We start from the raw sequence: 62,959 nt of genomic DNA, 5'->3' as shown, positions 1-62,959 counted from the left end.
GTGCCTTATTCTTCTGATTTTGGTGGAATTTGACCAAATATTTTTTAAGTTATGCTAGTTTTTCTATTTTCTGATATTTTTAAGTGTGTATCACTTTATTGCAGGTCTCCCAATAAATAATCGATTGACATTCGTTCAGATTCTCTCAACATTCGTTCAGATGCACATTGTTTCCGTCGCTTTCTGGCTCCTCAAAACACTGGATCACTTCGATCTAATCATTCGACACCTGACTTTCTTGCATGTTTTGTCTCGGAAGACAATCTTTTGAACCCTTTTCTCAATCACGCTAGCTGCACAGGATTTATTTCCGTGTGTCGCTAGGTTATCCTAACCCTTGCAGAAATTCATGAGTTAACATAATTTGTACTTATTAGCATAGGCTATCAATATACAAGATATGTACATTTTCACAGCTCTCCTTAATATTAGCCCAGTCTAATAATTATTGAATCAGCAACAACACCTAAACATGAATACTTTTAATGTTCCAAGTCTTGTTTATATGCTCCTTTTGATTTTCTTGTCTGTTCCATCTTCTGCTGATGGCTTTTCATCACTCATGGTTCATATCAGTTTCTTTTCATAAATTTACAGACTCCTCTTTTGGCAGCACATATTTAAATACTTACCATTCTCAAAGTGGATGTTGTTCGAAGAGTCTGAAATATTTGATATGCTATGCCTATATCTCCATTGTCACTGTTTATTATTACTAAATTCTGTTAATGATTGAAAATGTTCAAGAAATATGGAGAAAAAAATGATAGATTTCTTGATAATCTATAAATTTAATATTTATTAACTTTTTGCCATCAAGAAAATAAAGTGGATATTATTTTGTACATATTTTCATTTAAATGCAGCGAATTATGAAATAACACTTGGGAGAATGGCACAAAGCAATCTTCTTTTTGTATTGCACAGAGTAATTGAGAGATCAGTGTTATTTTCTTGTAAAGAAAAAAAAATGTTCTTTTTGCAAGAGTTATTCCCCTTGACAAAATGTAGCTCCCAACTCTTGGTAATGAATTAAGAACAAAATGTGTCATTATTTGTTGACTCAGACATTTTATTAGTAATATTGTTTTTTGGTTAGTTGTATCTAAAAAGAATAGATACGACAAGAAAATGTAATTAAATGTCATTGTTCTTAACACATGCAAGTTTAATCTTATTTTGCTGTTTTGTGAACAATGTATTTAATTGTAGACATATCTCCTTTATTACTTTTATAGATTGTTGTAGATTGTTGTTGTTTATTCCTTTTATAGATTGTTGTAGATTGTTGTTGTTTATTACTTTTATAGATTGTTGTAGACAAACTTTTAATATGAAATTTCTCCCCTTTTTTAATGGTCTTATTTTCAGTTGCATACATTATTGCAAAAATAATATACAGCCATTCTTAGCAACATCACACATTCTCAAAGTGTTGTGTTGTTGAATGTATATATAATTCATGATATATACACAGTGACAATTCTTTTGTCGCTATTTTCAAAATCAACACAGAGACGAATTTCAAAGTATAAGTTTTATTTACAGTTAAGCTTTTTGTTCATTGACAGAGTCAGAGAGAGAGAGAGAGAGAGAGAGAGAGAGAGAGAGAGAGAGAGAGAGAGAGAGAGAAGTTAGTTGTAAGGGGTTGTTTAGTGTGTGGCTCGATGACGGAAAGGTGTCAAGACGTCAAATCATTATCACGGCTGTGTTTGCTCTCTCTTTCTTTCTGTTTATTTTTCTCTTATATAGTTTCAAATTGACATTCTTGGAAGTGTAAACATTCTTTTCTATTTTGCATTGCGCAATTCATAACTTCTGATTTCGAAATGTAAACAGTTCTTTATTTTCATGATGATTACAATTCTGGTCATTTTTATGGGACACAAACATGTAGATCAACTTCATCTTGAATGTGCGTGTCTGCACACCTCTGCTTTCAAATGTGTGTCGCTACGTCTATATCGAACAAGAGAATTAATTTCAATCTTCAATTAGAATTAAGATTTTTTGCACTTGTTGACATCCATTTGGCTGGATAGTTAAGCAAACAAGAAAGCCATTTTTAACATGGTGAAAGTGGGGGTGATCACAGTTCAACCACCCATCATTTGACAATGTTGTAATTAAATCTCTTTCAAGTTCCGATTATACAAAAAAAACAAACTCTAAAAACAAAATCTTCTTTCTATTCTAGTGTTAACACTTCATAATCCGAAAATTAAAAAAAAACAATTCTATAACTAAATATCTAGAAAAAGAATCAGAATTGGTAATTGTATTGGAATTGAGAAAAATGTTAGAATCATCTCATTGTTGAACCAAACCTTCCCCAACTTTTTATGCAACTGTTAGATCTTGCTGCTTTAGGTGTTGAAAGTAAAAACCTACAATTTTCCAAGTATAATAAAGAGCTACAGCGAATACGCAGGACTTCATGCAGATCAGACAGCCATGAGGCACAATTTTAGTGGGCAGAATGCAAAAGTCAGATTCAATGATTATCATCAATTCAATTTTCAAGATCAAAGTGTAGTATCAGTTCTTGCTCAACTAAAGCTTTACTCTTAACACCTCATCAACATTATTATTTTTGACAGTCATGCAATTTATAAATACGACACAAAAAAATAAATAATAAAAATCAAAGAAACTCAAAAATATTAATTTTTCATTTTTTTTTAATTTCTGAAGCTTTTATGAAAATAAAAAGCAAAAATAAAACTTCATTGGACACGGTGTCATAAAAACAAAAGTTCTTTGTATCATCCAAATTTTTTTTTTTTTTAATCGTCTTTCAGTTGTTTTCCTTTTATAGAATTATTTTCTATTTTTTGCGTGGATCCTCAAAAACTGAAAAAAAAACAAAAAAAACAGCCGGAGGCGGTATTGAAACAATGATTTCAAACATAAAAAGAAAAAAATTTTAATAAAACTGATTAAACTTATTTTGAAGCAGGTTTAATGGAGGGGGTAACAATCTTTTATTAATTTATATTTTTTTTTAATTTATAGGTTTTAAAAATTATAAGTGTAAAAAAAAATAAATAAATAATGAAAATAGTTTAGAAACCAATTAATTTTACAAAATATGAAAATAAAAATTTTTTCATGCAAAAAAAAAAAATTTTTTTTAATTAATATTGGCAGAATAACATTAACAGTTGCATCGTTTCTGAAACAGCCAATTCATCATGGACGACCTTTGTGTTGCTGAGCAACAGAAAATCAATGGTGGCTTTCATTTCATTTTTTAATTCATCTGATTTGTTGGTTTTGTCGGATATCATGAATGTTTTGATGTCTTATCAATTTAGAATTGGCAAAATGACAGTTGAGATAACCAATGTTTAGAGCCGGAAAAATAATATTCTTGTGTGGCACTTGTGTGGCAATTTTGGTGAAAGCTAGGGAAAAAAAAATTGACTTCACCTTTTTTTTTTTTAAATCAAGAATTTAAATAAAATTAAGCAGTACAAGAAAAAAAACATTTTTTCAATTGATAAAAAAAAAAAATACAAAGATTAAATTATTTGTTTAATTGTGTAAGAACACAAAGCTTCTGTACTGCTTACTTTCTTGGCGGTTTCATTAAGACATTAAGTTTATACATGTGTTAAACACTCAAAAAATATCAGCGTTTAAATAATGAGTTATAATAAGTAATAATAAAATTCCTCCCTCAAATGGAACTGCTCGTAGACTTGATGCTTAACTGTTGTCTTAAAGCATTAAGTGGAACAGATAGCTGGAACCATCCCTTTGTTATCAGTTATATGTTCCCAGCATGGCTGGTACCCACATATATATATGGGTGAAAAGTTTTTTGGGTTTTTTTACAGCACCTGGTATTCTCAAATGGTTACCCACCTAAGTACTAACCAGGCTCAACATTTCATAATATAGTAATAATAATAATAATAATAATAATAATTGTTAGGAAACAAAAATTTTCAAACTAATGAAATATTAATGAAACTTGTGATAAGAAAACAACTGGTAGGATATTTGGGTTCTCTTTTCATTTTTTTTTTTTTTTTCCTGGATCATCCCTAAGTTTTGAATATGCATATTATTACAGTTCAGTTGCCATTTTTGTTGTCAATGCTTGAATCCGCTTGGCGTTACAATGTTTACACAAAATATGGTCATCCAGGGGGTAACATCCTCGACCCTCAGCTTCGGACGATAGTAACATGCCGCAATCCTTTCAAATAAAAAAAAAGAAACGGAAGTTAATTTTGTTCGTTGGATATTTAGAAAAGAAAAAAAAAACATGGCAAAATTATATGTGAACGTGTGAAAATAATGTTAAAATGGTATTTTCGAACAAGAGGTTTGAATAGTGGAAAATTCCATTAACCCAACATATCAGGAATATTGTTTGTCATAGAGAAGTCACATGAAATTCATGGCAGTTAAACAAAAAATAAGTTTACTCTTTTTTTCTTCTGAACTACAGGAGAGAACATAAAATTCCACACATCTGTTTATGGATATTATGTACTAGACTTTTTAACTTGTAACAAAACGGGGAAAAAATTAAAGTCTGTTGCGTTAGAATGAATTCTTTATACAAACTTGATGGCTGAATAGGATAGGAGTGCTCATTTTTGTATTAAATACTAATTTCTATTAATATATAACTCTGCATTGAACGAATACCATAATACTTATTACAAAGGTCCATACAAAATTCAATTAAATTAGCTGAGTAGTTTCAGAGAAAAAGTGACTAAAAATTGTCGTAACTAATCCCTATTAATCCAGAGTTTCGCGTAGAACAAACAGCATAATACTTTGTTCACTATAAGTCAATTCCATGTCAAATCAAGAAATTTAGTATTTTGACACTAATATCCACAGATTTTGTTGAAACTTGCATTGTAGATGGACATCATAAAAATGAAGAAATCCTGAAAATTTGAACATGTAACTCCAAGCGGTTGCCAATTTAGAGCATTTTTTGTTTTGCAGAAATTTCATGAGATGTCGCCCGGATGACATTATAACAATTACATTTTTTTTTCATATTTTCAGTTTGAAACATGATATGACCCTAAAAATTAATTTATTTTATTAAATCAAGTTATTATTTTACTTATTACTTCATATGGAATAATAGTATATGATTGTACAGTGACCATCTAGTTATGCATACTCAAGTTTTTTGATACAAGAAATCCGAAAATGGCATCAGATTTACTCAGAAACGAAATCTTCAACATGATTTGATCAGATTTTGAAATTTTTCACATGTACCCCAAAATGATGTGACTGATAGGGTACCGTTTTTTTTGTTTTTTTTAACATTCATGCAGACACTATGAAGCATGTGTGGATCAAAAATGATAAACAGCTTTTGTTCATTAATAATTAATAATGTCGATTCAAGGTTAGGTCCCTTTTCCGAAGATTCGGATCTACCCTATTCGGGGAATCAACTTGTTTGGGTATGTGTAATGAAGTTGTGTGTGTGTGGGGGTGGGGGGGGGGTGACCATCTAAATTTATATAAAATTCATATTGAAATAAAATTTTGAAAGTAAAGTTCTATTATTCACTCAAAAAGTTTATTCAAAGTTAAGTCTTTTTTTCAAGTGTTCAGAAATGGAGAGAAGCAACTGGTACATACAAAATTCCAGTTAGATCAGCCCAGTAGTTTTAGAGAAAAAGTGGAATAGACAGACTAAGAGAAATATATAGATCATGAAGAAAAAAAAGAAAAAGAAAAAACTGAAATCATTGTTAAAGAGGTGCAGTGGTTAGAGTACTTGGAAAAATCAATTGTAAAAAGTGATTTTCTCTTGAACGTTGAAGATTCATTTGTCAGTGTGGACGACTGAAAAATACAATTGCGAATTACTTAGTCATGACTAGATAGAGATCTTAACAGAACAAGAGCTACTCCCCCACCCCGGAAGTAAATAAAGGGTTTTGTTCGAAATTCAATCCAAATTCCCTAATTTGACAGAAACATTCAAGTTTGACAATATATACCTGAAGAAGGTTGGAGGTTACATCAACCGAAACATGAAAATGAGAACAGTAGTCCGAGGAATCAAAATAATACGAAACCTCAATCCTCATCAAAAAAATTAAGTTAAACAAAAAAATGTTTTTTTATCTAAAAATGTTTTCGATTGTTCATTGACACAAATTCCATTTTTTTACTAATAAATTTATTTAGTTCTAAAAAAGTTTTTTTTGTTTAAAAATGTGCTTTTTTGACATTAATTCCGATTTAATGATTCTTTTGTATCATTTTGCCCAACATAATTTGGATTTAATTTTGTTTTTTTAAAAATCAATTGATAAAATAGTGCTTGGTAATTTCAGACAAGGTTACAATGTTTTCAGATTATACCATCTACAAAAATATCACATGAACTAAGTTTTCCCTGGCCAGAAATTTGGGACTGCACAAATACACCAGTACCTATTACTGTTGTGTCAATGAGACTCCACCTGTTTATGTGATGAGCTACAGTCTGGATAATATAACTGAGACAAGAATTGGTCCTCATATGGAAGAATTAGATTTGTACAGAATATTCTTGAAATATTTGAATCAAGGGAAGACAATCCGACGTGGATAGTGCTACCAACCTCACAGCAATAACACTGAACATGGAAACTTCTGTCCATTGCGACAACTCGTACAGTTTCTTCCTTGCCTGGATCAGGCATGATTGGATTCTGACAAACACAACAACGAGGTGCAAATTTCCTAAAAGACAAAAAAAAAAATTTAATTGCATTAATATTAAAAAAAAGGGGGGGGGGGTTATAAAATTGTCATAAAAAAGTAAATTCTTTTAAAAATGTACTTATAATTTAAGCGGCACTTTCTGTTTGTCCGTACAGTAGAACCCTGGGATATGATGGCTCTAGGATACATATTTTTCAAGTTACAATATGAAATATGATGTTTTTCTGGCCCCTTGCAGTGTTATTTATAATGTTATTTAATTATAGACATGTGTATTATATGTTATTTAATTATATACATGTGTATTTTATGTTATTTAATTATATACATGTGTATTATATGTTATTTAATTATATACATGTGTATTATATGTTATTTAATTATATACATGTGTATTTTATGTTATTTAATTATATACATGTGTATTTTATGTTATTTAATTATATACATGTGTATTTTATGTTATTTAATTATATACATGTGTATTATATGTTATTTAATTATATACATGTGTATTATATGTTATTTAATTATATACATGTGTATTTTATGTTATTTAATTATATACATGTGTATTATATGTTATTTAATTATATACATGTGTATTTTATGTTATTTAATTATATACATGTGTATTTTATGTTATTTAATTATATACATGTGTATTATATGTTATTTAATTATATACATGTGTATTTTATGTTATTTAATTATATACATGTGTATTTTATGTTATTTAATTATATACATGTGTATTATATATTATTTAATTATATACATGTGTATTATGTTATTTAATTATATACATGTCTATTATATGTTATTTAATTATATACATGTGTATTTTATGTTATTTAATTATATATATGTGTATTATATGTTATTTAATTATATACATGTGTATTTTATGTTATTTAATTATATACATGTGTATTATATGTTATTTAATTATATACATGTGTATTTTATGTTATTTAATTATATACATGTGTATTTTATGTTATTTAATTATATACATGTGTATTTTATGTTATTTAATTATATACATGTGTATTTTATGTTATTTAATTATATACATGTGTATTTTATGTTATTTAATTATATACATGTGTATTATATGTTATTTAATTATATACATGTGTATTTTATGTTATTTAATTATATACATGTGTATTATATATTATTTAATTATATACATGTGTATTATGTTATTTAATTATATACATCTCTATTATATGTTATTTAATTATATACATGTGTATTTTATGTTATTTAATTATATACATGTGTATTTTATGTTATTTAATTATATACATGTGTATTATATGTTATTTAATTATATACATGTGTATTTTATGTTATTTAATTATATACATGTGTATTATATATTATTTAATTATATACATGTGTATTATGTTATTTAATTATATACATGTCTATTATATGTTATTTAATTATATACATGTGTATTTTATGTTATTTAATTATATACATGTGTATTATATGTTATTTAATTATATATATGTGTATTATATGTTATTTAATTATATACATGTGTATTTTATGTTATTTAATTATATACATGTGTATTTTATGTTATTTAATTATATACATGTGTATTTTATGTTATTTAATTATATACATGTGTATTATATGTTATTTAATTATATACATGTGTATTTCATATTATTTAATTATATACATGTGTATTATGTTATTTAATTATATACATGTGTATTATATGTTATTTAATTATATACATGTGTATTATATGTTATTTAATTATATACATGTGTATTTTATGTTATTTAATTATATACATGTGTATTTTATGTTATTTAATTATATACATGTGTATTATATGTTATTTAATTATATACATGTGTATTTTATGTTATTTAATTATATACATGTGTATTTTATGTTATTTAATTATATACATGTGTATTTTATGTTATTTAATTATATACATGTGTATTATATGTTATTTAATTATATACATGTGTATTATATGTTATTTAATTATATACATGTGTATTTTATGTTATTTAATTATATACATGTGTATTATATATTATTTAATTATATACATGTGTATTATGTTATTTAATTATATACATGTGTATTTTATGTTATTTAATTATATACATGTGTATTTTATGTTATTTAATTATATATATGTGTATTATGTTATTTAATTATATACATGTGTATTATGTTATTTAATTATATACATGTCTATTATATGTTATTTAATTATATACATGTCTATTATATGTTATTTAATTATATACATGTGTATTTTATGTTATTTAATTATATACATGTGTATTATATGTTATTTAATTATATACATGTGTATTATATACTGTATTTTGTTACTAATTTGTAATGCTGTATCCTGAGGTTCTACTGTATGTTGAATTTTTCAAGGGAGATAATTATGTGAAAACTTCTGGTGTTAAATGGTACTGATGTCCCTATTTACTTGCCTCCCCACGAGGGCAGAGTTAGACACAAGGTCGGTTTTTTTATGTGGGGAAAATCCAGTTCCAAAAAAGGGGTACTCTGGATAGGAACAAAAACAAAATTGTATCAGTCATGAAGAATTTCTCCTCCACTGACTGAGGACAGAAAAAGTGAAGTGTAGTATCAGAACAGATACTACACTGTGCGTGCTGATGTTGTGTACAAGCCAAGGAAACAGAAAAAATGTTTTTATGAGTAGGCATTTTTTAATGAATGAAAAAAAAAACACAAAACATTATATATATATATATATATATATATAATATATATATATAGTCAGTCAACCTTATATTTTTTTTGGTGCACCTGAACAATCACCGCTCCTTTTACAAATTTTTTCCTTTTCATCTTTTTTCAACTATTCCTGCAGATTATTATTGATTGGACACAAAGCTACCAGATTATAAAAAAAATGAAAAAGTAATATTTAAAGCTTTATATATTGTAAATCGATCTCCTATTTTTAGAACTGATTTACAGCCTTGTTTTGATTTTGGCTCTTTCAGCCCCTTCTCCGCCATTATTATTATTTTTATTTATTTATTTATTTTTTGTGACTTTTCACTTTAAGAAAAGTTCAGTCTGTCGGTGCCCCCATCATTATTTTATTAATTTATGACTTTTTAAAATAAAAAAACATAACGACCCACGCTATTTTTTTTTAATAGTATTTTCAAGTTTTACGATATCATTTTTTAGCAAATTGTTAGGTGAAAGTACAGTATAGTTAAAAAAACACTCTCCTCCCCCATGTTAAATAATAGATTTCTAAATAACAACATTATAATTATATCAGCGCGGGTCGTTAAATGCAAAAGTACCTTTTCATTTAAGTAATTACACATGAATTTAAGTAAACAATTCTGAAATTAGTCAAAGAAAATAAATAAAGCATAAGTAGAAATCTGGTGAAAATTTATCGTTTGGATGATATTAATACTTGTTTCTTGGCAAGAATGGGGGGGGGTAATCATTTTCGTATAAAAATTTAACATTGTTTTTAATTTTTTTATTTTATTTATTTTGTTTCATTTTCGGTTTGCATGTTTGTATTGCCGTCATAACAAATGGTCCATTTGACGGAACCTCTTGATATTAACTCCCTGTGATGAAGAAGACCTGATATTTTCATTGCAAACTTTGCTTTCATATAAGCTGTATCGCCTGAAGAGGTCTCTATTTACTAGTAACTAGCTGACCGAAACGTGTTCATGACTGTGTAGCAACATGTTACTGCTTAAGTAAAAACAAATAAAGAGTATACTCTGCTCTACATCGGTATTGAGCACTCTTGTATTTACCTCGTTAAACTTCATTGGTTACTTAACCTCTGGAAAAAAATAACCTCAGATTATATATATACAGTAGCGTCCAAAAGTTAAGGAACGATCGATCATTTTTTAATGGCTTCTAACTTTATCTATGAAAAAGAAAAAAAAAATTTTTGGTGAATTTTCCAATGTTTAATAATGGTAGTTAAAGAAAAATTTTTTTTTTAATTTTTGATTTTAATACATATTAGTTTTTTTTACATATAAATAAATTTAATTAAATTACAGGCGTCCAAAAGTTTAGGAACGCAGAAAATTAATACAAACGTTTACAATTTTATTAACAACAACAAAATGTCGACTCCGAATATTTGAAAAAGGCTATCTGTACAAGAAAAACAGCTTATTTGTGACCATTATGATGAAAAAAGTCCATAGGGGAGATTGCTAAAATATTGAAAAGGTCTAAAAGCGTTGTTTTTCGGATTATTGAAAATAGAAATAAAGGTTTACCATTCACTGAAAAGAAAAAATCGGGCCGATCCCGAATAACAACTAAAAGGGAGGATAGAAAAATCACTCGATCATCTCGTTCTGATCGCTTTAAAACTGCGGCTTCGATATCCCGGGATTTTACATCCGAAACTGGACACAAGATTTCCCGACAAACGATCTCACGAAGATTAAACAAAGTTGGATTATTTTCAAGAAGTCCATGCTCAAAGCCTTTAATTTCTATTAAGAATAAAAAGGCCAGATTGTTATTCGCCGAAAAACATTTGTTTTGGGAAGAAAAAAATGGGAAAAGGTTCATTTTACTGATGAATCTAAATTTAATCTTTTCGGATCAGACAAAAGACCACATGTCAGAAGAAAAAATGGAGAAAGACCATCTCCTAAGTGCGTTAAAAGTACAGTAAAATTTGGAGGCGGCAGTATAATGGTATGGGGCATGATATCTTCAAAAGGAACTGGCCTCTCTTGTGAGAATTCATGGAAAAGTTAATGCCCGAATGTACAGAGAATTGATTAGAGAACATGTGGTACCTAATCTTTCTAATTCTGATATCTTTATGCAAGACAACGCACCGTGCCATAAAGCAAAAATAGTTTTAGAAGAGCTAAATAGATCCAATATTTGCATTATGGATTGGCCAGCTCAGAGCCCAGACCTGAATCCAATTGTTTGGAAAATTATTGGTGATAAGATCACAGAAAACACGCCAAAAAATCTTGATGATTTATGGGAATGTATAAAAACATCCTGGAATAATATCTCACCTATAACATGTGAACGATTGGTTCTGTCTTGCAGCAAAAGATGCCATAGTATGATTGAAAACAAGGGTCTTTTCACTAAATACTGAAAGGATTCTTTATTTTTTCATAATGAATTTCCCTCGTTCCTTAATTTTTGGACGCCTTTAATTTAATTAAATTTATTTTATATGTAAAAAAAACTAATATGTATTAAAATCAAAAATTAAAAAATTTTTTTTCTTTAACTACCATTATTAAACATTGGAAAATTCACCAAAAATTTTTTTTTTCTTTTTCATAGATAAAGTTAGAAGCCATTAAAAAAAATGATCGATCGTTCCTTAACTTTTGGACGCTACTGTATATATATATATATATATATATATATATATATATATATAATAAATGACAAAAAGTTATATTCCAAAATTCGTGATGTTGACCATCTTTTAATTTACTCCTTTAATTCAGTTGACTTACACAATTCTTGACAGTATCTGTTTCATAGCACAAAATCAATCACTTAATTATTATATCCATCAGTGAATCTATTTTTCCCTTAACTCATCAGAAGAAATAGCAACAATCAATCCATCAAAAGAAAGTAAAGTGTGATTTGACAGATTAAAATCCGAAAATTGGAAGAGAAGCTGCAAATGCCTTTATATTTTATATATATATATATATATATATATATATATATATATATATATTTCTCATATTCACTCCAAACAAGTCATATTGCCATTTGAATGTAAGCGGCTACTATTTGGGAGCATATGTACAAGAGAATGAATAAGATGTTTGTTCACATTACATTTAAACTTTTTCATGTCAGTACAATCAGGGAAGCAAGTAACAGGGGGGGGGGATTCCAAAGTCCAGCAGTCGAAGGGCAGAAGTTATTAGAGTAGAAAGCTTTCTGGCATCTAAAGACATTTACAGGAAAAGGCAAACTTTTGTTGTTAAACAGGTTTACTGGTGGATATGTACATCGAAAATGCAATGAATTCAGCAGAGCACATTCCATTAAAAAACTTGTAAAACAGGCACAGGGCTGCAACATTGTGGTGAGGGGACAGAGGTTGGAGCTTTGTTGACAGTGCAGGATTTACTAGATTGGAGACTTTTTTGGATCTGTTGGAGAGATTAGTGGTGGATGTACTCTTCCAGATATACAGTTGTCATTAGTGTTTGAACACAATTACCCATGGCAATTGGGGAAGTATATTTCTTTTTGATCAAAACGAGTATAACATTATTGTTCACAATTGATAACCATAAAAAACAAAGATGTTTTATTTATAGCTTAAGAATATTAGTAGATAGGTATATTTGCATTGATGTAGGTTAAGGACAATCATTGTAATCTGTTGTAATATGACCGCTGATAGCGGATCAGGCTATTTGAAGATACTGGTTTTCTAACCAAAAATGCACCAAACATTAAAGTTACTGTTTTTTTCTTTTTCCTTTGTAAAACTCAATCATGTCAAAAACAAAAACAATTTTTCTTTATAAACAAAGCAAACTAAACATCATGAATAAATATTTAAAAATAATAAAATTAATTGAAGCATAAATTTTTTTTCCAAAATTACTGGATTTGGCATTAAATAGCCCGAAAAAGGGTTGATATGCCATAAAACAATCAAATGTAATATTGTAATATGTCCGTGTATACATGAATGAATAGACGGATGAACTATGTGTATTCTAGCTTGCATCATCTTTTTGAATGATGGATAAAACATAAAATAACGACACCTACGTCATCATTTTGACAAAGTTACCATACATAACTAATTAAAACAACTAATGATTAGTTCATGGCTTAAAACGGAAGTGCATAAGAGGTATTCACTGAATCTCAGAAAACACCAGGTGTATTTCAAGAGAGTGAAAGATGAAATTTATGGAAATTTATTTCAATTACTTACTCCCAAAAAGTGTGACCCCAAAAGTCTTCACTCCCCCACCAAAAAGAGTGAACCACAAAGTCTTTGTTCCCCCCACATAAAACAATGACCCCAAAAGTCCTCATTCCCCCACCAAGAAGAGTGACCTCAAAAATCTTCGTTCCCCCATCAAAAAGAAGGACTGCAAAAGTCTTCGTTCTCCCACCAATTTTAAATATTCAATTAACAATAATCATTAAGGAAATTTAGAAAAGAAAAAGAAAATGGAGTGTCTTATATAAGACGCCTTCCCCATTCCACCATTCTCCAAAATTACACTTATGGAATAGTTGATAAAATCCACAAGCCTTTCTTCAATTCAACCATGTTTGGTTGAAGTAAACTTCGAGTTATGTCCGACTTGTCCATCAAGTTTTAATCATGAAAGCCCAACAGTCTTTGTTTTATTAGCATGCAGGAGCACTTTGGTAAACGTTTTAACAGTAGAAGTGTGATCTTGAATGGCCTTCCCACTCATAAGAGGTTACACATACCCCCTGCGTCCACATCTTTATCTCAAAGCTAATGTCCATCAAAATAATCCCCCCAGACTAATTCTGAAATGAAGAGAAATGCCATCACAGCCCAAATCAGCCACATTCAAATGCATTTGCAATGTCGAGATGCACATCTGGAGTATGGATCGTAGAATAGTAATAAAACAAAAACTGTTAGACATTCATGACTGTAACTTGGTGGACAAGACAGGTATTAACTGATGTTTATTAGTCTCAAATTGCAGAAAAGATTGTGAATGTTATAAACGATTCCATGGATGGGTGGATGATGTCCAATTAATCTTTTAAAATGTCGTAATGGTGTAGAAACCAAAGAAATAAGTGCCCATGTAGGGGAGCAGTGCGACATGAATATGGAACCCTTCAGATAGAAAAATAATATGATTATGCAAATTTAGGCACTGCTGAGAGTTCGAGGTGGCAGAATAAAAAACGAATTTTTTGCTTGACAAATGTCTTGGTTTTTGAATGTGAATTTTGGTGTTGGTTAAAGAAAAAAGACAAGGATTGCTGCGGCTACTTGTATGAAGAGTGAACGTCTTCGTTGTGAAAAAAAAAAAGAACATGAAATAATCCGGCTCGATGTGTGTGTGTGCGTGCGTGTTTCAATTTGAAATAAATTATGTGACTGAAATAGGAATTACCAACATGTTGTTTTAGTCAAACAAATGATTTTTTATTTTTTAATTCAGATTTTACTGCAGTCAAGCATAGATATGTAAAGCAACAATTTGTTATACTTACTTATGAAAGTCTTCAATACAATGAATTTGGTTAGTGGCATCGACAGTAAATGGTACTCCATCAAGGCTCATACCACAAACGACGCACGTGAAACAGGCCGGATGATAAGGTTTACCAGTCGCGCGTAATAACTAATCGAAAAACAAAAACAGATTTTAATCATTTGAAACGGAATGATTTGATTGGCTGAGAATTGAAGTGAAATTCTCTGGCACAAGAATTTATCTTTTATATTGTTTTTGCTTAAGCTATCACGATGATTAATTTTTAACTTTTTCTTTCAGATTATTAAAGCATAATTTATATTTTTTTGCAATATGTTAAAATAATGTTTGATCATGCAAAAATTTATTTCAAAACAAACAGCAACTGTTCTTCAAAATAAAAACTATCATTGTTGATAACGTTCTGTCAAAGTACCTATCTTTTAGTTTTTTTAAATTATTAAACTTCAACTTCATAGAAAGACTGAGACTTCATTGATTGAACTGTAGTCAGATGGATCAATGGTTGAAAATTAGAATGGGTGCAACATTATTCAATTCTTCACTTTTGTTGCTGTTCTGCTGGTATGTGACATTGTATGAAGGTTGACTGATTTGATATGCAATGAGTCCAAAGGTATTTATTTATTTATTTGGGGACTGTTAGCTTCATAGTTTTTGTTTTAACTCATTTCGGCCAACTATTCCTCTGGCCTTATTTAGGTAGTTAACTGCAATGTTATTTGTCAACATTTGAACAAAATCAGATTAGTAATTTACAAACTAGAGTTATTTAATTAAATCTATTGTTGCAAAATTTTCAAAACAATGGCAAGAACAGAATTTCGTGTGTTGATAAAATACTGCTTTCCGATGAATGTTATTCAAATGAAACTGCTGCATGGAAAACAACTTAGAATTTAGAGTAAGGGTTTCTTTCAGTTTCAGTTTTTACATAAAGTTCAAACTAAACAGCGATTTTTTTTTAGACCGTTGCTTCTACACTTTACTCTCAATCTGTTGCAGATTTTGATGCATTTTTTCACATGCGAGAAATAACAATTGGTCTGGTCCAAAAGCACATTGGATCTGTCAATGTAATTGTGTTCGTGGCTCAGTGTTTCTGTACACCTATCCTATCTCCCTTATTTGAGTATCATTTCAGATGCAAGATTTCCTATCAAACATTCAGGCAAATTGAGCACAAAAAATTCAATAACTCATGATAGATAATACGTGAAACTTACCCGATCTATAACTGGTTTAGAACAGACAGAACATTTTTCCAGTGTATTCTGAAAAGAAATTTTAAAAAAAAGTAATTTTTAAAGTTTAAAAAAATATATTTTTTAAAAAATTCTGAAAAAACATTTTTTTTAAATTAATTGTAAAAATGTAAAAAAAGTTTTTTTTTAATTTTAAAAGAATATCCAACATTTATTCAAATTAATCAAAATTATTTGCTGTCAAGAGCTTCTGCTGAAGTCAGTAATGGCATTTGAAAAGAAATGGGATGTTTCATTTCGGCTTGGCTGATTCGACAGCATGGTCGATTCGGTGAAGGGGCAATTCAGCATCGAACGCACCAGTCACATTTTTATAAAGATTTAATAACATTTTTTTTTAATTAATAAAAATAATAAAAAAATATATCACTTTAACTGCTTTTAAGAAAAATCATGGTTTTTGCAAAACCCTTTTTGGTTATTTATTGAGATTGTCGGACTGACTTCCTCATCTTGGTTGTTATAGTCACAATGTTTCGGCCGTTTTGCCCTCCGGCCTTCATCAGGTGTTTTGTATTGAACTGGGGAACCGTTTGTTAGGAGTCTCAAACCCAACCCTTTATTATTATTATGGGGGTACCGTGTTCGGACTCCAGCTAGGCTCTGGGACATAGTTGCTGATTCTCTGTTTTGAATGCTACTTTTCACTGCCTTCATTCAGGATTGAACTCAGCACCTTTGGGTAACTGTAAACTTTGATACAACGTCTAGGATATGGCCGAGTGGTCCTAGACGTTGTATCAAAGTTTACAGTTACCTAAAGGTGCTGAGTTCAATCCTGAACGAAGGCAGTAAAAAGTAACATTCAAAACAGAGAATCAGCAACTATGTCCCAGAGCCTCGCTGAAGTCCGAACACGGTACCCCCGTAATAATAATAAAGGGTTGGGTTTGAGACTCCTAACAAACGGTTCCCCAGTTCAATACAAAACACCTGATGAAGGCCGGAGGGCAAAACGGGCGAAACGTTGTGACTATAAAAACCAAGACGAGGAAGTCCATCCGACAATCTCAATAAATGAAAACACCTCATCTCAAAAATACAGACAATTACTACCTTTTTGGTTATTTTCTAATTTTTTCAGGATTAAAAACTTTAAAATATTTTAATTTAAAAAAAAAAAAACAATATGAAAATATAATCTCGTTATTGACGACTAGAAGTTGTCTGTTTTGGTGTCGCGTTTTAAATAAACACGGTTTGAAGTTTTTAATGTTTATATCAATTTTACACATCGAATCTGCCATGTTGAAACGTACCAAACCCCATTTGAAAACATGGCAGTAGAGTTTTTCAGCCTGACCCTCACTTTTAAGAATTAGACACAAGTTCGTTTTTTATGTGGTGAAGATCCAGCTCCACAGAAAAGGGCACTCGGGATTGGAACAAAAAGAAAAATTAACTCAGTTAAGAAGGATTTCTTATTCATCAACAATAAAAAGATTAAGAGTAACTTTGCTTGTAACCAAAAAGCCAAAGATTTTTTTCGGTATATAACAATTCTGTTTTAGTTTTTTAAAACCGACTTTGACATTTCAGCCATCTCTATCCTCATAAGTTCCTGAAGAGTACAAAGAGGAGGTGATACACACAGGAATAAATCTGAAATTTTATGAGTTAGAAAAGAATAGAATGAATTTTAAATTGCAAGATTTGATAGGAAAGAAGAGTAAATAAACCAAAACTTTTTTTTGTTGTTAAATCAAAATTTTAACCTTTATTCTCAAGTGAATTCTGGCCTTGATAAAGGGAGACAAACAAGTAAAAAAAAAAAAATAATATTAACATTGATTTAGTTACAGACGAGCCTGAGTGCCCGGTGTTGCTCGGGGGTTTGGAGGTGTGTGTTGAGCTAAAAAAAAGTGGTAGTAGGCAGGCAGGCTGGAACCTGTACCATGAAGGAGGAAAAGAATGTGGAAAAAAAAGTGACGTCTTTGCTGTTGCGTCCATTGCCAAACCAGAAGTGACAAGTGTTTAAATTAAGGCTAGTCAATCGATAAAAGGGGATGACTTTCGAAAACATCAGCAAAAAAAGCGACCCCACCCTGTAGAAAAGTACCCAGTTGAGGGTGAAGGAATTAGTTTTTAACCAATTTTTCGATATTTGTCATCCAAAGGGACGAGCTTCAAAATGATACTGATCTTGTGAAAATCCGTCGCCTCCGTCAAAAGTTTTAGGCAGACTCTAGAAGTGTAAGCCATGTTTAGTTTCAGAACAGTTTCCGATGGTTCGTTGTTCTAAACAAGTCTTGAGAGGTGACTGGTTTGCAGTAGACAGAACAGTTTCCGATGGTTCGTTGTTACACACAAGTCCTGAGAGGTGACTGGTTTGCAGTAGACAGTTCCACAGAGCAAAATATTCTTACCGTGTCGAGACGGAAAAAACATGTGAAATTGATACAGAAAAGGTTTAATATTTATGGAGCAATTCTGGTTTCTGATTGGTTGGTAGCAGAACGTGAATTAATTTGATTCGTCAGTTCCTAGCAGCATCGTTTATAAATAGAATCGTCCGACTGTGTGGGATCATACCCCGTTATACGTCCAAAATATTGCAATACATACATACATTTAAACAGACAGGTGAGATTTATATTATAGAAGATGAACAAATTAAAGAGTTCCTCAATGAATCAAAAAATAAATAAAATAGAAAACAAAAGCAAAAAAAAAATTTACTCACAACATAACAAGGTTCGCAATAAGGTTTTGTTTCTATGGCATAAAAGGACTTTCCACGTAGAATGTTTCCTGTAAATTATAGAAAAATGCAATTTTAAACTAATCATATATATATATATATATAGGTTCAAGTTTGAGGTGTTCAAAAGTCAGGACTAATGAAGAAAATGACGTTGTTAGATAGTACTCAATAAAAAGAGTGATATATATATATATATATATATTATTATTATTATTATTATTATTTGAGGGTAAACAGTTACATATGGTCGCTATAAATAGCCATCTGTTTCAGTCAACCAGATTTCCTCAGGCGACCTGGAACCTCTTGACGCCACAAAGAAAAATGGAAAAAATTAGAAATTGAAAAAGAAAAAAATGGAGCTCTTCAAAAAAAAAATATATATATATATAAAAAGATCATAAAAAGTTGTGAGCTCTCTAAAAAAGAGGATAAACAAGGATAAAAAAATGGAAAGATCGCATTACAATCTATTGGAAGATTATTCAAAATTAGTTTAACAACTGGATATAAATCTGAAATGATTAAAGTGGGTCATAATTTTACTGGAACTGTAAATTGTATAGGAAAGTGGGTATGTGGGTGGGGGTTCTGTATATACACTGATTTTCAACGTGTCAGGAAAAGAAGTTTGCAAATGTATTTGTTGACATCAAGAGTTACGTGTGTCGTTATAAGTTCAGTTGGGAGTAGGCTGATAGACTAATGCAGATATATTCATACCGAGACATATATCCATATACATACATATGTACAAAATATACATGCATACATACATGTGCACAGCGACACACGCGTGCAGACACACATATATATATATATATACACACACACACACACACATACATACAAGAAAATATTCACACGCACGAATACACAAACAATCACAGGTATATATATAATAATGTAATAGAATTAACACCTTTTATAACTCATTATAATGATAATACTAATAATTGCTTATTAATAATAATATGCGTATATTTTCATATTTACATATTCATATAGATCTGTATACTTTTTAATGTACCCGATTAAATTTTAAATTCTCTTAATAATTTCTTAATTCCATAATGGTTTTTGATCGCAAATTTTAATTTAAATATAATTCATTTTAATTTTAATATTCTAATACTATTTACTTATGTCTGTATAATAGTATCTCTGTACGTATGTTTATTTTTGTAGATGTCCGTCCGTGTATATTTATTGTGTACATATGTATACGTGGGTGTATATATAAATGTGTATGTTGATTATATATATATATATATATATATATATATATATATATATATATATATATATACACCTGTGATTGTTTGTGTATGTATACATATAGTTGTGTATTCGTGCGTGTGCATATTTTCTTATATATATATGTGTGTGTGTGTGTGTGTGTGCGCGCGCGCGCGTCACTGTGCACACGTATGTATGTATGTATGTATGTATATTTTGTATGGATGTATGTCTCGGTATGAATATGTCTGCATTAGTCTATCAGCCTACTCCCAACTGAACTTATAACGACACACGTAACTCTTGATGTCAACAAATACATTTGCAAACTTCTTTTCCTGACACGTTAAAAATCAGTGTATATACAGAACCCCCACCTACATACTCACTTTCCTATACAATTCACAGTTCCAGTGACTTCATAAGAGGATTTTGAAAACGGAAAAAAAAAAAGAGAAAAGGAAAAAAGGGAAAATAGAAAGGAAAAAAGGAGGATGAAAAATGCAAGGAAAATGAGAATAGAGAAAAAAAAAGAAAATAAAGCAAAGAAATAAGTAATAAAACTTTTTTTTTTTAAAGTTAAAAATACACAAAATAAGATAAGCAATAAAAATACACAAAATAAGATAAGCAATAAAAAAAACATTCAAGATATTGCTCCCGAGTAATTACGTTTTTGGTTTTTAACTTTTAAACTAGTTTTCAACTAGCTAGGGGAAAGAAAAAAAAAACAAAAAAAGAAAACAAACAAAAACACACACAAGGTATGTATACCAACTTCAGTTATTTTGATTGTATCCAGTTTGATCAACAGTTATTATCCATACAAAGTGACACAAAATTACATTTGAGCACTTGTAAATAAAAGTACAAAATAAAGAAATGGAAGAAGTGTTTAAGACAACTTTTCAGTGTAAAAAAAATGTTTATGAAAAAGAATTGAAGAGGAGTTGTTGATGTGTAAATCCTTTGCTATAAGAGTCAGGTGTGTGTGGCTGAAACTAAATAACTAATAATATATATTTATTTATACAAACATTGGCTACGCATGTGCATACATGTGTTTGCAATGACTCTTTTCAAAGAAACTGGCTAATGAAGGAAGACGTTAGCCTGATGACACGATTTATCGGATGGAATAAAAAATTGGTGGCATTACTTTTTGGAATGGCTCTCATATATACAAGTGATAGGATGGTTCCAGTATTTTTCCAGATTCCGATTCTTAATAAATCTCTAAATATTTAACTATAGAGTTGTTATTTATTCCCGATTACCGTAAAAACATGTCGAATATATAGATATTTTCTCACGTGCAAAAATACATTTGTTGGTGAGGGGTGATGTATATATTTTAGTTTTACTGGTATTTTAAAATCAATAAATATTTATTATTTTAACATTACTACCAGCAGTGAAACATAACAGTCCTCGTGGAGTCTGATTGAAATGAAAAATAGAAATTTGTTAAAAAAAAAAACATTTTAAAATTATTATTTCATGAGCAACTCAAAATAGAATCACGATGATCTTTAAATTCTGTACCTTTTCTTATTTTACTCTTTTCTTTCTAATAGTGATGGGACGATTTTCCCGATTCCGATACAATTACCGATTCCATACTAAACTCCTGATTCCGTTACAATTATCGATTCCTATTCCGATTCTTTATCTATATATCTAAATGTTTAACTATAGAAATGTTATTTATTTCTGATTTTTTTTTTCTTTTTTTACATAGACGTCACCACTTATCAAGGCCGATAGGCCACTCAAGGATAAGGGTTAAAGAGTGTAGAGTAGTCAAAAGGACAATATAGTAATCGATAGTAATGGAAGTTCGGTAAATTTGTTAACTTAAGTGGAACGGCTCATCAGAAACTTGTTCACGTTGGACTTGAAGACAACCATATTATAGAAAGCTGGAAAGCAGGAAAACGAAAGACAATTCCACAGGCGTGCAGTTCTAAGGAAGAAACTTTGATCATGGAATCTATGTTTAGGTTTAGGTACAGATAAAGAGTGAGGAAAATTATTGATAGTGTTTTCAGCTAGTCTAGTGTTTCTTGTGAAACTTTGGCGAGGGGGGACCATAGATTGAAGCTCAGTCGAACACTTTCCATGAAAATAACGATAAAGCAGAGACAAACTTGCAACATCTGTTCTGTGAGACAGAGGTTGCAGCGAAGAGAAAAGGACATCTCCCACCAAGCCCCGAAGTCTATTTTGAACTCTATCAAGGCAGGACAAGTCTTTTCTAGCAGCTCCTGCCCATATGTGGCAACAGTACTCCATCCTTGGACGTATCTGGCTCTTATATAGATAGAGAATTGCATCAGCAATGAGATATCTACTGGATCGATAGAAGGATCCGACCATTTTTCCAGCGGCCTTGGCAACAGATTTGATGTACGTATTCCATTTAAGATCAGGAGTAAAGGCCAAGCCCAGAAGCCTGTCAAAACTTGAGGCCTCCCCAAGACAAGAGCCATTCATTTCAATTGATGCCAGATGGGGATCAGAACGTTGATGATGTAAAGATAGAAGCTTGATTTTAGATGCATTAAAAACCAGCCACTCCTTTCCCCATTGTACAACGTGATCAAGATCAGAGGAGAGAGAATCGGAGAGAACTTGGTCGTTTACTGTCTTAGATGTGCTACCATAGATGGTAGTGTCATCAGCAAAAATGTCTACGAATGATGTAAGGATGTGATTTGGAATATCATTAATGTAGATCAGGAAAAGAGTTGGGCCCAGGATCGACCCCTGAGGGACTCCAGCATTTATACTGTGAGCTTCTGATTTTTGCCCATCGACTACTACTCTTATGAACCTATCAGAGAGAAATGATTTAATAATTGAGAAGACATTTCCAGCAATACCATAGCTGGAGATCTTGTGAAGTAAACCTTTATGCCATACCCTATCAAAGGCCTTTGATATGTCAAGAGCAATTGCCCTAGAAAGGTTGCCTCTGTCGAGAGATTCGCTAATCCTATGAGATATAACTGTAAGCACATCTGCTGTAGATCTAGCAGAACGGAAACCATATTGTGTGTCACTAAGAAGGTTATTTTTGCTGAGATGGTTGATTACTTCTCTATTTAACACAGATTCCAGCAACTTACTCATGACGCACAGGAGACTTATTGGCCTGTATTGAGAGGAGGATGAACGATCACCTGAATTCTTAACTACAGGGCATACTGATGAGATTTTCCAGGGTGATGGGAAGCAATTCTCCTTAAGACAACGTTTAAACAGTTTTGTAAGTATGGGTGCTAGTTCTGGTTGAAGTTTTTTGAGTACTATAATTGGAATATCGTCAGGGCCGGTTGCTTTACTGGAATCAAGGTTTTTGATTAGCTTGGCAACATCACATACAGATATTTGTATATCACATAGTGTATTTTCTTATACAGGAGAAAATATTGGGGGTTGGCAGCCTTGGTCGCAAAGGGTCGAATTAGCTGCAAAGTTCTTGGCAAAGAGTTTGGCTTTGTCTGATGCTGACGAGATTAACTCAGGTCCATTGATGATAGTTGGGATGGAGCACACACTTCTGTTCAAGATTCTGTTTGTAATTTGCCAAAACTGGTGGGAACCAAGCCGCTGCTCAGCTACTTTGGACTTGACGGACTGAGCATACAACTCTCTTGCGTTCTTTATTACTTTCTTACAATGGTTGCTGGCAGTCCTGAAAGCGGCTTTAGTTTCCATACATCTATTACGTTGGAAGCAGTGGAAAAAGTGATTTCTGTGCGCAATAGCAGCAGCACATTCTGGAGAAAACCATGGCTGGCTGTTAGGTGTTTGCTGAAACTTTTTCGAGGGTATGAAATTGTCTATACCTACAATTAACCATTCTGTCAGGTCTGATACTATAGATGACACATCCTTTTTAAACATGGAACGCAGAGGAAGATCCGATATAAATGTATGGAAACTATCCCAGTCAGCCATAGTGTATCGATATACTGTACGATGGAGAGGTACGTCAGAGGACTTATTACATTTCATTTTTATCTTAATTGATACCACTGAGTGGTCAGAAGATCCAAGAGGAGACAGAACGGAAACTGAACATAGTTCAGGGCAAGTTGTGAGAAAGAGGTCTAGGAGACTTGCATACTGGCCGTCATTGTCGGGCACACGGGTGGGTTCGTGAACAATCTGAGTGAGGTCATATGCAATGGAGAAATCATGACAAAATCTCCCCTCATCATCGGTCTTGTTTGAGTGGGTCAACCATTCCACGTTGTGAACTTTGAAGTCTCCATATACGTGAATGTTAGCTGAAGGATATGCTAATAGAACTTGGTCAATTTTCTCAGATATGCTTTTAAAGATAGTAACTCCGCTGTTATGGGGGCGATAGAGAGTAAATATAAATGCCGTAGTGTGAGCTAGTGCTACTCGGAAGCACATATAGGGCAAGTTAGGATCTTCTCTGGAGATGTCCCTACCACATGGAAAGCCATCTTTTATATAGGCACATATTCCATGCCCATGGCGATCTTGGGGGTCAGTTTTGGAAGTTAGGTTAGAGTATCCTTTAATTACGAACTCATTTAGGGAAATAGTCTGTCCAATTCCAGTTTCACATAAAAAGAAAAGGTCTGGTTTAGTCTCCTGTAATTGGGCTTCAACCTCTGGAAGGTTAGAACGTAGACCCCTGATGTTGAAGAAGGAGACATAGTAGTGGGGGTCTACGTTGGAAGTTTCAGATCCGGGTTTAATCGTGTATTTGTTATTGAAACTTGTCATGATGGAATTTTGGAGTTTGTGGACTAGGTCGTCAGATTTGCTTAGAGCAGGACAGAGAGGGGAAAACAAAGAGAGAAAAGTAACGAAGAATTTTTTTTTTGTAGCACATAAGATAAAGCCGTAACAATTACCCACTAATATGGCATCGAGAGGCCCCACCAGAGACTACTGCATGGTCCAGAATCCATTCACCAAATGGCAATACAGCAGCCCCAGTACTTTGCACCTGCTGATAGGACAGCCTCCTTAGTGGTTAATCCAAGGTTCGGGTCCCTGACTATCAGGCGGATAACGTCAGCCCAGATAAAACGTTTACCTCCAGCACCCTTACTAGTGACATGGCTACAAGGATAGACATAGAAACGAAATATTTCCGCCATCTTTGCCGACTGTTCACGCAAAATACTGCCAACCTAAGTATGAAGATGTTTATTCAAGCGTGAAAATAAACTTGTGGAAAATTATCTTTAGATTTTAGTTTTAATAGTAGTTTAAAACCAATGAATATTTATTATTTTATTATTACTCCTAGCAATGGAAAATTTTGCTTTAGACAAAATCAAAGAAAAAATACAATTAAAAGAATCGTTTTTGGCATCAGAAAATAGGCACAAATTTTTCAGATTATGATACCTACAAAATGTTCCGATTTTTCAGATTCCCAATGCCGATTAATCGTCCCAACACTAATATATATATATATATATATATATATATATATATATATATATATATAAATCATAAATATAAATATAAAACTTAAATCCCCGAAACAGTGTTTCATGGTAAACAACTGATGATCCCTTGAAAAATAAATTATTGGTATTATAGTAAATTCGAGAGCGAGTTAATGCAGTGATTGCAGGTGATTAAATGACTTACTGACTAGATGGTTTTCTAACGAATGATAAAAAATATTTTTTTGTATAGTTTTAAAGGTTAAAAACTTCAAAGACTATATATATATATATATATATATATATATATATATAAACACACACGAGAGGCGTATCAAAAGTAATGCCTCCTATTTTTTCCGTCTGATTATATATATACACACACACACACAGATTAAGTATCACCAAAGATAGGTTCTGTTAAAATGTTACGAAAAACGAAAAAACATAAATATTTATATAGGCCTTATCCTGAATGTGTAATCTGCACACATTAAATATAATTAAAAAGGCAGGAATAGAGAAATTGCAAAGAATGAATCCATTATTTAAAACAGTAAAAAGAAATTCATATTTACTTAACAGTGACAATAATCAGATATTTTTTTTTTTCATATACATTTTATAATTTACGATTATAAAATAATTCAGATATAAAAATCCGTTTTTAATTATCAAATTCAGTTTTAACGTTTATTTAAACATGCTGACATGTTGGACAGTTTAAAAAAAATGATTTTCTAACTAACCTATCTCTGACCAGGTCTTTATTTATCCCTCAAATTCAAGCTACTCACTTCCTCCCATGCTTTCATTTGCAAACTCATCCTGCTACTTCAGATTTTCTACATCTGATAATCAAAGAACTCTCATCCATTTTTGCAATGTAACCAAACCAACGAAGTCTCCTGTTCTGCATACATCTACCTATACTGTCCAGATTTATGATGGTTGAATATTTGTACTCATTTTTTGCATTAGTTACTAATCCCTATCAATCCCTAACTTTGCACTGAATAGATACCATAATGCTTAGTTCGCTACACCTTATAACAAATGTCTACACAAAATTTCAGCCAGCTTTGCCAAGTACTTTTGGAGAAAAAGTGTAATGGACGGACAGGCTAAGACAAATATATTCCAAAAATATTTTTTCCTATGCTCACTAACTTAGCTATAAGACTTAAAATTATATCTCTATCTCTAATATTATATAAAAGGAACTGTGTGTGTAAGAGTTCGTTCTTATGGACTCCTAAACGGCTGGGCCGATTTTTTTTTTTTTAAATTTCACACAAGTGTACTTTATGTGCCTGTCGGTGTTTTTAGATAGGTATTGTAACGGAATGTCTTTGATAAGTATCGATAATCAAACAAAATCCGATGAAAGAAGAAACAGGCAATTTTGACTAACATTTATTCCTTTATTTATCACCACAGCAGCAGAAAGGCCCGGTATATAAAAGCAACAGTAAGTTGTTATAACAGAAGTGTGTTCAAAATGAACGTTTCTGTTTAGAGCACAATTGGACCATGATACTTGATATTTGAATTATAAATTTTAATTCAAGACATTATATATAAAAATAACTTTATAAAATCAACAATAGGTTCTCTACAGTGCAATGTAAACTACAATACATTGTGGACTAAGTCATTGCAGGGAGGATTGAAAAGTGTGTGCTTTTACTGATTTCCATGACAATAAAATATGGAAGGATGAAACTTTCGTTGATCCTCATTCAATTCCGGGCGACGTTGGATCTCCTTGCTAGTTCTAAAATAAACTTCGAAAAGTTATTTTGAAGTTTTGAATAGTGTTTAATTTGTAAAAAAAAACACACAAACTCATGAAAAATATAGGATATAGATTTCCATTAACCTTAATATTCACAGGTGGAGGAGATGGGGGTGGGGATTATCTTGTTTCCAAGCAACCCTAACAAGTACTTTGTTCTTTCCATTCCTTCCTTCTGAAGGTTTGTTTCATTGTCCAGCATTTTCCAAAGAACCACTTATAGATATTCTTCCCCGAATCACCCCCGGACATGTCTAGTCTTCCATTCTTCCTTCCCTTCCATTCTTTCTTCCCTTTCATTCTTCCTTCCGCGATGCATAAAGCTGAGTGTGCACATCATAATAATTGGGCCATCAAAAACAAAAACAGTCGCACGAGTGGGCAGCAGGGGTAAGAAATGGCAAGTACTAGCAAAAAAAAAAAAAAAAAAAAAAAAAAATGCTAAACAAAGTTCAGTTTCCTTAAAAAAACATTATATGTCTACTTACATCCTGATGATCTAAGAGAAAAAAAAAAAGCATGAAACCAAATCTCCCTATGCATTGTTCTACGAACAGATATGTATATATTTATTCATACAAACATTATTGGCTACACATGTGCATACATGTTTTTGTAGTGACTTCTTTCAGAGAAACTGGCTAACGAAGGAAGACGTCAGCCTGATGACACGGCTTATCGGACAGAATAAAAAGTAGGAGGCATTACTTTCGGAACGCTTCTCGTATATATATATATATATATATATATATATATATATATATATATATATATATATATATATATAAGTAGGTTGTAGTTTGCTTGAAGCATTGTTGAAGAAAATTATAAGGTAAAATTAAAAGCCAAGAACAATGCGAGATTTTTTTTTATATAGAGTAAAATTAAATGCAAACAAAAGAAATAAAGTTCTTTTTTTTTTGTTGTTTGTTTTTTCTTTTTTTCTTTTTCACACAAATTTTAACTCTAAACAACAGTAATTTTTTTTTTTGAATACAACAGAAAAAAAAATTACTGTTGTTTAGAGTTAAAATTTGTGTGAAAAAGAAAAAACAAACAACAAAAAAAAAGAACTTTATTTCTTTTGTTTGCATTTAATTTTACTCTATATATAAAAAAATAAAAAATAAAAAATAAAAAAATAAAAAAATCTCGCATTGTTCTTGGCTTTTAATTTTACCTTATAATATATATATATATATCATAAATATCATATATCATAAATAAAAGTTGGCGGCATGCTACTATTGGCGGCATGCTACTATGTTTCATTTACAAGAATTCTGTTCGCCAAGAAATTCCTCCCAAAAATAAGAATCAATTTTACGATTTTACATGCAATTTACAGTACATTTATATTGTAATAAAATATTTTTTGTCTGCCAGTAACTTCTAAGATCTCAATCTATTCCACAGAATTGTACCAGGAAGCATTCTTGTGCTGCCAAATGTATCACAGCATTTTTTTTTTCAAGGCACAGTGCCACTTGAATGTAAAGGGTTACTATTTGGGACCATATCTACAAGGAAACTATATAGGGAGTTGAGCAGCAAGTTGTCTGTCTACATTACACTTGAGCTTCTGCATGTCAGTAGAGTCAGAGAAGCAGGCACCTGAGAGGGAATTCCAAAGTCTAGCAGTTCGAGGGAAGAAACTATTTGAGTAGAAGGCTTTCCGGCATCGAGGGATCAATACAGTGTAGGGGTGGGATTTTGCTGCTTGTCAGGTTAGTGGGGAGCACAAGTGTGAACGAGGGTTGATCAAAATTCTACTAACATTACTGTTGATACCAATAATAAACACTTAAATGCTCCACTGCTATTAGACAGAATTGTATCAAATTTGGCATGAAGTACCTTTGGCACACCAAAGTATTGGAGGCAACCTTTCACTACTAATGATGATAATGTCAAAGTTCAAAATGTCAAAGTTCAAAACTATTGAGTAAAAAATACAAAATATCATGAAGTACCCTTGAGATCAAAAGACTCTCATTGGAAAGTCCACAATTTGTTATTAACGCTAATGTAACATCTGCTACTACTTCTAGTATTACTGACAACAGTAATATTAATTAATACTGACAACAGTAATATTAATTAATACTGACAACAGTAATATTAATTAATACTGACAACAGTAATATTCATTAATACTGACAACAATAGTACTTTTTTTTTTTTTTTTATTAATTTTTTTTTTATTACATTTTCACCCCAAATAAGGCGCATTGCCACTTTGGTGTAGGGGGCTACTATCAGGGGCAGCAACTACTGGGGCACTATGTTGGGATTTGAGCAGCAAGATGTCGGTTCACGTTACACTTGAACTTCTGCATGTCAGTACAGTTAGGGAAGCAGGGACCTGGAATGGAATTCCAGAGTCTAGCGGCTCTGGGGAAGAAACTACTGGAGTAGAAAGATCTTTTACATCTAGGGATCTCTACTGTGTGGGGGTGGGATTTAGCTGCCTGTCGGGTTTGTCGAGAGTGTCTACGTCGTGGGAGCACAAGTGTCTGCAGTTCGTCAGAGCATTCACCATTAAAATACTTGTAGAACAGGCAGAGGGATGCAACGTTTCGTCGATGGGACAGAGGCTGAAGCTTAGATGCCAGTTCAGGGTCTATCAGATTGGCGACTCTTTTGAACCTTGTCTAGGAGCGAGAGACTAGCAGCAGAAGACTATTACTGACAACAATAATACTAACAATAATAAATAACGCTTATAGCTTCAAAATTATTGAAAATCATTTCAAATAAACATCACACTTTTGTAGTTTCATTCTTACGTTTGTTGGTTCACACACTAAACTAAAAAAAAGAAGAAAAAAAGCCGGATTAAATTTCCTTCCTTTGTAAGACTATTATACACAACGTTGAGTCCATGTTTACAATGTAACTACAATGTTACAACAGGATTAGTACATAATTGAAAACAAACTGAGTTTGAACGCTATCTCATAGTCAGCATAATCATCCATTAGACCCATCATTCTCTTTGTTCTCTTCGTTTCATGCGGCAATAAAATTAAAAACATAAAATTTAAAAAAAAAAAAAAAAAAAAAACGAAGAAAAATCATGAATCATAGAAGTAAAGAGACTTTATATTTGGGAATCAAAACAAGTCTCAGCTGTTCTCAAGCCACAGGTCAAAGGTTATGTTATGCGTGGAAAAAAAAAACTCATCAAAGGCAGAAGGGGGTGAGGGGTATATGAAGTAAACACTTAGCAAATGACGAGGAAGGGGTTGATGGTGATTCGAGACTTTTTTAAAGTAAAGTGTGTGCAGTTGGTGCCTCACTCTTAACGAGACCGGATGCGTCTCTCGATCTGCAATGCAAATACGCAGATGCAGGAGAGGATATCATTTTAAGATGAGATTTCCGAAAGGTTGAAAAAAAAATAAAAAAATCAGGAAGAAAACCAAGATAGTAGAAAGACTTTGAGAATTGAACTCATGGCACTCAACATTTTCTTTGACCCATGCTGATTAACCATCAGGCTGTCTAAGAAGATTAAGATCAAGGCTCTCTCATGGACAAACACACACACACGCGATTATGTTTGTATCTATTCAAACTAGCAGGAAGACAACGTTGCTCAGGGTTGAATGAGAAATTCTATACTCCTTGCGTACTTATTGCAGAAAACCTTATTACGTTTATTTTGTTTTTCATGTTTTATATTCAATTTTGGAAATGGGACTTCCAAAGATGTATTCAGTATTGATTGAGTTCGGGTGGATGCAAGTAGCCTGATATTGGTTAAATTTTGATAATTTTATACTTTCTATCCTCCTCGGGGCACACCCGACATTTCACATGAATCTATGAAGACTCTTGGTTGATAGTTCAAGGTGTAATAGATGTACAAGCCCAGATATGGCAATAATACTCCAGGCATGAGCTTTGTATCGATATAGGATGCTCTCAAGTGTGAGTTCACATTCTTTGCAGCAGCCTTGGCAACATCCCAAACGTATTCATGTTACCTGTGAATGTTAAACTAAGATGTTTGAACGATAAGCTCTCCGTATTCCAGAATTCAATAAGACACATTTAAGGTTAGCGATTACACTGGTAGAAATGATGCAAATTAGCAGAACCTGTGGAAATTCCATGGCAGTTGACAATTTTTAAAACATAAATAAAATAGATAAAAATAAAATAAATTTAAAACAATTTTTTAGCAATTTCTTTTTTAACCTTTTAAAGCTAAAAAGAATTGATTTAAAAAAAAATTTAGATTTAATTTTTTTTAATGGAAATTTAACACACAACACATGTTTTTTGTTTTGTTTCTGTTTTTCTGACTAATTTTTTACATAAATTGTAAAGGAACAGATGTCAATTTATTATTGTTTTTTTAATTTTAAAAAGAAACTATAATAATAATAATAATAATAATAACAATAATAATAATGATAATAATAATAATAATGATAATAAAAATAATAATAATAATAATAAAAATAATAATAATAATAATAATGATAATTATAATAATAATAATAATGATAATAATAATAATGATAATGATAATAATAATAATGATAATGATAATAATAATGATAATGATAATAATAATGATAATGATAATGATAATAATAAAAAAAAAATAATAATAATAAAAATAATAATAATAATAATAATTAAAAAAAATAATAAAAATAATAATAAAAATAAAAATAATAATAATAATAATAAAAATAATAATAAAAATAATAATAATAATAAAAAATAATAATAAAAATAATAATAATAAAAATAATAATAATAATAAAAATAATAATAATAAAAATAATAAAAATAATAATAATAATAAAAATAATAATAAAAATAATAATAATAATAACAATAATAAAAATAAAAATAATAATAAAAATAAAAATAATAATAACAATAATAAAATAATAATAATAATAATAATAATAAAAATAATAATAATAATAATAATAATAATAATAATAATAATAATAATAATAATAATAATAATAAAAACTTAGTCGCTTCTCAACGTGACTTTTTTAGCCAGTTGAATGCACTCGCAAAAAATGAAACAAAGACAGCAACAGATCCTATGTACAGCAATTTAACAGACAAAAATGATTATACGAAAATTAGAATTAACTTTAAAAAAGAATGATTAAACGGAAACGCTAGATGCTATTCTATAACGTGTGTTTAAATGAAAACATACTGCTTAAATTCACACACACATACACACTCTCTCTTTCTCTCTGCACCTCTCTCTATATATATATATGTTTGAAAATGTACACTTTGCAAATATTTTCTATTCTGAAACTGTAAATAGACAGCCATTTTTTTTTTTAATTTTTGGAGAGGAAATGGTTTTAATGATTTTTAACTGATAAAGAGCAACTAAGAAGGGAGGTAATTCGTTTTTCCTTAATGTTTGCGATGATGATGGCTTTTGAGATACTGGACGTACGGACAAGTAAATTAATATTTAGATTAGAAGATAGGTACACATACTCAAATTGAATTGTAAAAGTATATTTAAAACCATTTTTCCATTATTTATAAGAATAACGTATTGATATTAATAGTTGCGATGATTAATCAAAATCTGAACTTTTTGTTGGTATCAGAATCGGAAAAATCTGTGCATATTTTCCGATGGCAAAATCATTTTTTTTTTTTTATTGGCTTTTTTTTTTTTCGATTTTGTTTAAAACAAAGTCTTCCCCTACTGGTAGTAATGATGAAATAAGAAATATTTATCGATTTTTAAACAACCAGTAAAACTAAAATCTATAGATCACCTACTCCTACAAGTGTTTATTTTTACTTCTAAAATGTATCTACACATTTGATATATGTTTTTACGGTGATTGGAGAAAATAACATCTCTATAGTTAAATCTATAGAAATTCATTAAGACTCTAAATTGGTAGTTGTATCGGAATCGGAAAAAATATTGGAATCGTCACATCATTTAATTAATACAAACATCCAAGTGTTTAAGAAAGCTAATAGCAATGAAAGATCTTGGAATTGTGAAGTGGTGTAACAGCTGAACAAAAATAAACAAATGAATGAAGGTTGCATTTAAATTATCTTCGTTTATTTTTCAAAAATCTTTCACATATTTTCTCAGAAAATATGAACTTAATGTTTAAATAAAATCGGAATAGTAAAATGTCACCGATAATTTGGAGGGATACTCCTTTTTATTGCATATTTTGGTTGGTTTTCTTTTATTAAAAAGAGGTGTATCCCTCGAAATTATAAAAAACATTTTATATTTAACAGTAAGTTCATATTTACTGATTTATTTTATATGTGAATGATTTTGAAAAATATATATACGAAGATTTAAAATTTAAATGTGACCTTCCTTCATTTGATTTTTGTTCATGCGTCACTTCAACATCACGGTTTTCTACATTTCTAACAGCCTTCTTAAATACTTATCTATTTGTTTATCAGCAATGCTTCAACTAAACTACCTTTCCCTTTCATATTAATATAAGTTTTAAAAAATAATACAAAACCTAATGAATTTTTTTTTTTTTTCAATGAACAAATAAAATAAAAAACTTACTTTTTTCAAAAATTTGCTTTGGTGTTTGCCATGAAGATTTATCCGTAGGAGATTTAATGAGTAAACTTTTTTCAACAACGTGACACACAGGACATAAGAGATAGCAGTGCTCCTCATGGGGCTTCTCGCGCTTGCTGCACATTTTGTGGATGCGTTTATGGCAATGCACGCACAGGTTGTCACCACCAGCGTCACTTGAATGATCCCAAATGCATGACTCTGGCAGGACAAAAGAGCAGTGTTCTTCACGGATAGAAGTACACACCGCTGGGGTGCACACATTCTCTTGCGACCCATGTCGTTCAAGGCCTAAAGAATCCAAACCATCCAGTGCTTCTTTAATGTCATTCTCAATATCCGTAACAAACTCAACCTCGATACCTTCATCATCACTGTTTGTTAAGCATGGAGGGTTTTCATAGCCGGGTATATACCACGAACGTCCCTTATGAGTTACGGTGTAGTGATATTTGGACCCAGCTTGCTCTCTGGTCCCGTTGCAATCTAGTTTGAAAATCTGCGGCTTAAATAGAATAGATGTCCTATCTTCATCCTCATCTTTTTCGGATGCATAACAGTGAATGATGCATTCTGTACTGAATGACCGATTCTTATTCAAATTGCTTCTAGATGGATTCGTCAGCAGAGAGCAACTATTGCAACGCAAACCTTTCAGGGGTCGTCTCACCCCAAAACCTGGGTCTCTGAAAACCACCTTTGTATCAGATTCTCCTTCCATCTCTAGCTCAGTTTTATAATCGTCAAGTTCTTCAACTTCACTATCCTGTAGGTCTGACTCGGATTTAAGACGGAATATGACATTGTTAAGGCGCTGTTCGACATCTTCGGTAAATGAGAACACATCGTCACTGGCATCTGACGACTGATGAACTTCCCCCAACGGTGGAGCTTTTTTGGGGTCATCTGCAGCAGAAATTTTTTCATCCAATTTCTCTTCAGTCAAGTAATCCCTTGGAATAGTTTCTTCCGGAACTCCAAACCCTGAATCATGCAGACTATCAGCCATATCTTCATTTGTCGGGGTTTTATCCAGATCAGAGTCAGATGAAGAAGAGTCCTCCTCATTTTCATCAGCATCTTTTTCATCAACATCTTTTTCATCATCATTAGAATTGTTATTTTTTTCTAAAAATGGTAATCCTGCAGAATCTTCAGAATCATTATGAAGCAAAACCGCAGACGAATTCTTCCGGCTGCATCGTACAGCGCCGTTGTTTTCATCCCTGTTTTGAATTATCTGTAATGTCCTCCATTTTGGGTGTGGTCCTGAAAACGATTCTAGCTGTTTGATAATATCCCTGACTCCAACTGTTCTTTCCACTGCAATACTTCTTCGACTAAGATTCTCACAGCTGCTGCACCGCATATCCTTTGTTTCCAATTTGTTGACAATGGCTCTCACATTCAGCAAACACAGGGCATCTTGGAAATTCCCACTTTGACGACTGCTACACTCATTCGACTGAAGAGTCACATCTGTATCAGTTTTATCACACAGTTCTTCAGACTTGCTGTCACTTGATCCTCCACTTTTCAAATTATTGGAATCTATGGAGATTTCAGTTCTTGAACGTAAATTTGGATCCTCATTTTCCACTCTAGAATTTGTGAGATCCCTGTCAGAATTTTCACCTGCAGTAGATGTTTTTTTTCCAATATCCCTAATCAAGGGGTCAGATTCGTTTTCCCCTTTTGTAAGAACAACATGATCAGTCTCATTCTCCCAAGTATTCTCCCGATCCTTTGCTGGACCACAAGCATTATTATCCACTTCATTAATTCTATCCGGATCTTTTGCAGTAGAATTTTCAGACTGGAACAGTTGGCATGGCCGACAATCAAGACAAGAATTACGCCTCGAGTTTTGTTGGTTGATTAATTCTTTAGACACTGAAGGCATTTGAAATTCCACTTTGCTGTCAAAGATGCAAATTCGACGGCAGAACTCTGGAGAGAGATTTTTATAAGATCTATGAAACGTCCTGGCAGGTTTCCCCACCGTAACCACGTTATTTTCCGCATCAAGTTGACTGCCCTGTAGAGGTTGGACACCAGCACCAGCCAAGTTTTCATGGGCTTTTTCGATCTTTATTGTTGGCTTTTGGAATTGAGTGTTTTGTTTGCAGCATTGGGATTCCATGAATTTGATAATGTCTTTCACAGGTGTCATTCTTAACTCATTCGATTCACAATCCGGCATGGTATCAGTGGACATGTTGGCAGAAGAATTAGTCAAAGATGGATCAATCTTATTCAAAGATGGATCAATCTTTGGTTCCAATGAATCAGAAGCCGACAATAGTCTCAGGTTGGAATCAATTTCAAACTTTTCTTCAGCGCAAAATTTTTCATTTATATTTTCCGCATGGTCATTGTCAGAATTTTTCCACGATTCTGGAAAAAGTTGAATTTCAAATCGCTTCAGTTCCGATTTCTTTACAATACAAAGGCGTTTTTTATTAAAAGAACCTTTGTCAGTCGAACAGCTAGCACTGGTTATATCCGTTGATAACTGTAATCCGCCTTTTATAGACGTTTCATTTTTTGATCCCGAGCACTCACTTGATAACGGCGGGAAGTTCACAACAGACAGCTTGTTGTTACGACTTTTTCCAATTGTAAAATTTCCATTGTATACCAATCGTTTTTTTCGCATTCGTCCTAGAGAGTGATATTTGGGTCCCTCAGATACGTCAGAATCACCGTACATGACCCCGTAAGAAGAAGCACCTCCCAGGGCAGAATGGACATTTTCAATTGCCGTAGATATGCTCTCGTCCAAAATCTGATCAAGTTCCTCTTTCGTCTTCAAACACCCAAGCGCCTCAAATGGCATCAACGTTTCCGCAAGTTCCACCGGGAATTTATAGTCAAACATGAACTCGAATTGTTCCAAATAATTCCGAGAGTTTTCCTGAAACTGCACCAACTTGAGCCCGAGGCTCCAGTTGCTGCTGTTGTTTTTTATCATCCATGCGCGCAGATTTTCCAACACGCACACGTTGCTGATATAATCACCCACAAACAAATCTTCATCCTCTGGAGACTGCTGCTGCTGTGGCTGAATACAAAAGTTGCACGTCGGCCAAATCGCTTTTAACTCACGGAGCACACGCATGACAAATGCGTTTCCATTCTCGCTCCGAATGAATGCAGGTGCTCCAAGTAGGTGGAGTATATCGCAGAGAATAAAAGCAATCTCACTCGGCAAGCGAGTCTCAATGGCATGAAGAATAACAATACGAGAAATGCGATCTTGATAACAAAGAATATACGTATACTTCCAGTCGGGTAAAGATTGCATGTCGATCACGGACAGCTTGCCTTCAGATTCACAAGGCGGCTGCACATCCATTTTTGTTTTGTTTTTTTGTTTTTTTGTTTTTTTCTCAATATCAAAATTAAGTTGGTTTGCAAAAAAAAAAAAAAAAAAAAAAATGTCAGAAGTGTATATTCACAGTTATTCGAATACTGCTCAACACCAAAACTTTTTACCGAATGGCAAAATTATGCTACGTTAGTTTTGAGAAGACCCAGCATCAAGTGGACGCTTCCTGAAACTAAGAAGCTCTTTAGGCCAATTGGCCGTTGATTCTTTTCTTTTTTTTTTTTTTTTTTTCAAAAACCCTCAAGTAAAAAAAGACTTTAATGTCCACTAGCACAAGGGTCCTTCAGTAAGGCATTGGCTCAGGGCAATTAATTATTAAAAATTTGCTGGACTTTTTCGACAGTTTTGTTTATGCTTTAATGGGAACACAATTTTAAAATATATGAAATCTTTTGAAAAAAAAATAAAACTACAATCATGTGGGAGGCGTTGGATTGATATACACAATATTTCAAAGTTTATCCGATCCGTGTGTGTGTGTGTGTGTGTGTGCGTGCGTTATATGTATGTGCGTTATGTTGGTGTGGGTGTGTGTATGGAAGGTGGTGAGTGTGTTTGGAGTTTATGATCTGAACATTTTATCAATGCACATTTTAAAATAATTCAAGATGTTAATATAATTATGAGAATATTTTCGGTGCTTCTTCATATTGATTCAACAGATCGATTTGTTAAATATATCATTTTAAGCGAAAACAATATTACATACTTAATTGTCATATCGAAAATAGTAATATATCCAAAAATTACGAAAATTCATCGAGTACAACTGTTATTGTCTTTTAGTAAAAAAAAATAAAGTTTATCGCTGTGGCCTATAAATGTTAAAAGCCATTACGGTGTGATTTAAATTTTGCATTCTGAGTTATGTCCCCTATATGTGAACTCTTCATCGTCTACTTTATAACATCTAAGAAATATGCAATTTTACTCAATTTTCTATAAAAATTACTTTTAATTATAAATAACTTTCTATTCAATGAATTTTCCTAATATTTTGATATATTACTATTTTCGACATAACAATTATTATGTAATATTGTTTTTTGTTAAAACATTTTAAAAAATCGATTTGTCGACTGTATCTTAACAAACCCGATATTTTCCCATGCTACTTTGACAATTTAGTAATTATATAAAATGTAATTCTATCAAATATAAAATTAAATCCACCAAAATGCATTTCGTTTTCTTCATAAGTGATCCAGTTCAAAAATAAATAAATAAATAAATAAAATAAAAAAAATAATGATTTTTGTGATCCTTCAAAATCTGATTTAAAAAAAAATGGAAGCCTTAAAACTGTCAAACAGAAAGTCATTTAAACTTTTTAGTAAATTCTCATCTCATTAAATTTTGGAAACTTTTTACATCCCATAATTGTATACATAGAGATCAAAATATTTATAACCGGACAACAATTAGTTATAGTTTTATAAGAATTTGTTTTGTTTTTTTCTTAATAATTTAACGATCAAACGATAACATCAACATTAAATTTAACTTTTGAAATCTTATTTTTAAAAACACTTAGGTTAAAAAAAATCACGTCTCAGAAAAAAAGAAACGCAAAACGAAAATAAACGGAAAAAAAGAAAAAATCGGTTTTTGATGCAGAATCCAAATCCCCAAAAGGGCACTCTGGATTGGGATGACAATCAAAATTGCCTCGGTCTGGAATGATTTCTCCGTAAGGACAGAAAAGATAAAGTGCAGTATCAAAAGACCAAGGAAGTTCTTTTCTTTGCTGCATGTTAATCGGAAAGAAAAAAAAAAATTTGTTTTTAAATTAGAAATGTTTTTTGATCATTTATTCAAAATGATTTTAAAGTTTTGTACCCAAAATACATTTACATATTCATAAAACTAGGTAGTATTAGAATCGCCGCTACGTACACAGTCACTGTATAAACAAGTATGATGTCACACCGGTTATTATTTGGTGCTTAATTCAGATTGGCACTTATGGCGGCATATAAAATTAAAGAAAATACAAAAATGTATCTATGATGTACGTACTAGTCACGTGACGAAGATGAAAAATTCCAAAAATCACGTAATTTGATCAATTTTTTTTTTTTTAATTCAAGAAAATCAAATTTTACTCTCGTTTCGATGAGGGTGGAAAAATAAAAATGAAATCAACGAATCGGTGAACAAAGGCAGACAACCCTACTGCACGTGAAAACTCATAACACTCACTGATTACCCCCCACCACCACCACCATCAACACCCTCATTAGAGAAATATGGCCTCGTCTGTCACTTATCGGTTTTAAAAAAAAAAATACTTGATCAATTTTTGTGATTTTTTTTAATATAAAATCTTCATTCCGTGAGAAGAAGTTAAAATATAAAAGTTTTTCTTCATTTTTGTTTAACGCTATAAAAAGTGCCAATTCGGAAGAAGCACCAAAAATTCTTAGAAACAATTTTAAGTATTGATCAACAATGGCCGCACTAACAGAAACTGTGTATTCGTTCCTTGTTCCAATGCCAAGCTATCCTTTCTTGTTTTATTTGGTTTAGTAAAACTAGTGTTCTCATCCTGGATGCTACTATTACAACGTTTTGGACGATATAACCTACGACCTTCTTCACGGCATTTCAAACGCATCTCTTTAATCCATGGAGAGTAGTTTGTTCTCGTTCTGTCAGTCATGACTCGGTAGAAGTCTTAAATCATTCATAATTATATTATTAGCATTGCTCACACTAAAGATTGAACCTCAAACCTTCAGAGGACTGTCACTTAAAAATCGATTAAAATTTAGCACTTTTATCCGTTGTGCCAGTAGTCATTGTGGATAATAATATCCAAGATAAGAACAGTAGTCCAAACAATCTAAATTAAAAATCTGCATCTCAAAGATTCAAAAACATACCAGATTCTTTCGTCAAGTTTGTTTTCAATTCAACTTTGAACAGTCGGGATTGCTCACGACTGAGTTTGCACAGTAGAAAATCAATCATATTTGAAAAGAGCAGCAGCTGTATATGTAGTGCTTTCATTGCACATACAGCCACTGTATAAGTAATCGCTTTGTATTGTTACTGCTTATTATGTCTTTTAAAGGTTTGTCAGCCACACAAAAGAGAAAATTGAAGGAACCATAAGAGCCTCATTTTCTAATAGGCAATGGAGAAATTGCATTCTGTTGTGTACAGCTAAATGTCAGACACTACACAAGATACACTTAGAAACCTTGCATCATCAGATTCAGTGTGATCTGATAAGGTTATGATAAATTAAAAAGCGATGTTTGTACATTAAAATTGGATAACAACAAGAAAATGCATCCGAAGTAAAAACACTATTACGTACTTGCATATTATGTCTAACTTAGTATAAATTCCAAAAGAATTAATTTTTGTCCTGTTATTTCTCAGGAAAATACAATGCAATTCATGTAGAGATGAAAACATGACAAGATGTTGAAATCCTGGCTAGTCTCTTAGATTGGAAACAAGTCCCAAATAAACCCTTGGACAATTATATTTTTATTTTAATACGCGCCTCCCGAGCCAACTTACTCTACATTTCTGTATTCCTGTTGATTTTAATTAACACATTATTTGATCCTTTTCTGATTTTTTATTTTGTAGAGGAAACGTTTGTATTTTATTTAACACATTATTTGATCCTTTTCTGATTTTTTTGTTTTGGAGACGTTTGTATTTTATTTAACACATTATTTGATCCTTTTCTGATTTTTTTATTTTTATTTTGGAGAGGAGACGTTTGTATTTTATTTAACACATTATTTGATCCTTTTCTGATTTTTTTATTTTTATTTTGGAGAGGAGACGTTTGTATTTTATTTAACACATTATTTGATCCTTTTCTGATTTTTTTTTTGTTTTGTAGAGGAGACATTTGTATTTTATTTAACACATTATTTGATCCTTTTCTGATTTTTTTTTTTTGTTTTGTAGAGGAGACGTTTGTATTTTATTTAACACATTATTTGATCCTTTTCTGATTTTTTTATTTTTGTTTTGTAGAGGAGACGTTTGTATTTTATTTAACACATTATTTGATCCTTTTCTGATTTTTTTTTTGTTTTGTAGAGGAGACGTTTGTATTTTATTTAACACATTATTTGATCCTTTTCTGATTTTTTTTATTTTGTAGAGGAAACGTTTGTATTTTATTTAACACATTATTTGATCCTTTTCTGATTTTTTATTTTGTAGAGGAAACGTTTGTATTTTATTTAACACATTATTTGATCCTTTTCTGATTTTTTTTATTTTGTAGAGGAAACGTTTGTATTTTATTTAACACATTATTTGATCCTTTTCTGATTTTTTATTTTGTAGAGGAAACGTTTGTATTTTATTTAACACATTATTTGATCCTTTTCTGATTTTTTATTTTGTAGAGGAGACGTTTATATTTTATTTAACACATTATTTGATCCTTTTCTGATTTTTTATTTTGTAGAGGAGACGTTTATATTTTATTTAACACATTATTTGATCCTTTTCTGATTTTTTATTTTGTAGAGGAAACGTTTATATTTTATTTAACACATTATTTGATCCTTTTCTGATTTTTTATTTTGTAGAGGAGACGTTTATATTTTATTTAACACATTATTTGATCCTTTTCTGCTTTTTTATTTTGTAGAGGAGACGTTTATATTTTATTTAACACATTATTTGATCCTTTTCTGATTTTTTATTTTGTAGAGGAAACGTTTATATTTTATTTAACACATTATTTGATCCTTTTCTGATTTTTTTTATTTTGTAGAGGAAACGTTTGTATTTTATTTAACACATTATTTGATCCTTTTCTGATTTTTTATTTTGTAGAGGAAACGTTTGTATTTTATTTAACACATTAATTGATCCTTTTCTGATTTTTTATTTTGTAGAGGAGACGTTTATATTTTATTTAACACATTATTTGATCCTTTTCTGATTTTTTATTTTGTAGAGGAGACGTTTGTATTTTATTTAACACATTATTTGATCCTTTTCTGATTTTTTATTTTGTAGAGGAAACGTTTGTATTTTATTTAACACATTATTTGATCCTTTTCTGATTTTTTTATTTTGTAGAGGAGACGTTTATATTTTATTTAACACATTATTTGATCCTTTTCTGATTTTTTATTTTGTAGAGGAAACGTTTATATTTTATTTAACACATTATTTGAACCTTTTCTGCTTTTTTATTTTGTAGAGGAGACGTTTATATTTTATTTAACACATTATTTGATCCTTTTCTGATTTTTTTATTTTGTAGAGGAAACGTTTGTATTTTATTTAACACATTATTTGATCCTTTTCTGATTTTTTATTTTTTAGAGGAGATGTTTGTATTTTATTTAACACATTATTTGATCCTTTTCTGATTTTTTTATTTTGTAGAGGAAACGTTTGAATTTTATTTAACACATTATTTGATCCTTTTCTGATTTTTTTATTTTGTAGAGGAAACGTTTGAATTTTATTTAACACATTATTTGATCCTTTTCTGATTTTTTATTTTTTAGAGGAGATGTTTGTATTTTATTTAACACATTATTTGATCCTTTTCTGATTTTTTATTTTGTAGAGGAAACGTTTGAATTTTATTTAACACATTATTTGATCCTTTTCTGATTTTTTATTTTGTAGAGGAAACGTTTGTATTTTATTTAACACATTATTTGATCCTTTTCTGATTTTTTTATTTTGTAGAGGAAACGTTTGTATTTTATTTAACACATTATTTGATCCTTTTCTGATTTTTTATTTTGTAGAGGAAACGTTTGTATTTTATTTAACACATTATTTGATCCTTTTCTGATTTTTTTATTTTGTAGAGGAAACGTTTGTATTTTATTTAACACATTATTTGATCCTTTTCTGATTTTTTTATTTTGTAGAGGAAACGTTTGTATTTTATTTAATACATTATTTGATCCTTTTCTGATTTTTTTATTTTGTAGAGGAAACGTTTGTATTTTATTTAACACATTATTTGATCCTTTTCTGATTTTTTATTTTGTAGAGGAAACGTTTGTATTTTATTTAACACATTATTTGATCCTTTTCTGATTTTTTATTTTGTAGAGGAAACGTTTGTATTTTATTTAACACATTATTTGATCCTTTTCTGATTTTTTATTTTGTAGAGGAAACGTTTGTATTTTATTTAACACATTATTTGATACTTTTCTGCTTTTTTATTTTGTAGAGGAAACGTTTGTATTTTATTTAACACATTATTTGATCCTTTTCTGATTTTTTATTTTGTAGAGGAAACGTTTGTATTTTATTTAACACATTATTTGATCCTTTTCTGATTTTTTTATTTCGTAGAGGAAACGTTTGTATTTTATTTAACACATTATTTGATCCTTTTCTGATTTTTTATTTTGTAGAAGAGATGTTTGTATTTTTTTTTCTTTTTTTTTACATAGGCATCACCACATTATGAAGGCCAAGAGGTCACTCTAGGATAAGGGTTACAGAGTGTACAGTAGAAATTGGACAATATAGTAATCATTAGTAATGAAAATTTGGTAAATTTGATAACTTATAGGGAACGGCTCATCAAGAACTTATTTACGTTAGACTTGAAGACAACCATATTGTAGTCAGCCGGAAAGCAGGAAAACGGAAGACAATTCCACAGGCGTGCAGTTCTAAGAAAGAAGCTTTGTTCATGGAATCTACGTTTAGGTTTAGGCACAGATAAAGAGTGGGGGGAATTATTGATAGTGTTTACAGCTAGACGAGTGTTTCTTGTGAAAGTTTGGCGAGGGGGGACCATAGATTGAAGCTCAGTCGAACACTTTCCATGAAAATAACGATACATCAGAGACAAACTCGCAACATCTCTTCTGTGAGATAGAGGTTGCAAGGAAGAGAAAAGGACATCTCCTACGAGGCTACGAAGTCTATTTTGAACTCTATCAAGGCAGGACAAGTCCTTTCTAGCAGCTCCTGCCCAGATGTGGCAACAGTATTCCATCCTTGGACGTACCTGGCTCTTATATAGATAGAGAATAGCATCAGCAGTGAGATATCTACCGGATCGATAGAAAGATCCCACCATTTTTCCAGCGGCCTTGGCAACAGATTTGATGTACGTATTCCATTTAAGATCAGGAGTAATGGTCAAGCCCAGAAGCTTGTCCAAACTTGAGGCCTCCTGAAGACGAGAGCCATTCATTTCAATTGATGCCAGATGTGGATCAGAATGTTGATGATGTAAAGAGAGAAGCTTGGTTTTAGATGCATTAAAAGTACCAGCCACTCCTTACCCTACTGTACTACGTGCTCAAGATCAGAGGAGAGAGAATTGGAGAGAACTTGGTCGTTTACTGTCTTAGATGTGCTACCATAAATGGTAGTGTCGTCAACATAAATGTCTACAAATGATGTAAGGATGTGATTTGGAATATCATTAACGTAGATCAGGAAAAGATCAGGAAAAGAGTTTATTTAACACATTATTTGAACCTTTTCTGATTTTTTTATTTTGTAGAGGAAACGTTTGTATTTTATTTAACACATTATTTGATCCTTTTCTGATTTTTTTTTTGTTTTGTAGAGGAGACGTTTGTATTTTATTTAACACATTATTTGATCCTTTTCTGATTTTTTTTTTGTTTTGTAGAGGAAACGTTTGTATTTTATTTAACACATTATTTGATCCTTTTCTGATTTTTTTATTTTGTAGAGGAAACGTTTGTATTTTATTTAACACATTATTTGATCCTTTTCTGATTTTTTTATTTTGCAGAGGAGATGTTTGTATTTTATTTAACACATTATTTTATCCTTTTCTGATTTTGTTTTGTTTTGTAGAGGAAACGTTTGTATTTTATTTAACACATTATTTGATCCTTTTCTGATTTTTTATTTTGTAGAGGAAACGTTTGTATTTTATTTAACACATTATTTGATCCTTTTCTGATTTTTTTATTTTGGAGAGGAGATGTTTGTATTTTATTTAACACATTATTTGATCCTTTTCTGATTTTTTTTTTGTTTTGTAGAGGAAACGTTTGTATTTTATTTAACACATTATTTGATCCTTTTCTGATTTTTTATTTTGTAGAGGAAACGTTTGTATTTTATTTAACACATTATTTGATCCTTTTCTGATTTTTTTTATTTTGTAGAGGAAACGTTTGTATTTTATTTAACACATTATTTGATCCTTTTCTGATTTTTTATTTTGTAGAGGAAACGTTTGTATTTTATTTAACACATTATTTGATCCTTTTCTGATTTTTTATTTTGTAGAGGAGACGTTTATATTTTATTTAACACATTATTTGATCCTTTTCTGATTTTTTATTTTGTAGAGGAGACGTTTATATTTTATTTAACACATTATTTGATCCTTTTCTGATTTTTTATTTTGTAGAGGAGACGTTTATATTTTATTTAACACATTATTTGATCCTTTTCTGATTTTTTATTTTGTAGAGGAGACGTTTATATTTTATTTAACACATTATTTGATCCTTTTCTGATTTTTTATTTTGTAGAGGAGACGTTTATATTTTATTTAACACATTATTTGATCCTTTTCTGATTTTTTATTTTGTAGAGGAAACGTTTATATTTTATTTAACACATTATTTGATCCTTTTCTGATTTTTTTTATTTTGTAGAGGAAACGTTTGTATTTTATTTAACACATTATTTGATCCTTTTCTGATTTTTTATTTTGTAGAGGAAACGTTTGTATTTTATTTAACACATTATTTGATCCTTTTCTGATTTTTTTTATTTTGTAGAGGAAACGTTTGTATTTTATTTAACACATTATTTGATCCTTTTCTGATTTTTTATTTTGTAGAGGAAACGTTTGTATTTTATTTAACACATTATTTGATCCTTTTCTGATTTTTTATTTTGTAGAGGAGACGTTTATATTTTATTTAACACATTATTTGATCCTTTTCTGATTTTTTATTTTGTAGAGGAGACGTTTATATTTTATTTAACACATTATTTGATCCTTTTCTGATTTTTTATTTTGTAGAGGAAACGTTTATATTTTATTTAACACATTATTTGATCCTTTTCTGATTTTTTATTTTGTAGAGGAGACGTTTATATTTTATTTAACACATTATTTGATCCTTTTCTGATTTTTTATTTTGTAGAGGAGACGTTTATATTTTATTTAACACATTATTTGATCCTTTTCTGATTTTTTTATTTTGTAGAGGAAACGTTTGTATTTTATTTAACACATTATTTGATCCTTTTCTGATTTTTTTATTTTGCAGAGGAGATGTTTGTATTTTATTTAACACATTATTTGATCCTTTTCTGATTTTCTTTTGTTTTGTAGAGGAAACGTTTGTATTTTATTTAACACATTATTTGATCCTTTTCTGATTTTTTATTTTGTAGAGGAAACGTTTGTATTTTATTTAACACATTATTTGATCCTTTTCTGATTTTTTTATTTTGGAGAGGAGATGTTTGTATTTTATTTAACACATTATTTGATCCTTTTCTGATTTTTTTTTTGTTTTGTAGAGGAAACGTTTGTATTTTATTTAACACATTATTTGATCCTTTTCTGATTTTTTATTTTGTAGAGGAAACGTTTGTATTTTATTTAACACATTATTTGATCCTTTTCTGATTTTTTTTATTTTGTAGAGGAAACGTTTGTATTTTATTTAACACATTATTTGATCCTTTTCTGATTTTTTATTTTGTAGAGGAAACGTTTGTATTTTATTTAACACATTATTTGATCCTTTTCTGATTTTTTATTTTGTAGAGGAGACGTTTATATTTTATTTAACACATTATTTGATCCTTTTCTGATTTTTTATTTTGTAGAGGAGACGTTTATATTTTATTTAACACATTATTTGATCCTTTTCTGATTTTTTATTTTGTAGAGGAAACGTTTATATTTTATTTAACACATTATTTGATCCTTTTCTGATTTTTTATTTTGTAGAGGAGACGTTTATATTTTATTTAACACATTATTTGATCCTTTTCTGATTTTTTATTTTGTAGAGGAGACGTTTATATTTTATTTAACACATTATTTGATCCTTTTCTGATTTTTTATTTTGTAGAGGAAACGTTTATATTTTATTTAACACATTATTTGAACCTTTTCTGCTTTTTTATTTTGTAGAGGAAACGTTTGTATTTTATTTAACACATTATTTGATCCTTTTCTGATTTTTTATTTTTTAGAGGAGATGTTTGTATTTTATTTAACACATTATTTGATCCTTTTCTGATTTTTTTATTTTGTAGAGGAAACGTTTGAATTTTATTTAACACATTATTTGATCCTTTTCTGATTTTTTTATTTTGTAGAGGAAACGTTTGAATTTTATTTAACACATTATTTGATCCTTTTCTGATTTTTTATTTTGTAGAGGAAACGTTTGTATTTTATTTAACACATTATTTGATCCTTTTCTGATTTTTTTATTTTGTAGAGGAAACGTTTGTATTTTATTTAACACATTATTTGATCCTTTTCTGATTTTTTATTTTGTAGAGGAAACGTTTGTATTTTATTTAACACATTATTTGATCCTTTTCTGATTTTTTTATTTTGTAGAGGAAACGTTTGTATTTTATTTAACACATTATTTGATCCTTTTCTGATTTTTTTATTTTGTAGAGGAAACGTTTGTATTTTATTTAATACATTATTTGATCCTTTTCTGATTTTTTTATTTTGTAGAGGAAACGTTTGTATTTTATTTAACACATTATTTGATCCTTTTCTGATTTTTTATTTTGTAGAGGAAACGTTTGTATTTTATTTAACACATTATTTGATCCTTTTCTGATTTTTTATTTTGTAGAGGAAACGTTTGTATTTTATTTAACACATTATTTGATCCTTTTCTGATTTTTTATTTTGTAGAGGAAACGTTTGTATTTTATTTAACACATTATTTGATACTTTTCTGCTTTTTTATTTTGTAGAGGAAACGTTTGTATTTTATTTAACACATTATTTGATCCTTTTCTGATTTTTTATTTTGTAGAGGAAACGTTTGTATTTTATTTAACACATTATTTGATCCTTTTCTGATTTTTTTATTTCGTAGAGGAAACGTTTGTATTTTATTTAACACATTATTTGATCCTTTTCTGATTTTTTATTTTGTAGAAGAGATGTTTGTATTTTTTTTTCTTTTTTTTTACATAGGCATCACCACATTATGAAGGCCAAGAGGTCACTCTAGGATAAGGGTTACAGAGTGTACAGTAGAAATTGGACAATATAGTAATCATTAGTAATGAAAATTTGGTAAATTTGATAACTTATAGGGAACGGCTCATCAAGAACTTATTTACGTTAGACTTGAAGACAACCATATTGTAGTCAGCCGGAAAGCAGGAAAACGGAAGACAATTCCACAGGCGTGCAGTTCTAAGAAAGAAGCTTTGTTCATGGAATCTACGTTTAGGTTTAGGCACAGATAAAGAGTGGGGGGAATTATTGATAGTGTTTACAGCTAGACGAGTGTTTCTTGTGAAAGTTTGGCGAGGGGGGACCATAGATTGAAGCTCAGTCGAACACTTTCCATGAAAATAACGATACATCAGAGACAAACTCGCAACATCTCTTCTGTGAGATAGAGGTTGCAAGGAAGAGAAAAGGACATCTCCTACGAGGCTACGAAGTCTATTTTGAACTCTATCAAGGCAGGACAAGTCCTTTCTAGCAGCTCCTGCCCAGATGTGGCAACAGTATTCCATCCTTGGACGTACCTGGCTCTTATATAGATAGAGAATAGCATCAGCAGTGAGATATCTACCGGATCGATAGAAAGATCCCACCATTTTTCCAGCGGCCTTGGCAACAGATTTGATGTACGTATTCCATTTAAGATCAGGAGTAATGGTCAAGCCCAGAAGCTTGTCCAAACTTGAGGCCTCCTGAAGACGAGAGCCATTCATTTCAATTGATGCCAGATGTGGATCAGAATGTTGATGATGTAAAGAGAGAAGCTTGGTTTTAGATGCATTAAAAGTACCAGCCACTCCTTACCCTACTGTACTACGTGCTCAAGATCAGAGGAGAGAGAATTGGAGAGAACTTGGTCGTTTACTGTCTTAGATGTGCTACCATAAATGGTAGTGTCGTCAACATAAATGTCTACAAATGATGTAAGGATGTGATTTGGAATATCATTAACGTAGATCAGGAAAAGAGTTTATTTAACACATTATTTGAACCTTTTCTGATTTTTTTATTTTGTAGAGGAAACGTTTGTATTTTATTTAACACATTATTTGATCCTTTTCTGATTTTTTATTTTGTAGAGGAAACGTTTGTATTTTATTTAACACATTATTTGATCCTTTTCTGATTTTTTATTTTGTAGAGGAAACGTTTATATTTTATTTAACACATTATTTGATCTTTTCTGATTTTTTATTTTGTAGAGGAAACGTTTGTATTTTATTTAACACATTATTTGATCCTTTTCTGATTTTTTTATTTTGTAGAGGAAACGTTTGTATTTTATTTAACACATTATTTGATCCTTTTCTGATTTTTTTATTTCGTAGAGGAAACGTTTGTATTTTATTTAACACATTATTTGATCCTTTTCTGATTTTTTATTTTGTAGAGGAAACGTTTGTATTTTATTTAACACATTATTTGATCCTTTTCTGATTTTTTTATTTTGTAGAGGAAACGTTTGTATTTTATTTAACACATTATTTGATCCTTTTCTGATTTTTTATTTTGTAGAGGAAACGTTTGTATTTTATTTAACACATTATTTGATCCTTTTCTGATTTTTTTATTTTGTAGAGGAAACGTTTGTATTTTATTTAGCACATTATTTGATCCTTTTCTGATTTTTTATTTTGTAGAGGAAACGTTTGTATTTTATTTAACACATTATTTGATCCTTTTCTGATTTTTTATTTTGTAAAGGAAACGTTTGTATTTTATTTAACACATTATTTGATCCTTTTCTGATTTTTTATTTTGTAAAGGAAACGTTTGTATTTTATTTAACACATTATTTGATCCTTTTCTGATTTTTTTATTTTGTAGAGGAAACGTTTGTATTTTATTTAACACATTATTTGATCCTTTTCTGATTTTTTATTTTGTAGAGGAAACGTTTGTATTTTATTTAACACATTATTTGATCCTTTTCTGATATTTTTATTTTGTAGAGGAAACGTTTGTATTTTATTTAACACATTATTTGATCCTTTTCTGATTTTTTATTTTGTAGAGGAAACGTTTGTATTTTATTTAACACATTATTTGATCCTTTTCTGATTTTTTTATTTTGTAGAGGAAACGTTTGTATTTTATTTAACACATTATTTGATCCTTTTCTGATTTTTTATTTTGTAGAGGAAACGTTTGTATTTTATTTAACACATTATTTGATCCTTTTCTGATTTTTTTTATTTTGTAGAGGAAACGTTTGTATTTTATTTAACACATTATTTGATCCTTTTCTGATTTTTTATTTTGTAGAGGAAACGTTTGTATTTTATTTAACACATTATTTGATCCTTTTCTGATTTTTTATTTTGTAGAGGAAACGTTTGTATTTTATTTAACACATTATTTGATCCTTTTCTGATTTTTTTATTTTGTAGAGGAAACGTTTGTATTTTATTTAACACATTATTTGATCCTTTTCTGATTTTTTATTTTGTAGAGGAGACGTTTGTATTTTATTTAACACATTATTTGATCCTTTTCTGATTTTTTTATTTTGTAGAGGAAACGTTTGTATTTTATTTAACACATTATTTGATCCTTTTCTGATTTTTTTATTTTGTAGAGGAAACGTTTGTATTTTATTTAACACATTATTTGATCCTTTTCTGATTTTTTATTTTGTAGAGGAAACGTTTGTATTTTATTTAACACATTATTTGATCCTTCTCTGATTTTTTTATTTTGTAGAGGAAACGTTTGTATTTTATTTAACACATTATTTGATCCTTTTCTGATTTTTTTATTTTGTAGAGGAAACGTTTGTATTTTATTTAACACATTATTTGATCCTTTTCTGATTTTTTTATTTCGTAGAGGAAACGTTTGTATTTTATTTAACACATTATTTGATCCTTTTCTGATTTTTTATTTTGTAGAGGAAACGTTTGTATTTTATTTAACACATTATTTGATCTTTTCTGATTTTTTATTTTGTAGAGGAAACGTTTGTATTTTATTTAACACATTATTTGATCCTTTTCTGATTTTTTATTTTGTAGAGGAAACGTTTGTATTTTATTTAACACATTGTTTGATCCTTTTCTGATTTTTTATTTTGTAGAGGAGACGTTTATATTTTATTTAACACATTATTTGATCTTTTCTGATTTTTTATTTTGTAGAGGAAACGTTTGTATTTTATTTAACACATTATTTGATCCCTCCCTGCTTTTTGAAGATACATTTTAAAGATTACTTTCAAAAAACATATTTATAGAAAAAAAATGATTGCATTTTGTAAATGTTAATATCTTTTTAATACACCACCGGAAAGTGCTGCAAATATGCAGAATTTTAAACGGGAAAATATTCAAAATAAGGAAATAAAACATGATTTAAATAAACAAAATAAAAATTAATTTCAAGTTTATTTTGATTATTGCTAAACTGCTCTCATTTACAACAGTCCCCATATGCACGTTTGAGAAGGAAATCTAGAGTCAAATACATTTTTCAAAAAGGCAATTTCCTGAAAAATCATACAATACAGAAGTTCCATCAGACCTCATGGACCCAAGCAAGAACACAATCTAATGTTAAAATTCTAAAAAATAAAAAAAAAATATAAATAGATTTTGAAAAAATTAAAAACAAACATAGACGAACCTGAACGAGAACCCCACCTCCCGATCTTAAGAACAGATTTTAGTTTTTTGCAATTTTTCAGTGGATTATTTTTAATTGGATACTAATATATGGGGGGGGGGTGATTGTATGCCCAAATATAAATTGTATCTAGAAATTATACGCCAAAGAAGTATTGTCCAACATTTTATGTAGAATTCATAGATATGGGTTAGAAATATTTATTATTTTTTCGCATATGTTTTTACATTAATTTTACAATGTTATAATAATGTAAAAGTTGCAAATAAATTATTGAAAGTCAAATTAGTTTGTTTTGTTAACTTTGTGATTTAAATTTAACTTTGTAAAAAGCTTCCTCAATTAAAAACAATGTTTTTTTCTATCACAACATATCTAAGTTAACATATCTGAGTAGAATCTAAACATCATAAATAGACTTTTTAACATTAAAGAAGTAACTTTTTATACCAATCAATAACTTGCATCGAATCTCTACATGTAGTTTAAATATTGTGTCAAATTGTATGCATAAAAGTTGAATCTACATAACTTGATTTGACTGTTTTCAGTCTTGATTTACTTCTATTTGTTACACCTCTGCATTGTATTGTTTTTAATGAATTATTTTTCTATACACACTAAACAATGCTTCAAGCAAACTACATTAACCTCTTAAATAAATTTATGTCTTAAAAACAATAAACGAATCTTAGCAAATCTCAAACTATTAGCAAAATTTTTTGTCAAATATTATCTTATGGCCCGATACTTAAACAGACCCGCACTCCATATTAATGTTGAAAATTACATTGTCCGTAACATTGTGAAAATAACACTCAAGATGAGAACAATAGCTGAAAGTCAAAATAATACAAATCATATTTGAATATTGAGGTTATTGAGAAGTTTTGTTAACTTGAGGAAGGAGTTCATTATTTAATCATTGGAATTCTTTTGAGATGAGTAATTTGTACATTTTTATTTGTTTGTTTTTTTTCAAACTATTATCCTCATCTTTTATAGATGTTGTGTCACAATGTTTCGGACAACCATTCTTCTGACTTGACAATGGAAAATCAGATATAAAAAAAAATAAACTTGGATTTATAGGATCAAAAAATCCAACCTTAATCGCCCTTCGTGGTGCAGTGGATACAGACGTTGAATCTCTACAGTTCCACATGAACAATATCTGAAGATCGTGATTTCAATCCTACCCAAAACCGGCCAGAGGATTAGTTGGACAAAAACAAGTGATAATGGAGGAGTGAAGGATAAAAACCTGGCCAGAGATATTTTAGGTTATTTTGTAATTTCTGGAAGTTATTCAATGCATGACAGATGTTAAACCAAATATGATGAATTATTAGGTTTGAAAATAAAGCTTAAAAAAAATGAAAAACTTGTTTAACTTATGAAGATGACGTCATTATCAAGTCATCCACACATTTTCAATTTGGAAGGATTTATTTTAATTGGTTTTTAATCTATGAATTACTGATACCTAATAAATACTAAATAACCTTTCAAGAAATAAAAAAAAATGCAACTCTGCATTATTTCAAAACACTATATTGTAGAAAACTGACGACAATTTCCCGTATCATTTATCTGTGCTTAAAACTAAACATAAATTCCATGAGCAAAATTTCTTTCATAGAACTACCCACCTGTAGAACACAATATCTTTAGGCTGCTTCCCAACTCACTATAACATGGCCGTTTTCAAGTCTAATTTCTTTTTTTTTTATTACATTTTTACTCCAAACAAGGCACAGTACTACTTTGATGTAGGGGGCTACTATGTGGGACATAATTTGCAGGGATACTATGCAGGGAGTTGAGCAGCAAGATGTCTGTTTAGATTACACTTGAACTTCTGCATGTCAGTAGAGTATGGGAAGTAGGAACCCGGAAAGAAATTCCAAAATCTAGCAATTCTGGAGAAGAAACTATTAGAATAGAAGGCTTTCTGTCACCTGAGGATCTCTACTGTGTAGAGGTGGGATTTTGCTGCTTGTCAGGGGTATTTATGTCGAGGAAGTACAAGGGCTTGTAGTTCGTCGGAGCACCTATCATTAAAATACTTGTAAAACAGGCAGAGGGATACAACATTTCATCGATGGTATAGAGGTTAAAGCCTAGCTGACAGTGCGGGACCTATTAGGTTGGCGACTCTCTTTTGAACCTTGTCCAAAAGTGAGAGACTAGAGGCAGATGCACCAGCCCAGATGTGGCAACAATACTCCATACATGGGCGAAGGGTGGCCTTGTAGCAGTACAGGATACTCTCAGATGTAATGTAAAGAAGTTCCTGTTGAGTCGTCCTTGTAAATAATCAAACACTACTCAAGTTCCACCATTACTGATCATCATGGTGTTGTCTCACTGGCCATCTGACAATCATTCATCTTTATCCTTAAATAGCCTTCGGGCCTTGATAAACAGTGACCTCCTCTCCCTAGTATAAGAAAAAAAATACACTATTCCCCTCCCCTTAAATCTATATATAATCTAATTTAATAATAACAAATATCTTTAATTTTTGAAGCCATTTCACCATTTTTAATATGGCGAATGTGTCCTGTCGACACTTTTACTCATACAAGATTACTTACTGATGCATTATGGTCTACTATTTTTCTTGTGCTCGAGTATTTCTTTCAATATTCTAAAATTTGTAATTTTACTTCTTTCACCAGAGTTTTTTCTTGCATAAAATGGTAAATGTTTAAAAATTACATTTTTTTTTTAAATTAAAATCTTTGTTGAACGCGAAATGAACACAAATGATTCAGTTGAAAACGAGACAATTTTTTTTTCCCCGCAGACACTTGACCCATCATGCGTCCACTTCTCGCTTCTTCATCCTCATGTTTGACCAACATTTCAAACAAATGATGAAAGCAAATAAGCGACAAAGAGGGTCAACATTTGAAAGCGACCAGCGTCCATGTTACAAAAGTCGTGCTGCGATGAGGTAATGGTCAGATGTTCTGAATCAGTTCTGCGGTTTCAGTCGACCCTCCCCTCCCGATTCTTATTACAACAACGGTCACCATGATACGTTATTTCCTTTATTAAAGAGGAGGGCAGATACCCCCCCCACAATCCATTGTCCGTGCACTAACACCAACAACTCCTCATCTCCCTTTATACCCTCAAGTGATTCACAGTTTTTAGATTATATCATTACTCTTGACTTTTGTTTGCATTTTTGACAAAAAAAAAAAAAAAAATTTAATTCCCATAACCCAAATAAATAATGGTTATTTTTTTCACCTTCAAACTTCTAAGGTCACTTTAGAAGTCATAGGGGACTTCTCCAAAGTTCTTTCTTGTTTAGAATAATGAAAAAAAATTAACTTTTAGTCATGCTGAATCATATTCCAACTGAATCCCACTCACCCCTCCACTCTTCCAAAGCAACATTAAATTTCACTCACAAACACACAACGTTCAATTTTTACTTTTCACATTGTTGCAGCATTCTTTGAATTACTGTTCTCATCTTGAGTGTTATTTTCACAGCGTTTCAATCGATGTGACCTGCGACCTTCTTCAGATGTAGCTTGTCAAACTTGAGAATCTATACAGACTTTTAAACGGAAGCCTTTATTCAATCGCCTGGTGTATCATGTTCTCATTCTCTCAGCCATGGTTAGAAGTTCTAACTAAGCTGCAATTGTATTTTAAATGTAATCCATGCTGAAGATCGAATCTTCAATTTTACCAGGAAATTTATATATTACGTCATGAATTGTGTTTCTGAATTTTTGAGACAAGAATAATTATTTATATTTTTTTTGAGATTATTTGAACTACTATGGGATGATTGATAGAGATCTGATCTCATTAGAGTTGTGTATTATGTTTGAGATAATCTTAACAACCAACAAGACATCCTAACCTGGAATACACTATTCAGTTGTATACAATTCAAACCTAGAGGATATACCTGATCGTTATCACTATGACAATACAGCACAGAATTTCAAACGGAACCCTTTATTAAATCCATGGGGGGGGGGGGTAGCATGTTCTCATTCCATCAACCATGACTGGGTAGAAGTCCTAAGTAATCTGAAATTGTATTTTTAGTGTTGCCCACATTGAGGATTGAACTTTCAATCTTTTGAAGAGTGCAACTTACAACTGAATTTTACAAAGTACTTTATCCATTACGTTATTGTTATTAGTATGGTGATGGTTTCAATTTGAACAACGCAATGTGGAACGTCAGGAAAAAAATTCTTTAGATCAGCAAGTATGATGGAAACGGTTGCGAAATGAACTGAGGAGGAAAAAAAAAATTACCAGGAATAATCATCGTAACAGGGATAATGCTTATCATTATGATAATGCTTATCATTATGATAATGCTTATCATTATGATAATGACTCCAGCTATGGGCAAAACAGTATAGATGGTAGAAAGTCTACAATAAATCATATTAGAGACAACATCTCTAAGAATAGTAAATACCTGATATTAAACAACAGCAGTTTTAAATATAAGGTTGACATTTGGCCAGGTTTAACAGCGTTTCATGGCCAAAACACCCTTCTTAGCTTGACACTGATCACATTCGTCCATTTGAGGTGGTTCCCTTAACCCTTTCCTCAGTCAAACACACTCAGAGAAAAAACTTCAGTTCTTCTTCTTCAATGCTTGTGGCAAAAATCACTTGTTTTGCATTGTTTATAAAATTGTTAGGTGAAAGTACAGACTCGTTAGAAAAACATCCTGTCCTTCACATGTTAAGAAATGGGTTTCCAAACAGTTCTCTGCATAAGTGCTATTGTTTTTTTTATTGTTTTAACATCTTTATTTTTGTATTGGCTTTGTTCAAGTTAACGCTGTGATTGTTTACAAATGATTTATTTCTGGTTTGCGCAGACCGTTCTGCTTTACGTTGGATGCCCAGAAAAAGTCCCTTCTGATTAATGTTTACCAGTTTCAAAATACGCAAACAAACTTTTCAAAATAACGGAACATTTTTTATCTGGTAAACATTAATCAGAAAGGACATTTTTGTGGTATATATGTGAAGCAGAATGATTTGCACAAACTGGAGTTTTTTAAGAAGAGATTCGTTCATTTTTTTTCATACAAGAATTTGTGAGGCTATAAAATTCCTAGCTTAACTTAATATTGGGGATTTGTTCAAAAAATTGTCCAGTTACTGAATCCATTTGAAAAAAAAAAAAAAAAATCACCAAAGAAGCAAGTTAAAAAACTTCAACCATATCGATGATAATACCTACAATTTTAGCTTTGATGTTATTTCTTTCAAAAGTTGTCCAATCTAATTCTGATATTTCTGACTTTAGTGAAATCCTTACCATTGTTGAACAATTCAATGAATCAATGGAAACAAAAAATTCATCCTATCTAAATGATAAAAACTTGTATGTCTACTTTCCTAGATCCGAGATCCAAGATTTAAATTTCAAAAGAATGACATGGAAAACACTAAGAATTGGATTCTACATCTTCTACTGATGATAATGAAGCAGAATAATCAGGATACAATTCTTCAATCTCTGTTGAAGGTCAAGAAGATCAAAGAGAAAGTAAAACTGTATCTTTCAAGCCTGTTTGATGAATTAGCTTCGAATAAGCCTATAATAATGATTCAAAATTTAGCTCCGAATAAGCCTATAATAATGTATCAAAACTTAGAACAGGTAGAAGCTAAAATAAACCTAAAGACTGCAACTACAAGAACACAATCTAAACTCAAAAGGAGTAAATCCCTTGTGGTTAAATGCACAAAAAAACTTGATCATTATGTAACACTCACAAGAGGTGATGATCCATTTCAATGGTGGAAGAAGACACAAGAGACCTTACTAATGCTGAGTAAACCGTCCTCAAAATATTTCAGCATACCATCTTCATTTTGGAGGGTGAGAGGCTCTTTAGTACAGATGGTAATGTGTATGAACTTATGAGGAACAGGCTGCTTCATGAGAATAGAGAAAATCTAATGTTTCTATATTACAACTGAAAAGTATTCAACTTTAAATACTGAGGAGACTATAAGAGCAGAAGAGGCAGGCAGCAAGAATAGAAGAGGAAGTAGAGCAGGTGCAGAACTTCAGCTTATAGTTATTCACTTAAAGAATTACAATTTGTACTTTGTAGCTGGTTTGTAATTTCTTTTTCTCATCTAATTGTTTGATTATATTCATTTAAGAATTAAAAATTGTATTTTGCAATTTTATTTAAAAAAGACAAAAAAGCCATAATAGTGGCCAGACAAATGTTAAGTTAAATTAGCAGTTACTATCTTAATGTGTCAAAGCTATCTGATGAGTCACTTGGCAGTGATGAAATGATTTAAATTTGATAGGAAAGAGAAAGGTAATTAATCGACCAATTAATCTGCAAATTGGGCAATTAGGCCAATTACTGATTAATCGGTACACCCTTACTTGCAATAATGCTAAATGGCTGTTTGATAACTTCTAAGTGACTGACAAAAATGAGTACAGTCTTGATCATGAATGAAAAATAAGACACAAACAGTTGAAGCAACAAACTTTAAACAGTCAATTGCCTCTCAGTTTTGTGGAAACTTGACTAGTATATTATTTGAAAGTATCATCATTTGCACCAAAACAATTTGCTGACTGAGGAACAAAAAGTTACCGAAAAAGATCACAAGGCATCAAGGATCAGCTTCTGATTAATAAAATGATCCTAAGAAACTGCAAACGTTGTCATGGGCTGAGTAAATCATAAGACATTTGAAATGGTGCTCATCCATGGTTACTCAGGTGTTTAGAAATTTTCGGAATAACCACCAAAAGAAGATTAAGAGTTATTCTTAAATCGCACCTTCACAAACAGAATGCAATAAATGCCATCAATGCCAGAGCAGTATCTATTATTTGATTTACTGCTGGTATACTTGATTAGAATGTAGATAAATTAAAATGTTTGGACGCAAAAACACGTAAAATGCTTACAATTTATGGGGCTTTTGCTAAGAAAGGAGATGTAGACCGATTGTATCTATCTTGAAAAGAAAGGTCGTCAAAGGTTTACATAGAAGATGCGGTAAATAGAGAGGAAGGAAATCTTACTAAATTTATTTGGAGAAATAATTAAACTCTTCTTGAAACGTGAAAATGAAAAAAAAAATACTAAGGCTTAGGGTGACAAAGAGCTATAGGTTGCAAGAGAGAAGGGAAAATTATTTGGAAAGAAACTAAACAGGGTATTCTTTAAAAATTTAGAGATAATGACAACTGGAATTGGTTGATCCTAAAAGATCTGCTAAGAGTACTTTAATGGCAGCCCGAGAACGAGACATTAGGTCCATCAAATACTACATCATCAAAACTGCCGAATCATCAATGTGCCGATTGTGTAATGAAACGGAAGAAACATTAGTGCATGTTATATCAGAATGCTATCTCAACATTAATATAAAAAATGGGAACACAACACATTCGCTTAGGTCCCATACTGGGATATAAAGAAACTATGAATTAGACCACAATGAGAAGTGGTATGAGCAAAACCAGAAATGGTTTATAAAAAAAAAAAAAAGAAACAAAAAAAAATGTCAAACTTCTTTTGGAACATACACATATAAACTGAAAAAGTCCTTGAATATTCCAAACCGGACATAATTTTTCTAAACAATGAAAACTTGCTCAGGCATTTTCGATAGCAGAATTCAAGGGAAAGAACATGTAAAAAATTTTTTAAAAAAATCTAAAATAGAAATTAGTTAAAACTATGGAAATGTAAAGAAGTCAAAGTGATTACCATTGTAATTGGAATGCTTGGGACCAAAACGAAAAACCACTATAAACGGCTTAATCAGATTGAAAAGACAATTTCTTTTCCAATTTTGCAAAAGGCCTACCTGTTAGAAACAACGAATATGTTAAGGTACCGCTTGAATGTCTAAAGTACAAATTAATTGACCTGATCAATATCAAGATCGAACTAAAAACATGAAAAAATTGAGACTGTTATATTATAGCATTAACAATAAATTATTATTATCATCATTATTATTATTATCATTATTATTATCATCATTATTATTATCATTATTATCATCATTATCATTATTATTATCATTATTATCATTATTATCATCATCATTATTATCATCATCATCATTAGCATCATTATTATTATATTCATCGTTATTATCATTATTATTATTATTATTATTATTATATTCATTGTTATTATTATTATCTTCATTATTATTATTATCATCATTATTATTTTATTATTATTATATTCATTGTTATTATCATTATTATTATCATTATTATTATCATCATTATTATTTTATTATTATTATATTCATTGCTATTATCATTATTATTATCATTATTATTATTATCATCATTATTATTTTATTATTATTATATTCATTGTTATTATTATTATTATCATCATTATTATTTTATTATTATTATATTCATTGTTATTATCATTATTATTATCATTATTATCATCATTATTATTATATTCATTGTTATTATCATTATTATTATCATTATTATCATCATTATTATTATATTCATTGTTATTATCATTATTATTATCATTATTATCATCATTATTATTTTATTCATTGTTATTATCATTATTATTATATTCATTGTTATTATCATTATTATTATTATCATTATTATTATATTCATTGTTATTATCATTATTATTATCATTATTATCATCATTATTATCATATTCATTGTTATTATCATTATTATTATCATTATTATCATCATTATTATTTTATTCATTGTTATTATCATTATTATTATATTCATTGTTATTATCATTATTATTATCATTATTATTATATTCATTGTTATTATCATTATTATTATCATTATTATTTTATTCATTGTTATTATCATTATTATTATATTCATTGTTATTATCATTATTATCATCATTATTATTATATTCATTGTTATTATCATTATTATTATCATTATTATCATCATTATTATTTTATTCATTGTTATTATCATTATTATTATATTCATTGTTATTATCATTATTATTATCATTATTATTATATTCATTGTTATTATCATTATTATCATCATTATTATTTTATTCATTGTTATTATCATTATTATTATATTCATTGTTATTATCATTATTATTATCATTATTATTATATTCATTGTTATTATCATTATTATTATCATTATTATCATCATTATTATCATATTCATTGTTATTATCATTATTATTATCATTATTATCATCATTATTATTTTATTCATTGTTATTATCATTATTATTATATTCATTGTTATTATCATTATTATCATCATTATTATTATATTCATTGTTATTATCATTATTATTATATTCATTGTTATTATCATTATTATAATCATCATTATTATTATATTCATTGTTATTATCATTATTATTATCATTATTATCATCATTATTATTATATTCATTGTTATCATTATTATTATATTCATTGTTATTATCATTATTATTATATTCATTGTTATTATCATTATTATTATATTCATTGTTATTATCATTATTATTATATTCATTGTTATTATCATTATTATTATATTCATTGTTATTATCATTATTATTATATTCATTGTTATTATCATTATTATTATATTCATTGTTATTATCATTATTATTATATTCATTGTTATTATCATTATTATTATCATTATTATCATCATTATTATTATATTCATTGTTATTATCATTATTATTATCATTATTATCATCATTATTATTTTATTCATTGTTATTATCATTATTATTATATTCATTGTTATTATCATTATTATTATATTCATTGTTATTATCATTATTATTATCATTATTATCATCATTATTATTATATTCATTGTTATTATTATCATTATTATCATCATTATTATTTTATTCATTGTTATTATCATTATTATTATATTCATTGTTATTATCATTATTATTATATTCATTGTTATTATCATTATTATCATCATTATTATTTTATTCATTGTTATTATCATTATTATTATATTCATTGTTATTATCATTATTATTATATTCATTATTATTATCATTATTATCATCATTATTATTATATTCATTGTTATTATCATTATTATTATTATCATTATTATTTATTCATTGTTATTATCATTATTATTATATTCATTGTTATTATCATTATTATTATCATTATTATCATCATTATTATTATATTCATTGTTATTATCATTATTATTATCATTATTATCATCATTATTATTATATTCATTATTATTATCATTATTATCATCATTATTATTATATTCACTGTTATTATCATTATTATCATCATTATTATTATATTCATTGTTATTATCATTATTATTATATTCATTGTTATTATCATTATTATTATATTCATTGTTATTATCATTATTATTATCATTATTATCATCATTATTATTATCATTATTATCATCATTATTATTATATTCATTGTTATTATTATCATTATTATTATTTTCATTGTTATTATCATTATTATTATATTCATTGTTATTATCATTATTATTATCATTATCATCATTATTATTATATTCATTGTTATTATCATTATTATTATCATTATTATCATCATTATTATTATATTCATTGTTATTATCATTATTATTATCATTATTATCATCATTATTATTATATTCATTGTTATTATCATTATTAT

At 29.9% G+C, this 62,959-nt stretch overlaps 1 protein-coding gene across 1 annotated transcript; it reads right to left on the bottom strand.

Moving 5' to 3' along the window:
- Nucleotides 1–3,893: 3,893 nt before the first annotated feature.
- On the bottom strand, nt 3,894–37,541 carry LOC145302185 (uncharacterized). Its single transcript, XM_080144638.1, has 6 exons — nt 34,021–37,541; nt 18,945–19,012; nt 16,223–16,270; nt 14,992–15,122; nt 6,609–6,729; nt 3,894–4,207 (listed from the first exon to the last, which is right to left on the bottom strand). The coding sequence occupies exons 1-6, from the start codon at nt 37,394–37,396 to the stop codon at nt 4,076–4,078; spliced, it is 3,876 nt and encodes a 1,291-aa protein (XP_080000764.1). The 5' UTR covers nt 37,397–37,541; the 3' UTR covers nt 3,894–4,075.
- Between the last annotated feature and the right edge of the window lie 25,418 nt (nt 37,542–62,959).

Source organism: Euprymna scolopes, chromosome 2 (assembly GCF_053919585.1).
Source record: "Euprymna scolopes isolate OS-2025 chromosome 2, ASM5391958v1, whole genome shotgun sequence".
Taxonomy (NCBI): domain Eukaryota; kingdom Metazoa; phylum Mollusca; class Cephalopoda; order Sepiida; family Sepiolidae; genus Euprymna; species Euprymna scolopes.
This window is presented reverse-complemented; position numbering and strand designations above follow the sequence as displayed.

Coding starts and splice junctions, on each gene's coding strand:
- LOC145302185 (XM_080144638.1), bottom strand. CDS start 37,396: ATGGATGTGCAGCCGCCTTGTGAATCTGAAGGCAAGCTGTCCGTGATC. Junction 19,013..34,020: donor AAAGCAAATTTTTGAAAAAA/GTAAGTTTTTTA, acceptor TATAATTTACAG/GAAACATTCTACGTGGAAAG. Junction 4,208..6,608: donor TTCAGTGTTATTGCTGTGAG/GTTGGTAGCACT, acceptor TTTATTTGAAAG/GATTGCGGCATGTTACTATC.